Source organism: Eschrichtius robustus, chromosome 4, assembly GCF_028021215.1.
Source record: "Eschrichtius robustus isolate mEscRob2 chromosome 4, mEscRob2.pri, whole genome shotgun sequence".
Classification (NCBI taxonomy): Eukaryota; Metazoa; Chordata; class Mammalia; order Artiodactyla; family Eschrichtiidae; genus Eschrichtius; species Eschrichtius robustus.
Genome location: NC_090827.1, coordinates 114,336,456 through 114,407,612, shown reverse-complemented (window position 1 = coordinate 114,407,612; position 71,157 = coordinate 114,336,456). Strand labels below are relative to the sequence as shown.

Sequence of the window (71,157 nt, the reverse complement as noted above, 5' to 3'; positions counted from 1 at the left end):
AGGAACACAAATTAGTAGAATGTTGTCGGATAGTAGTTTGGCAAAATAGTTCCCATGTCCTAAAAAGTGTGCATAGTCTTTGTTCTAGTTATTCATTTTTAATAATCTATCCAAAGGCAACAATCCTCAATGCAATGACTGATGTGAAAACACGTTGATCAAGACATTTGCTCTGGAAAAAAATGGAAATCTGAAACCAGCCCCAAATGTGGAGGGCAGGGAAAGACCCAAGAACAAAGCAGACCACTCAGATTGGTAGGTGTCAGGCTTGATAAGCGAGAGAACTTACTTACCAGGCTTGTCTTGGGCAGCTGCAAGACCAGTAGATTTCTGCACCTGCCAGCCAGAATCTTACAAGTTTGCAAAGATGCCTTAACTGGAGTCAGTCACATACCCAGTTAGGATAGCCTCAACTCCACATTTCTATTTCAAGGCTGTACCCTTAGAGCACTTTTGGGAGTGGGGAAGGCAAGTGGAACACGCATTCCAAGGACAAGAGGAGGGGGCAGTGGTGGGGGACAGCCTCCAAGTGTCTGGGTCCAGCTCACGGGTCAGCTGGTGGTCATGTCTTCTTGATGACCTTATCCAACAAATATTAGTGGAATGATTACATATATTATGCTCTAATCGTCCACTTGTTGGATAATATGCAGATATTAAGATGACGTTTGCTTATAACTTTTAATAACAAGGATAAATTCTTATGGCTGAAAGTTAAAACAAACTAAAACAAGACAGGAATCCTTAGTAGACTCTTCCCACCAAAGCAACAGCAATTTTTCTGTGGAGTTGGACAGATCAGAGTCAAATCCCAGCTGCACCACCTATTTGCTGTGTACTTTTAGGAAGTTGGTGGATCCTTTCAAACCTCGGGTGTGCTCCTAGGTTTGTTTTAGGGATCCAACGACATCACATAAGCAAAATAGCCTTACACATTCTAGACACTTGGCGAATGTCACCTGCCTGTTTTTGTTAATAATGCTGAACGTGGGGATTATGACACATGGAGAGAAGAGGACAGAATCAAAAACCATACACTGATTATGAGTTTAAAATACATATGTGCCCACTCAGAAGTAGAAGGATGGAAACAGTTGGTTTTGATTTTTAAAAAAAGCAGAGAAGAGTTGCTGGTCTGTATTTCCCTGAGAGTGTGGCTTCTGTCTGAGGTAGAGACTGTGACAGTCTTGTTCACAGGATCCTAGTACCCGACCTTAAGAAGGGAGAAATCTCATGCCAACCTTATTCCCTAGTGAGAGCAGAAGTCTTGTAATGTTCCAAGCCAGAAGGGAAATGGAGTGTGGTGTGCTTTGGGGGACAAATCACCATCTGTGGACCATCTATACAGCCCACATCACTGACAGTCAACCTTCAATGGGCATTCACACCACCAGGGATGCAAAATGCAGATTCCCATGTGCCCACACTGAGAGATTCTGATTTGGTAAGTCTGGAATGAGGCTGGAAGTGTGTGTGTGTGTGAAACATATAGTAAAGTTTGTAAATCCTAAGCATAGGGCTCGATTCATATGTATATACCTATGAATGTACGGTATGTACATGACCGTAGTATACCATAGGTAAATTCCGTATAGGTATCTATCTACCGATCGATTGATTGGTTGATTGATCAATCTATCTACCTATACATAGGTATATGCTTGTATAATCACTATTCAGATCAAAATATAGGACAGTTTCAACACCCCAGATGCCCTTACCCACCTCCGCAGAAGGTAACCATTATTCTAACTTCTGTCAACTCAGATTCGCTTGTGCTTGAACTTCCTATAAAGGGAACCACATAGGACTCCCTCTTTTGTGTCTAGGTTATCCTGTTCAACATCATGTTTATGAGTCTGTATCGGTAGTTCATTGAATTTTATTGCTGAATATGGATAAGCCACAATTTATTCCTCTGTTCTCCTGTTGATGGGCGTCTGGGTTGATCTCAGTTTGGGGTTCTTTTGAACAGCACTGCTCAAATGTTCTTATCCATTCTTTTGTTAGACATACACGCTCCATTCTCTTGTCTGTACTTAGGAGTGGGATTGATGGGCTACAGGGTGGGTATGTGTTTAATTTCGGTAGACACTGCCACACAGTGTAATCCACATTTTTATAAGGAATTTCTGATGCAGCTGGTCTTGGACCACACTGAGAAACACTACTTCGTTGAAAGCCTTATTTTGTGAGCAAACATATTCCCTTTATCTCACCTTTCCTTGGGGTACAAGTGCGGACAAACGTGCTTACATCGAGATACCCAGCTAGGTGATTTGGAGAAGAGGAGAGAATGAGAAATTAATACCATCCCTTAGCACTGCTTGGGGGACAAATATTTGCAATTTACTCTTTTGCCCAAGAGAAAGAAGCTGAGAACAGGGATGTGTGATGGGGTTGGGAAGGTGAGAAGCCAGGTCACTTTGCCTCATCAACTGAGCCCCCTCCCACCCCAGCCATGAGCTAGAATCAGGTCCGTTCATTTGCTGGTGAAAAGGTATCTGCTTGGGACCTTGGGTTATCCCTGTGGGGAGCAACTGTCTCTTTTGCTCATTTTAAACAACCACAAAGGGGTTTCCTCCGTTCTGATGGCCAGCCCATGGCTCTTAACCAAAGAATGGCTTGCAGGAGATGAAAGAGATGGCATTCCTCCTGCTGCGCCCAGCGTGTCAGGTCTGACAACAAATGCCAACCGTCCTTTTCGGATGACACAGACCCAGCCAGCTCCTCTGAGGTCAGGAGGCCCAAAACCAGGGCTTCCTGCTGGCAGAGGCCGAAGAAGGGCTGTCCTGGAGTGTTGACTATGCATGGCTTCCTTGGTCCCTCCGCCAGGAGGCAGTTTTCCTTCCCTGTTTCAGTGCCTCCAGCAGGTCGACCCCGCCTCCGTGAGATGTGATCTCAAGCTGCTCTCTGCTGTTCTTAGCCAAACACTACAACCAGGGGCTCAGAGACCAGAGACAACAGGGCTCCCGAGATGGAAGAAGGCTGGGATGTGGTGGGAAAGGAACCAGGCTCTGTACATCCAGGATCTCATAAAGCCGGAGGGGTGGGCTAGAATCCCCACCCACCCCAGGCTGGATCTCACGCCCCTTGTTTAGACACCCATGGCACTCTGAGCATCCTCTACCACAACCCTCCTGCCCCGGATTCATTTGTCTAAACCCTCCCCCGCACACTCTGTAAGTGCAGAGAGACAAAACAAACCACGTCTGCCTGATCTCGAGGCTGAGTGTGTCGCCTGGTACCTAACAGATGATTGATGAATAGTCAGTCAAATAAATGAGTGAATTAAAGGTTGAGTGGACTTTGAATGAATGAATGAAAAAGCCGAATACCTGATTCATGTTCTTTTTAAGGGAATTAAGCCATTAGGATCGTGGAGTTGTAAGCACTTCTACGTAACAACAAAACCCTAGCTCTTTCAAAATGAAAAGGGACCCTCAACAAGGGAAAGGCACGTACTATATTGCTGCCAACGCTTTAACTTGCATCATTACCTGAAAAGATTTTCTAAGCTCCGCAGCCCTAAGCATCTTGTCTTTCAATAAACCTATGAAAACAACTCCTTATCTTCCCTCAGATTCTGCTTCCCGGTGGCTGCTAGTTGGATGCCAATGGCCCCTGATTTTAGACAGGATTATGATAGCTAGGGGTATCTCAGAAAACAGCAGACTCACGGAAACCTAGGACTTAAGGCAACAATAGGAAAAAACCCCAGAGATTTTAATAGTAAAGAATGTGAGGCTTATGCAAACGATGCGACCGACAAGGGATTGATTTTCAAAATATACAAACAGCTCATACTACTCGATATCAAAAAAAACAAACAACCCAATCAAAAGTTGGCCAGAAAATCTAAGTAGACATTTCTCCAGAGAAGACATACAGATGGTCAACAGGCACATGAAAAGATGCTCAACATCGCTAATTATTAGAGAAGTACAAATAAAAACCACAATGAGGTACCACGTCACACCAGTCAGAATGACCATTATCAAAAAGTCTACAAATAATAAATGCTAGAGAGGGTGTGGAGAAAAGGGAACCCTCCTACACTGTTGGTGGGAATGTAAATTGGTGCAGCCACTATGGGGAACAGTATGGAGGTTCATTAAAAAACTAAAAATAGAGCTACCATACGATCCAGTGATCCCACTCCTGGGCATATATCTGGAAAAAACTATAATTCAAAAAGATACATGCACCCCAATATTCATTGCAGCACTATTTACAATAGCCAAGACATGGAAACAACCTAAATGTCCATTGACTGATGAATGGATAAAGAAGATGTGGTGGTGGGATGAATTGGGAGATTGGGATTGACATAAATACACTAATATGTATAAAATAAATAACTAATAAGAACCTGCTGTATAAAAATAAATTAAATTAAATTTAAAAAAAAGACTATGTGGTATATATACACAATGGAGTACTTCTCAGCCATAAAAAAGAATGAAATGTCATTTGCAGCAACATGGATGGACCTAGAGATTGTCAAACTAAGTGAAGTGAGTCAGACAGAGAAAGACAAACATCATATGATATCACTTAGATGTGGACTTAAAAATATGATACAAATGAACTTATTTACAAAACAGAAATAGACTCACATAGAAAAGAAATTTATGGTTACCAAAGAGGAAAGGGGTAGGGGGAGGGATAAATTAGGAGTTTGGGATTTAAATATGCACACTACTATATATAAAATAGATAACCAACAAAGACCTACTGTATAGCATAGGGAATTATTGGGTGGGCTAAAAAGTGCCTTCTGTTTTTTAGTAAAAATAAAGGACACATTTTTCATTTTCACCAAGAACTTTATTGAACAACGTATTCACCCTTTTGTTCCACTGCCTTCTGCCATTTTTCAGGCAACTTCATAATTCCATCTTCCCAAAACTTCTTATCTTTTTGAGCTAAGAACTGTTCCAGATGCCTTTTACAGTCTTGCAGGGAATTAAAATTTTTTCCATTAAGAGAATTTTGTAAAGACCGAAATAAATGGAAATCCGAAGGTGCAATATCTGGGGAAGATGGTGGATGAATCAGAACTTCCCAGCCAAACTGTAACAGTTTTTGCCTGGTCATCAAAGAAACATATGGTCTTGTGTTATCCTGATGGAAGATTATGCGTTTTCTGTTGACTAATTCTGGACGCTTTTCGTCGAATGCTGCTTTCAGTTGGTCTAACTGGGAGTAGTACTTGTTGGAATTAATCCTTTGGTTTTCCGGAAGGAGCTTATAATGGAGGACTCCCTTCCAATCCCACCATATACAAAACATCACCTTCTCTGGATGAAGACAGGCCTTTGGTGTGGTTGCTGGTGGTTCATTTCGCTTGCCCCACGATCTCCTCCGTTCCACATTACTGTACAGTATCCACTTTTCATTGCCCATCACAATTTGTTTTAAAAACAGAACATTTTCATTACGTCTCAGTAGAGAATCGCATGCGGAAATACGGTCAAGAAAGTTTTTGTCGCTCAACTAATGTGGAACCGAAACATCAAAGCAATTCACATGACCAAGCTGGGGCAAGTGATTTTCGACGCTTGATTTGATATTTTGAGTATGTCGGCTATCTTCCATGTGGTATAACGTTGATTGTTCTCAATTAATGTCTCGATTTGATCGCTATCAACTTCAACTGGTCTACCCGACCGTGGAACGCCGTCCAGTGAGATATCTCCAGCACGAAACTTTGCAAACCACTTCTGACACGTTCGATCAGCCACAGCACCTTCTCCATACACTGCACAAATCTTTTTGTGCGTTTCAGTTGCGTTTTTACCTTTCTTGAAATAATAAAGCATAATATGCCGAAAATGTTGCTTTTTTCTTCCATCTTCAATATTAAAATGGTTACACAAAAATTCACCAATTTTGATGTCTTTTTTAAAATGCATGCTGATATGACAGCTGTCACATACAATCTAACAAAACTGTTTCAGATGAAGTTAAAGACAACTAAGCACTCCTAGAGCCATCTTATGGAAAAAACCGAACGAAACTTTTGGCCCACCCAATATATTCAATATTTTGTAATAAACTATAATGGAAAAGAATTATATATATATATTTATGTATAACTGAATCACTTTGTTGTACACCTGAAACTAACACAACAGTGTAAATCAACTATGTTTCAATAAAAATTAAAAAAAAGAAAAGACTGTGAAGTTTATAATAGCTTATCTCCATAGACAGAAGGAAGGAATGAATCCAAGGAAGAACATTGGATGATATTAAGCCCTGCCTTGGACATTTTCCAGGAATGTCACCTCCTGAGTCCTGTTGGGCTTTCTGAAAGCATCCTCCACAGCCTCAAGGGACCACTTGCTCCAGGAAGCCCACCCTGATTTTCCTCCTCGAATTCCCCCTGGACTTCATGTGGGTTACTCCTGGGGCACAGGTCACTATGTGTTGTATATTATCATTAATTGGATATTAATTTTGTGTCCTGCATTCACAACAATAACTACTATTTATAGTTTGCTAACTGCCTTCTGTACCTACATCAATGTCTCATATTTATTGCGTTTACTGTGGGCTAAGTACTGACTTAGGGCTTTCCCTGGAGTAGCTCATGAGTAGCCCTATGAGATGTGTACCATTAGTATCCCCATTTTACTGATGTGGAAACTGACTCAGTGTTGTAGACACTGCTAATAGCCCCAATATGCATCCCATTCTTTTTTCTTTCTGATAAGTCAGCTTAGGATAAACTGTGTTGTGGTAACAAAAAATGACATCTTAGTGGGTGGAAAAAGAGTTTACTTCTTGTTCACACCACAGTCTGCTGCAAGTCTGGTGGTCTTCCTCCAACTAAGACAAGCCTTTCTGGAATATGTGGCTGCCAAGGTCAGTGCCGGGAAATAGAGATGGAGGATGGACACTGAACGGTCTCTGCCTGAAGTGCCCACGCTCCCCCTCCTGGCCACAGGGCCCCAAAGGAACTGCAAGAAGACTGGAAACATAGGGACCAACCCATATTTGGTGAAGCACAAAATGGCTCTGCCAATTTTGTTCAGGGCGGCCAAGTGTCCCACTAAGACACACGTTCCCCAGTTTCCCTTACACGGAGCAGTGGCCCAATTCTGGTTCATGAGACCCAACTGGAAGCCAGCTGTCATTCTAGGAAGAAGTCTTGCTTCCCTGATACAAGGACCACCTCTTCCTCCTCCATCTTCCTTCTCTAGCGTCCTTCCTGGAATGCAGATATGACATTGGAGGGAGCGCTGCCTAAAAGAATATGAGGCAACAGCATGAGAATGAAAGACACAATTTAAAGATGGCGGAGCCAATGGGTGGGAGCTGGGACAGCGACGGTTTCATGGAGGCATACACAGGACTGCCCCCTGTTACTCCCTGATCGCTCTGTCCTATCTAAGTATGTGAGAGCAGTTGCTAAGGGGGACAGTCACAGAGCTGGGGAGGGGAGGAACCAGGCCCTCTGGTTCCTGTTGGGTTTAGCCAATGGGAGGCACCAAGAGTACCCCACTCCTATTCCTGACTGCCGCTCTCTTTGTGTACTGGTACTAGTGCCTCCCCGTGTGCCCTCAGGCCCAGCGTCCTGCTGAGTGAGTTCCTGGGTGCTTCACCACCCCTTCAGGATCTCCTTAACCCCACTCACACCTCTCCAAGTAGCCCTTCGTTCAAGTATCTTCAATTAACCCTTTGAGCTGCCGTCCGTTTCCGGCACACAAACAAGGACAGGCAGCTCACTGCTTCGAAGGCAGCCCATCCCACTGCAGACCCGCAATTAGTCTCCCTGTGTCTTCTACTCTTTGGTCTTGATTCTGCACTCTCACATAACTAAGAACTTCCAGGCAGATCCAATATCAAGTCTATATTCTCCTCTCTGCAGGAGTTCAATCATTTGCCCCAAATTACCCAGCTGATAATTCTCGGTTGCAGCATCTGTTATGTGGGGATAACACCCACACACCACATAGGACTATTGTGAGAATTAAGCAAAATAACAACATACGTAGCAAAAAAGTACAGGATGTCCAGTTACATTTAAATTTCAGATCGACAATGAATACTTTTTTAGTGTAAGTGTGTCCACACAATATTTGGGATATACTTGTATTAAAAAATGATTTGTTGCTTATCTGAGATTCAGATGTAACTGGGTCTTCTGTATTTTATCTGGTGAATAGCACATTGCCTGCCCTTTACATGATCCCCAATAAATAGTAGTAGTTGATATTCTTCTTCTTAATCCTTTTCTTCCCCCAGCCCCTAACACAGTACCAGACACAATGCTCAAAAAACATCAACTTTATTTGAATAAAGAAATGAATGAGAAAATGGGGGAACTGAGAGCCAGGGAGGTGACTTGTTTGAGGTGAAAGTTGCCCAGCTGATACGTGAGAGAAAAGCCTGGAATTTGGGCATCCTTACTTCTGGTCCAGCCTTCCTTCCTCCAAATCACGTAGTGGGACACAGTGAAGGAAACTGCCCAACAGGGAGGAGATCCAGGGATGGCACTGAGTGGCTTCCTCAGTTCCCTGGAAACAGCCTTTATTTTTCACCTAGCACAATAATTATATTCTCACTTTATAATAAAGGAATAATTAATATTAGTTTTACTAAACTGCTTCTTCAGTGCTGTGGATTAGAGCAGAAAAGGCATTGCTTTTCTTCCTGGGAATTTTTTTCCCCCCTTGAAAAAAGAAATCATTGAAAGTTAAAAATTAGAAGCTTTCTTTGTGGACTTAAATAATCATGGGGAAATCTGAAGTTTGTTTTTATTCTATAATAAAATGTGAAATTATTACTTTTAAAGATTATCTGATCCAGTGGTTGTCAAACTCTTTTCAGTAAAACTACTTGTATAAATAATATCTTATACAGGATGTCAATTCATTAAAGTATTAAGCAGGATATTTATTAGTTAAAAATAGCATGCTCTAAGCTCAAATATATAATCAGTGTAGTTTAAAAGTGCAGTTTAAAAAAAACAAAGTTAGGACTTCCCTGGCAGTCCAGTGATTAAGACCCTGCGCTTCCACTGCAGGGGGTGTGGGTTCGATTCCTGGTCGGGGAACTAAAATTCCACATGCTGCATGGTGTGGCCAAAAAAAAAAAAAAAAAGTAAAAAAAAAGTTAGACTCCAAATGAGTACTGAATCTTTATAACATGTTTATATCACCTGTGGTTGGAGCTTTATATCATCTTTATATCATGCGTCGTTGGAGTTTTATATCAGTCTCAGTAATCCAGTAATCAAATATTTCTTCATTTTGTTTGGTTGTGGAGTTTGAGAAAAATCTTGGTTCATGCAGAAGAATACGTGCAACTAATGAAAGATTTTTAAAATTCACCTTGCAATCCAAGGATACTGTTAACAGAGATGTCAGGAAACATTATACTCCCAGATCTGCCTGAAAACAAACCAAATTTAGCAAAGCAAGCGAATGTGCGATGGAACGTTAGAATTTGGCTGGGCATGGGGTGCTACATTTCCCAGCCCCTACCCCCTCCTCCAGTCAGCCCGGTCCCAGCAGGTAGGTGTAGTCAGATGACTGTGTCCCCCTAAAATGGGAGTAGAAATGATGGGTGTGCAGGCCCTAAAGACCACCTGTGTGCCTCTTCCTACTGGAAGGTGAGACCAAAATGCAGAAGCCACTCGACCTCAACCAAGACAGCAAGACAGGAGATTATGGGAGGACCCCGGGCAACAGACACACCCAAGGACCTAGGTTATTCATTTGGAATTCTGAAGTTCCGTGAGCCGGACAGCTTCCTTCCCAATAGTTAATGATGTTTCTGATGAGGCTGGTGATGATCTGAACAAATGTGATTTTTTGATATTGTACAAAATGTGTTAACATTGGAAAGCTCTGCATAAGTCATGAACCAGTATTTTTCAAATGGTTAAAGAATGTTGCAAAATTATGCATGAATCAAAGATGCATTCAGAGTGGATTTTAACATAACAAAGTACAAAAAGTTCATTGACAATGGTTTCAGATTCCACCTTGAAGATAACCTTTAAGAAATTTCCACCTGTCGAGTTTTGGTATGGTGTCAAAGATGAATATCTGCAATTTTCTGAAAATGGTATTCAAATACTTGTCCCTTTTCCAACTGTGAATCAGTGCAAGGCCACGTTTTCTTCATAGATTTCAACTAAAAGATGTATTTTGTAGATTGGAGAAGCCAGACCTTAAAGAGATTTTCCAAAATAAAAAAAAATGTCATTCTTCTACTATTTTTATTTTTAGGTTTTGGAAAATATAATTATTTTTCTTAAAGGTGTGCTAACATGGAATGGGTTTATAATTGTTAATTTTAGATACATACATTAATAACTATTTTTTTGCTTGGTGTTCAATTTCTAGTCCAGTATATATCGATAGATATAATCCACATAATCAAAAGCTCTTTGGGCTCTCTAATAATTTTCAAGACTGTCAAGAGACCATAGGTCACTGCACTGGTTTATATCACAAGGGGGTACCCAGGCCTCAGAGGTCCAGGTAGGTGACGTGAAGCTCTAACAGGCTTAGGGTCACACACACACTGGGCACAATCATATAAGGCAGGACCCAAGAGATGCTTTTTCCAGTACAGGAATCACTTGGAGAAGTATTTTCATACCCAACAGTTGGTTGGTTTGGTGATCAATACAGTGATGTTAATGCAGTGACCAGTGGTCAGCAGTAAACACAGAAACAATCTTTTGTAGCGGGGAACTCCATCCTAGCACATCCTCATACTCAGCACAGGGAGGCACACAGACGCACTGTTCAAAAACTGACCAAACTGTTCAGATGCATGTTATCTGCATGGTTGTTTAAGAAAGGCAGTGCTCCCAAAGAGGCCCATAGGAGTCAACATTCTTCTAGTTGAACTTCATCTTACCAACAAAGAGGAAGGCTTGGAGAGGACGGTGACTTGCCCCGAGGTCACACCATAAAGTGGCAGAGCTGGGACAGAATCCTAGATCGCTGACTTAGTTCAGCTTTCTCCCCACATTGCCTCTCTAGGGCAAGTACAAGTCTGTGCTCAGCCCTGAGCTGGCAAACTGAGCAGGATAGATGTGTGCCGCGCCCTCCAGGTTTGGGTCCTTGCCAGGCATTGCTGATCGATTTCAGATCAAGCACGGTTCCAGGCAGCCTGGCAAGGTCCTGGGATCCTCATAACTCTCCCAGACTACCAGAGCTGGCCTGCACCAGTGAGGAAATGACACTGGTGCACAAAGCTATCACCCCTGCCTTGTGTGGAGCCCCGAGGGCAGGTCCCGGCTGGGTCACCCCTGTGCGTGCAGCTTTCCTGCCCCCCACTCCCCAAACAGGGAATGTGACCTGGGGCTTGGGCTGTGAGCACAGATCACCAGCAAACTGTTAGCTCACAAAGGCTACGTTCTCTCTCCAAAGATAGAGAAGTGGCTTATTTCCACATTGTTTTCTTGTTAAGGTTTTTGAGTACAAATGCCTCCCTCCTTGAAATGAGTGGCGTGTTGGGTGTACTCAAGCTCTGCTGTAAAAAACTCTATAGTTCTCTGAGTGAAGGGACTGAGGGAGGGAGGTGGCCCTAGGGCTGGCTGGTGAGTACCCTCACCCCTTCCCATGGGCCTCTGACACCCAACATTGTTTTAAATTCTGATCCTGGTGTCTTTTTCATAACTGTGGTCAGTCTATATGCATTATTCTGACAGTTTCTGGTCATGTATTTGGAAAATTTTCCCATGTGTAAACATATAATTCCCATTTAAAAAATTACACCAAGCATCAAACATACTTACGTTTGCTTTTGTCTGGCATGTGTTGAAGATATTGGTGTCATTTGCCATATTTTAACATTTTATGGTGTTTTTTTTCCCCCCCTTCAATGTAGATTTAAAGCCAGGGACTTCCCTGGTGGCGCAGTGGTTAAGAATCCACCTGCCAATGCAGGGGACACGGGTTCGATCCCTGGTCCGGGAAGATCCCACGTGCCGCGGAGAAGCTAAGCCCGTGCGCCACAACTACTGAGTCTGTGCTCTAGAGTCCACATGCCACAACTACTGAAGCCCGCGCGCCTAGAGCCCGTGCTCCGCAACAAGAGAAGCCACTGCAATGAGAAGCCTGTGCACAGCAATGAAGAGTAGCCCCGCTTACTGCAACTAGAGAAGGCCTGCACGCAACAACGAAGACCCAGTGCAGCCAAAAATAAGTAAATTTAAAAAAAAAGGTCAAATGTACCAATATTTTCTCCTTGACCATTTTTGTCATTTTTAGAAACACTCAGGTTTGTGTGACTATACAAGGTTGCATGTTTTCTTCCAGCACTCTTAAACTCCATGATTTAAATTTCAAAACTTGGATCTACTTTTAGATCTTGCATCTGGTGTAAGGACAAAACAAGCAATCCTACTTTTTCAGCTTGTTACCCAGTTTTCTCCAGTTTACTGAATAGTTATTTCCCCACTGATGTGAAAGGTACCTGGCCTCAGTCCAAACACACACAGGACACAAAGCACAGTCCTGTACTTTGTGTCCTGTGGTGGCCCCAACTTCTCTTTTCCATTTTTAGCTTCTTTTTATATATGAACTGTAGAGGCAATAAGACAACAGAAGGGGGAAAATTTTTATCGGAACTGCAAATTTACAGACATCTTTATGATGCTATCTTTCTAGCCAAGAATAAGATAGTCTTACCATTATTAATTTGAATGCTTGGGAATTTAGTTTTTTTCAACACCGGAATGCATACTATTCCTTATTTTTGAAGGCAGTACCAGAAAAGTCACTAACTGCCACAAGACTTGAGAATCAGGCAGGATGGATCAATCTCACCTGGTCCAGTGCTTTCAGTTCACAAACAAATTTAGGCGCAGAGAAGTGAGATGGCCCAGGTCACACAGTGATTGGGGAGTCAGGATGGGAGGGGGTCCCTAGGTCCCATGCCTTCCCGAACCATCCCCTGAGGCTGCAGGCTGGTGAGATACCCAAGCCATGGGGTTCCAAGCAGCTGCCCAGTCCCCTGCCCCCACGTGGCCCCGTCACACAAAGTCAGCGACCCACAATAAAGAGAAAAGGTATTTAATTATTTCTCCATCTAAACCCTTAAAGCGCTCAAAGTGTTTTCACAAGTGCAAGGGGAGGGGCTGCTCTCAGCCAGCATTTTACCAGTGATTCCGACATTTGCAAAGAAACTCCAAATCACCGTGCTTTATACTTATTTTAATTTCTGCACTGGAAAAGAAAAGGAAGGTGAAAATGAGGACAGGTTAGTTTACAGTGACTCCATCTTTGCCTTTAAATTAATCTTTGCTCTTGGTAACAGAGGGGGATAGAAAGACAGGAAAACATCAAAGCCCGAGAGTGAACCGGTGACCAGGAATGCCTCCCCGTCCTGCTAACTAGGGATCTAAAAGCCTGGAGGCAGCGCCGTAAACACTGAGAGACATCAGTTAAGATACATAAAAAAAATAAAATAAAAAATCCCCACGATTCCATTCTCAAAATCAAGCACAGAAACTGACAGTGCAACACGGGTTCCGTGTGCGCCCACTGGCCCGGAACGAGCGCCACCTGCTCTACAGAATCCGCCCTGCCAGCCAGGAAGGACCCGCAGGTGGGGAGTGGGAGGGGATGCAACCTCCCGGAGCCACAGGCGGGTCTGTGTGCTTTGGAGGCTCTGCCTCTGGAATGTTCTGCGCGGGCAGGCGGTGGGTTTGAGTCACGCGCCACACGTGGTTGAAGTGCTCACTTTATTTTCCATGTGCAAACTGTCACCGTCTAAAGCTTTCAGAAGGACTTGTACAGACAGGATCACCCTGCGAGCAGGCGGGCAGGCGGGGAGGAGGCAGGGTCCTCCCCGGGGGGCGGGGCCGAGGGCGGGCACCAGGTGAGGCCCCTCCCCCAGGGGCAGGGCGGGGCGCAGGGCGAGGGCGGGACACAGAGAGAAGTGACTGTGGAGCTGCGTTCAACCCAAGTCCCTGATTCGGTCGGTCCAAGGAGGGCTCCTCAGTAGGCGATTGTCCACTCTTTGACAGAGGCGTCATGGGAGGTCGTGACCAGCGTGTGCTCGTCCAGCCAGGCCAGGCTGCTCACGTGGTGGAGCCGGTGCGCATCTGGGGAGAAAGAACACGCTTTTTGAGCCAAACCCAGGAGCTCTGCTCCCACAGGTACCTCAGACCAGAAGATGGGAAGCCCGGGCCGAGATCACCCACAGGCCCACTGAGAAACCCAACAGGATCCTGGTCAACCAGACCCCTTTCCTCTTCTCAGTGGGGAGCGTCTGGGTAATGGGAGGGGAAGCAGGTGTTCTCAGCCCCCCACCACTGACACTCCCTGATCAGCAGAGATCCTGGCTGCAGCTCCCAGGCGCCAGCACAGTCCTGACGACCACAAACGGCCCTTGGAGGCAAAACTGCCCCTCCCCCCAGGGGAGTGAACAAGTCTTTCTATGCATAAAGCAACAATATACAGACAATACACAAACAGTGCACACTGTATCTGTGGTGTTAAAATGGGGAGATGAGGAATAAAACGCTGAGAAACACAAGGCTGGGGTACCTGTGCACACAACAGCCCGACCTCAGGCCAATGCACGTCCAGTGACCTGTGACCCCACGGCCCAGACAAGGACTGGACTTTCCACCCTCCACCCTGCGAGCTCTTGCTGCCTCTTGAACTTGCTCGAGTCTTACTACAAAACTGCTGCTTTCTGTGGAGACCAGGATGGCCCATCTGAGTCTGCTCTGTCCCTGCCTCCGTCCTCGACCAACCGCCTACCCACCCACTTGGGGTCAGCTTGCTGGTCCCCTCCCTCTCCCTGCTGGGCATGGTAAAAAGCTCTGTGGGGTTGACACAGAACAATTTTTGAGTAGGAAAGGATCCCACTTACATTCAAGACAAAAGGCTGCCTGCCAGGTAAAGAATGGATGGAAAGGGACCAGAGCCCATGTGAGGTGGTGACACGGGAACAGGAGATCTGAGATCCACCCTGGATGGTAGGGTTCCCCCCAGGGCCACGAGCCACATGTGACTACAGTGCCCCTGAAGTGAGCTACTGCCACATGTGGAAATATGTTGGGTTAAATAAAATTTACTATTAATAATTTCACCTGTTTCTGTTTTAAATGTGGCTGCTAGGAAAATGTCAAGTCCACGTGTGGTTCTTGTTATACTTCTATTGGACACTACTGTCCTAGAGTGAGAACCCAGTTATGAGTTTATATTGAAGGGGGGTGGGGTGGGTGGGAGAAATCAGGTATTACAGTCTGAATGTCTGTCTCCCCAGAATTCCTAAATTAGAAATCTAACGTCCAAGGCGGTGGTGTAGGAGGTGGGGCCTTCGGGAGGAGCCTAGGTCACAAGTGGCATGAGCGCTCTTATACAAGAGGCCCCTCCCACCACGTGAGGACACTTGGTGAGAAGTCTGTGACCCGGAAGAGGACCCTTTCCCGGCCGAGATGACACCCAATCCTCGACTTCAGCCTCCGCAACTGTGAACAGTAGACTTCTGTGCTTTAGAAGCTGCCTAGTCTGGGGTATTTTGTGACAGAGGCCCGAACAGACTAAGACAAAGGAGATGCCAGGAAAACCCTTTTACTCAGTGTGTGTCCCAGGTACTGAGACCACCTGCTTTCACGCTGGGCACATGGGCGTCCTCTGCCCAGACCAGCAGAGCTGATGTTTGCTGGAGCGCCAGGCCTCCATGAGGCCACCTCCCTGAAGCACACAAGGGACCCTCGAGCCCTGGGGACACCTCTCCAGAGCTGCCTGGGGAGCCGAGGAGGGTGCGTGAATCACCTTGGATCTTGACCCTGGTCTCAGGGTCGCTTAGGGTCCACACATACACCATCATGTCCATGCCGCCCGAGGCGAAGTGCTCGTTGTCTGGAGACCAGGCCAGGCAGACGATCTTTGCGTGGTGTCCATAGAAAACGTTGTTCTCCTGGATGCAGATTAAAAATAGGTGGTAGGTCAGGGTTCAGGCCAGAGTGAGTGGGCATCATGTCACCTAACCTTCACGAGGGCCAGTGCTCATGAAACGCTTTCTCTATGCCTGGCTTCTGAAACTCTCACCAACTCACTGACTCCTTGTAACTACCCCAGGGTGCCCACTGCTTGAAGGCACAGAAAGGGGCAGCCCAAGATCAAACAGTAGCCACCGTGCCCCCCAGGACCCGGGACTCCAGGGCTGCCCTCATAGCATCTATCACATGGGCCAGATGTGCCCATTCGCCTGCACAGAGCTCTCAGCCTAGGGAGGGGACAGAGAGAAGTGCAAGAATAGGAGGTACGAGAGGGTCTTGCCTGGTGTGGACAGAGCTCTGTGCATGTGCGGACGGAGGAGGGGGCTGCCCAGACACGCGCCCTCACCCTGGAGCCTGGGTGGGGTGGGTGTGGCCTGCAGGCAGGCAGACTTGTCTACAGGAGCATGTGTCTACCGCATGTCCCAGCCTCGAGCCACTGTCTTACCCAGGGGGGGCGACATGACCAAAAATAACGCTTTCTACTAAAGCTTTAGGAACGCTTTTACTTCAGAGCATTCCATCTTGTTCTTAATCCCTATATTAACCATGATTTTCTTCTTCAAGGTTGCCTCTTCCATCTTTTGTTGATTCTACTCTGCAGATTACTTAGCATGCTGTAAACGAGGCTTGCTATATGCAAATGAAATCGCTTAAAGTGTGATAAATGCAGAATCTGATAAATGTGATACTGAGGTGGAAGGGAACCTCCTGGGACGTGAAATGTTCTTTATGTTGATGGAGGTGTGGGCGTATGTGCAGGTGCAGGCATACGCACAGCGCTGGTGTATACTTAACGTTCCCACTCATCCCTCATTATATGTAAATTTTACAGCCGAAGATAAAACTACTGAGCTCTAGTTAATAATACATAGGCTGATATATTATACAGATACCTGTAATTTACTTTAAATGTACTAAAAAATTAGATTACTAGATGGATAATGTGACATAGTAAAATGGTAACGGTAGAATCTAGGTGGTAAATTCTTTTGACTCTGCTGTAGATGTCAAAACTGTCCTAAGTGTTGGAGGTTGAGGGGAGGGGGCCAGGCTGACTCCATGGGAGGGACTGGAGGAGCCTCCATCTGCCCCGTGCCCTGTGGTCCAGTCACACCCAGCGGGTGACCGAATCCCTCCAGAGTGCAGTCTTGTTTGTGAAATGGGACTAACACTGCCCAGCAGGGTTGGCTGGTGACCCATGGGCACTCTCACACCTCACACGACAGTGTCCTTGGCTGTCCTGCTCAGAGTGGGATGAGCTTCCAGGGCCTCGGCAACCGGGTCCCCTCTCTCACCCATCCACCGCTAGGGAACCCCCCCCCCGCCCCCGAGTGCAAGGCCACATCCGGACGACCAGCGCTCACACTTTATAGGACTTTAAGCAGCAGTGAGATTCAAGGAAAAAAAAAAAAATCTAGCCTAAGCCTTTTGACGGAGGAGAAAAATAAGGTTCCAGAAGTCACTGAACCAGGCCACCCAGGTGAACCAACCAGCCCGATTTCACAGCAGCCTTGCTGCCGCCCAGGCCCCTAACTTTTTGGTACCTGTTCTGTCTCGGGCCCACAAACTGTGGGACAGCAGGGAAAGTCTCCTTTTCCCACGTCATTCACGCTCTAGGAGCAACGAAGCCGCGTGTCCTGTGCACCCGCCCGGTCGGTGACGACAGGGGAGAGAGGCCACGGCCCCCTCCAGCCGTCTGCGCTGCCCAGCGTGGAGACAGGGAGGGGGCCTGCCCACTCACCGAGTAGCCGTCAGCGATGCTGAAGACCGTGACCACTTTGCTGGCGTCGCACACGGCGAGGAAGGCGCCGTCGTGGGAATACGCCAGGTCCGTCACAGGGCCCTTGGCCTCCAGGAGCTTGCCCTCGTCCTTCAGCGTGGTGCCCAGGATGGAGTATAGGCGGACGTTCCCATCCTGTGGGAGGACAGAGGGGCAGTGGGTCACTCCCCTGACACGTGGGTGCGTGCACGCGCGCGCGCACACACACACACACACACTCCCCCAACGCCCTTCTTTTTGGAGGGAGGCGCCAGGGCATCAGTAAGAAGCAGCGCCTTTCCTCCTAACTGCTGCCCCGGCTCGGCCACCTGCCCACGTGCTGGCTCCTGTGCCAGGAGAGCTGCTCCTTTGTCCCCCTGGCACCAGAGGGCAACTCCTACAACCCTGCAGCAGCTCTCGTGGTTGCACAAGCACAGTGGGCAGAGTTATATTAAAATAAGTTTAATTATTACATTAAAATTACATTAAAACGCAGAACCCCCCGATTGTGATTCTGCGTGTTGGGGGCTCACGAGTCTGCCTTTTCCACAAAAACTCAAGTTCCAGCGCAGGCGTCCACAGGCCAAGCTCTGAGAAGCACCTGTACACGAGTTAGCTCTCCAACAAGGGCCCCTCATCTGCCCTGACTGTCCTCGGCCGGAGCCATCTGCCCCGTGCCCTGTACCCCACATCCGGCAGGTGCCCTCAGGCACCAGGCTCCTCTCCCTGCTCTGTCGAGCCTGGCTCCTAGCAAACTCCCCATCCTCGTAGGGTCCAGGCACCTCTCCTCAGGGGCCAGGAATGAGGGGAAAGAGCAGGGGACAGAGGAGCCGCCAGGAGGCGGGCAACAGGGAGTCACACTCAAGGGGAACTGAAACCCTCAGGCTGGCACTCCACTTCACGGGTGTGAAGAATCTCCTGTCGCCTCCCCGAGCCCAGCGAGCCCGGCTCGGGACGCAACTCCCTTTCCATGTGCTGCAGCCACGAGCTCCCCAGGCCGAGGCATCCCTGCCCTGTGCCCGCACCCCAGCAGAGCCTGCCTCACTGCCCGGGACCCTTGGTCTCCCGGGAGGCTGCTGTGTCACCAGGGGCTGGCAGCCTGGGGGGAGGGTGGCCTCGCAGGGCAGCCCAGGGAGGCTCTCACTTGGGCGGCAGGAGGCACCCCAGCTGGTTCCTGCCGCCATCCCTCCTGCCCTGAGGCAGCCCGGCACCCACACAGCTCACGGCGCCCCCAGCGCGGCCACACACCCCCGGGTGGAGGGCGTGGGGACAGGGCCTTACCGCACCCCCGATGGCCACCGTCTCACCGCCCGGGTGCACAGCCACTACCTCGGGCTCATAGCCGGGGCTGTCGATGCTGAAGCACTTCCTCTGATCCTTCAGCAGGACGATCTGGGAAACACACAGGCAGCCGTTAGAGAGAGGCCCCGGGACACACGGCCCAGGCCCGGGCTGGGCTCCATCTTCAACCTTTTGGGGGCCAGGCTGAGGCTCCAGCCACACTAAGTGGGACTGGCCCCGGCCCTGTGGTGTTTCTCCCTCGTCTGTCAATATGAATGGTGCTGTTATCGCCACCCGCACAGGCTTCGTCGAAAGCCATCTGACGCTTGAACTTTAGTTCCTCCAACTCTACATCGGGTGTAATAAATGATCTTTGCTGAGCCGAGTTCTCACGGGTTCAAGAGGACGCAGCCCTCGGAAGTGGCGAAGCTATAAGCTGGCACTGGAAATGAACAGGACAGGCTAGACTTCCAAGTTCTGGCTTCTCGGGTCCAAAAAACACACTTTGCGACCCTGACCCGTGGTGTGTGAAAAAACTGATGGTGTCAGTGCGTGAGTCCCCGCAGCCCGGGGACACAGGGCTGGCGCCCCACCGGCTGGGAGGGAACTGGAACCCCAGGTGCTGACTACAGCAGGTAGGCAACAGCGCTGCGAGGCTCTCCGCTAGCCCTCAGCCCCGGCAGGGAAGGGAGGACAGGACAGACGGCTCACGGCGAAGTGGCCTGGAGGCACCCAGCGCACTGCCCCCTCGCCCCCTCCCAGCCAGCACCTGCCTTGGCTCCCTCCTACTTGACAGGGCAGCACACGGTCCGCGGACGGGGCTGAGCTCCCGGGTGTGCAGGCCCCACTGAGGCGCCCTGGTGGCCCGGCTCAGCCCCCTGCTGCTGGGGGTTGGCGGGGTGGCGGGGATGGGATGGGTCACACACACCGGCTCATGAACTGATCTGAGCCTTGGCCTCCCAGGGGTAAGAACCCAGCAGTGCCTAGACGTCATGGAGACGGAATTCAGGGCTCAGAACAAACACCGTGCCTAGCAAAGGCAAACAAAAACGGCAGCTACAGCCCACCGTGTGGGAGCCACGCGCCTTGCTAAGCGCAGTGTGTCCCTGGGATGGCAGGGTCACCTCCCGGCGTATAGGAGCAAATGAGATGCAAGCCCCGCAGCTCTCAGGGCCATGGGGTCCCAAAGCCCCGCCCTGGCAGCCAGTGTGCCTTCCGCCCTCTGGCGCACAGCCCAAGGCCACCTGGCACGGTGACCCTCCACCGTCCTCACCCCCTCTCACCCCTTGCTACCCCCTCCTGGTTCTAATTCACTGGACCGTCCCCAACAGGGTAGCCTCTCTCTGTGACAGCTCTGGCTTCACCCCATCGCATCCCTGCTCAAGCCACCAGCTGTCCCAAGGGCAAGCAGGCCCCTCCCCGCCCTCGGGGTGCGTTGCGGGCTGTGCTGTCGGGTAGGAGAGGCAAAGAGACACCAGGCGGATGGGCGGCAGCACCCTCCCTAAAACTTGCTACAGAAAACGCACCTTGAGCAACATTCACCTGCATCATCTGCCCGACTCCGGGAGCGCACTTGCCCACCTACCCCTGACAGGGAAAGGCTGAGGGCACTGGCCCAAATCTGCCTCAGAGGCAACACTTGAACGTGGCTGTCCCCTGACCTAAAATCGCGGGCCCCTCCAGGACATTCTGCGGACCCTATGGCCAGCCACGGGGAGTTTGGGTCAGGACGCCCTAGAGAACCAGGGCAGAGAGAGCACATCACAGGACAGTCGTCACACCGGATCCCGTGGGCCCTGGACTCCTTGGAACCTGGGGGTTGGACCCTGCACTCGCCAGCCCCTCCCGAGCAGAGCCCCAGGCGGCTCTTCCCTGAACTTCCCCACGTGAGCCCAGCGTGAGCCTCAGAGGACACAGCCTGTCCCGACCGCAGCTCCAGACAGGAATCTGAGGCCAGTGGGGGAGGCCGAGCCAGGCCCGCAGAGCCCAAGGTCTCACCTCTCACCTACAGGCCATGTGCTCAGACACGAGGCTGGGGGAGCCCCCTCCACGGAGCGGCAGCCTTCCCGCCCGTCCTTCTAGAAGGTCCTCGTCCAGTCTTTCCCCCACTTGCTAAGGCGCTCACAGCCCTCGATTCCTCTTGCGCCCCTGCTGACTACCAGGCTGTCTGCAATAACTGCTTGATAGGAGGTTCGTGTTATCTGGGACACACAGGAATCCACTCTCCCCAAAGCACTGAAGCTCCCAGAACGGAGGAGGGGTGGCGGATCTGAATGACAGCTTTCGGCGGTGGGTCTGTCACTTGTGCCAGTGGGCGGGGGCTCCGTCACACCTGCCTCCTCTGATCTGCACGCTGGGATGCCCAGCCCGCTGACAGATGGCGTCTGCTGCAGAGCGGCATCCTGGATAAAGTGGGTCAGGCTTGGGTCTCAGTCAAGGGTGCTTCGTTCCAGAAATTCCAGGAGACGGCGTGTAGAGACCTTACCGCCTTGAATGAGAACCCAGGCTGCGGGGCTGAACGCCAGACCCCACTGTGCTGAGGAGCCGCCCTCCACGCCACCCCCCATCACGTGGCCTCAGGGAGTCATGGTCACTATCAGCCTCTTCGCTCATGGAGATGGTACAAGGAGCCCGACACATACTTCCTCATAATCCTCCCTGTGAGCTGCGAGGGATGAGAAAACTAAAGCTCAGAGAGGGTGAGGAAAATGCCTGAAGCCACACCACCCCAAGGCTGCAGGGCTGGGATTCGAATGTGAATGGACAGAGCTGCCTGGGCCGTGCCTCTCTCGTGGGCCTCACGGGCGAGGGATGTGCAGGGCGTGTGACCCTCGAGTGCAGGCTCTCACCAGGCTGCCCAGGTTCAAATCCCAGCTCAGCCTTTTGCCAGACGCAGACTTTGGGCAACTTACTCTCTGTGCCTCGGTTTCCTCACCTGTAAGGTGGGGATGACGCCATGCCTGATAGGACTCCCGAGGATCCAGTGAGCACGTGGGAAGCCCTCAGCACATGCCAACGGGGCTCAGTAGAAACGGGGTTGAACGCGTGTGAGAGGGGACGTGGGGACCAGACGCTGCGCAGCGTCAGCCTAAATCAAGCCCGGGTGGGAGCCGTACCTGACCGATGCACACGACCACGGTGTAGCCCCCGGGGCCGACAGCCACGCACTTCGGCTGGATGTCCAGTTTCACGACTCCCTGTCCGCTGTGGAGAGGAGGAAGTTGTTATTTCAGTCTCCAGGGGCACAGGGTGGGTGTAAATACACACTCACTGCAGAACCACAGCACTCGGGTGACTCAAGGAAATTCCACCTTGATCTCTACTGCACGAGCCTTTGCTAAAACACAGGAGGGGGTAAGGGAAGACTCTCAGCCTCTGGGAGAGAGATGAGGAGTCATGATGGGGGCTGGGATGAGGGGAAGGGGGTGGCGAGAGGAAGTGAAGGGATCACTTCCTGTTCCTACGCATCTGTGCCAAGTGCCGCCCCCATAGCTGCCCTGTCCTGGCTTCTGCCCACATCCACCAGTTAGAGACCCCGGCATTCCCCGGTACAGACAAAACTGAGCTCTGACCCCACCCGCCCACAGTCATAACCAGTCTCCTCTGCAGGGCAATTAAAATTTAAAAAAACCTGGTACTTTTAATGGGTGAAAATTGTGTCACCTTTACTTTTGGTTAAAACTATGAAAACACAAACTAGAAAAAGCTGCACACGCAAAAGACTTCTTGAAAACGGTAAATTGAGAAAAATTCCACGTAACTGGCAAGGGTGGCGTCCCCAAGGCTCAGTGAATGGGCCCCTGTGACCACGTGACCAGGCCGTGGCTCTGCCCCGGGTCCTCTCATCCGCCGAGGCTCAGGGCAGCTCTCACCTGTAGTCCCGCAGCGTGAGGTTGGTGTACCGCACCGTGTCATCCATGCTGCAGCTCACCAGCTGCCCGCACTCGTCCACGGTCATCCTGGACACCTGGTTCGTGTGGCCCTTCCCGGCGAAGGAGTCGTTCTCCCCCGTCTCTGAATCCCAGTAATGTGGAGCAGGGGTTAAGGAAGAGCCTGATGTCCAGGAGGCGGCGCGTGCCCCCCGGGGCGCCTGCAGCCAGGCCCTCGTCCCGGGCCTGAGGGGGACTCCTTGTGCACGTCCAACTCCGAATTTCAGGGAGCAGACGTTCTGGGCAGAGGGCCCGTAGGCCATTTACAACCCCACACGCCCAGTGAGACACAGTCCGCCCGTCTTCAGAACAGGCACCCGGCAGATCACGGGACTGCGCGGCCCTGTAACAGTGGAACGGCACAGCTCCTGCCTCCGAGAGCGGGCTCAGAAGGGCTACCTTTCCCTGGGACCCTGCGTAACTGGGCCAAAACACAGCCCCCCTCCCCGGGCTCTTTCTAGCCTGCTGTCCGGCCCACGGCCCTCAGCAGGAGGCTGGCTGTGCCCCGTGGCTCAGCCGATGGCCACCTAGGTGCCACGAGGTAAATGGGCCTGGGGCTGACCAACCTGGGCGGGGCCAGCGTGTGGACTGTCAGCTCGAGGGGCTCAGGTGTGAGGTGTTTGAAGTTACGAGATTCTCTTTTTACATCAACAAATGAGAGTCTCATTTGCACCGAAGACTGTTCCCTCAGGAAGCTGCGTGTATATTCCACGCCTGACATGGTCTTGTGAAGGGAGCGCCAGCCATCGATACCGCAGGAGGTTAACGTCACGGTGCGTGGACATCGGGGGTGGGCATGAGTGGGGAGGAGGGAGCGGTTCCAGGAGGGGGGACGCTGGGCAAGACCCTCCGCTGTACCATCTCGTCACGTATGACGGGGTGGAGGGTGACTTCTCTGCCCTCCTCCCTCGGGGCTGAGGGAGACCTTCCCAGGGAGGGAACCCTACAGACCAGGCGGGTCTGCGGAGGTGGGAGAAGCAGGGGGTCTGGAACAGCCCCTCCAGGGGGCAGGGCAGCCGCGGACCAGGAGCCAGGCTGCACGAGGGCAGGCCTCTCTCGCGGCCACGACACACGCACTGGGGCGGGCCCCTCAGACGACCCCTCCCACGCTCGCCATCCTGGGAGGAGGAGGTTGGGAGGGCTGCCGGGAACGTCTCAGAGGGACTGCAAAGCCCCTCGCCGGGGAGCGGGGGTTCGGTTCCCGCCCAGCTCAGCCGTCGCCGAGCGGTGCAACGTTGGGGAAGGCACTTGAGGCATCCGAGCTACACTCTCCCCATTTTTAAAATAAGGGGACTCTCCCCAAAGGCTCTGGGTCCCTTTGGATTCTAACACATGTTTTCTGCTGCTGCTCGTGAGAGGACGAGTCCGGCACCAGGTCACAAACGGGGAGAAGCAGCTCAAGTTCAGGGAGGTTCAGCAACCATTTAAGGCCGCACAACGTGACCCATCAGGTCAAGGCCGTGGCCTGGAGCTGGAGGCCCCGAGTACGGACACGGCACCTCCCAGCAGCCAAGACCGGTCAGAGGAGCCCTGCGGCTGCCAGCTGGCTGGCCTCGCCTCTGGCACCGTGGGAACAGGAAACTCCCGACTCTCCTGCCAGGGGCCCCAGAGCCAGCGCTGTGAGTCAAAGGATATTAATGTGTCCGTCGTGGCTCCCAGAGTAGATGTAAGACTTGCCGCCGTTTTTATGCACCGCCAGGCACTGGATAGATTTGCTGTGGCCCTGTGGAGGAGACAGGTGGGGGGTGCTCAGGACTTGCCATCCAGCCTGGGCTTGTCAAATGCTCTCCACCGGCTAAGCCCCTGCGAGGGGAGGCAGAGCCCTCAACGCCGCAGCCCCGGTGGGCCCGAAACAGCCCCAAGCTGAGCGACCACCTGACAAACCCTTCAAGCCCTCCCCACCGAGGCACTTAACCCGACCTGGGTGGAGGACGGGAGTCTAGTGGAAGCCCAAACAGCGCGCCAGGTCTGTGCAGACGGACCCAGCTACCCTCCCTTCCCACACAAGGAGGAAACGGCCACAGAGGGTGAGCCCCTACCCGGGGGGAAAGCACAGTACCGGGAGTAGTCTTGGAGGGACCAACCCTTGCACAAGCAGGCAGGGGGACCCCCAGGCCACTCGGAGGCCCAGGGGGTCCCGGGTGCTGCTAATGGTTCGTCCTCTACCCAGAAGCACAGCTTGCGGCTCCGGCTCCAGCCCCTGGCTCGTGAGGATTCTTCTTTCCCAGCTCTCCCCTTCCCCCCCAGGCTGTCCCAGGGCTGGGACCCCACAATTTCCCCGACCGGCAACATGGTGGGCTCAGATCACTCATCTACAACCAGTTGTCTGCTTCAAGAAAGGCACTTAAGCTCCCCTGTAACTGCTCCTCGGATGGAAACAACCCGGAAGTTTGGTCTAATCATAGTTCTTTCCCCTCACCAGAGGCAGGCGGGTCCCTCTGAGCTCTGCTGACTGCTGCCACGGTGTGGTGTGTATCTTCAGAGAAAGGTACACACAGTTCTCAGAGACGGGAGAACCAGTGAACAGACCCCGAGTCCTTTCCACAGGGCAGCAACCCACTGGCCCTGCTACTTAAAAGCATGGTCCTCAGACCAGTGCTGGCCTCACCGTGAGCGTCGCCCCACGCAGCCTGGAGACTGAGAACCTGCGCTCAACAAGATGCCTGGTGACTTGTGCACGCCCCCAGTCTAGGGCAGCAGCCTCGCAGGGAACTTGTGAGAAATGGAGCTCTCCCGCATCCCACAGATGAACCCTCGGAGTGCCAGGGTGCCGCCCACCTACCGTGTTCTAACAAGCTGATTGGCTCAGGTGATTGATGCACCTTCAAGCTTGAGCTGCAGGGTCACCTGGGTGCGTCTTAAAAGTACCGGCACCTAAGAGCCATCCCTACGGTCTTGGTCTCTGACCGCACCCACTGGGCCTGTACAGAGGCATCAAGCCCTTTTTGGTGATCTGAACGTGCGCCGGGGCTCAGAACCGCTATTCCAACTAGTTTCTTCTAACTCCAGCTTGTTCTTGGGCTCACTCACAGCCCGACATTAGCACCAAACACTGCTTGGGACTCACATACGTGCGGCAGGAGGGCTGGGATGGTTTCTCTGACAACTGTAAACGCCCAAGAGGTTCCTGAGCTGACCTGGGGCGGGGGACAGGAGCCTGGCTGGTAGTGCCTGTGCTGTCGGCGACAGTGACATCAGCAGGAGCAGTCAGGCCCAGGTCTCCATCACTCCCAGGGCGCCAGCAGACATGGGGCGATGCCTGGGACAGCCACCCGAGCCCAGCATCAGGGCGGCTCACGGGAAGCTGCTCTTCTGGGCAGAGGAAGTAGGTAGACAGGAACGCCTGACTCTCTCCAGCAATTTCTCCCCATCGCATGGAGGCCCAGAGAAGTGACTGTGTCGGGGACCCCTCCCAGCTCCCCTGGGCTCTGTGCCAGGATGTACACACCTTCACTTTACACTCATCACACTGGGCTGGAAGCCTGTGGAGCAAGTGGCCCCAATGGCCCCATCCTCAGGGCCAAGTCAGATAAACCTCTGTGGAAGCAGAGGGTGCAGGGCCAGCACTGAGGGCCGAAGCAGCTGTTGTTCTGGATCAGCCCTTCCCGTCAGCAACGCCCCACCTGAATGGGATGCAGCAGGCACCGAGCCCACCTGGGCCTCGCAAGCTATTCACACAGGGTTAAGGGGGCAGACGGCCAGGCTTGGCCCCTTCCTTTGGGCAAGGTCATCTGTACACTGAGTCCACAAGGGCCGTGACCTCAGAGACTGTGGGATGGGATGTACAAAGCACTGCAGGGCCGGGCAGCTGGCCCTCACTGGGCCTGAGGGGAACAGTCCCAGGCTGGCCAACACCAACCCCACAGGGCCCAGCCGTCTCCCAGAGCCTGTCTGCACAGCCCTGAAGCAGCTGAGCGAGCAGGGTGTAAGGAAGCCCTGGGGTTTGGCCCCAGGAGGCTCAGCTGCCAGGACGGGGTGCAGCGTGGAGCTGGGCTATGGAAACCCCTCCCTTGAGGGCACAGCTCATCCAGGGTGACAGAGCAGGCGAGGCCGACCCCGAGTTCCCACCGCAGCCCACCCTCCAGCAGAAGCAGGTCTGCAATGGGCAGTGCCCAAGCAGGGCCCCAGGACACAGGAGCTTCTCGTCTGGCTGCGATTTCCTGAGGCCAAAAATTCCGGGGCTGAAGGAGGGGCAAGGAACAGTCCCCACTGGAGGGGACACTCAGGGCAGACCCTGGTGATCAGCCAACCTTGAGGGAGCCGTCCTGGGTGACGAGGACGGGAGGCAGGAACGGGGTCCTCCCAGCCCTCAATCACTCCCTGCTGCCCAAACCTGGGGCCTCTGCACCTCGGGCTCCACCGACTTGTCCAAGTCCATTTCCTCCCACTCCCCACCACTCCCTCATGCCTGCCCTGCTCCAACCACAGACGACAAGTGCCTGCCCACACTCATTCCCACGTTCAAACCCCGCACACTGTCAAGGCCCAGCTCCAAGGCCTGCTGGCCACCCACGTCTGCGGTGATGCCCCACGACGTGCCCCGTCTTGGGTTTCAGCATCTTCCTGGTCCTGCCTCACGAGCGGACACAGCCAGTGGCCTCCTAACCGGGGGAGGCTGATCCCCTCGAGACAAACAACCCTGACAGCAGGGGCGCGGGCTGCTGCCCTGAACCCCAGGCCCCGAGCATCCAGCTTTACAGTAGCTCAAGGGGAACGTGGCATCTGGCCTCCCACCTCTGCTAAACTCACATCCCCAAAACAACCAGCATCCTGCCATTCTACTGGGCCTCACCTCACCGCAGTTTCCCTACCTCTGGCCGGACGCCCACCTCCCCTCCAGCCAGCCCCTGCACACACAGCAGCTCCACAGCCCGGCCGTACCTTGATGACCCGCAGAGGTTTGCTGGGGTTGTTTTTGTCCAGGTAATTGATGTAGCCGGATAGGGAGATGCTGAGGAGGTGGTCCTTCTGCCACAAGCAGCCCAGCTGCTGGTCCAGAACGTTGGAGCCCATGGTAAATGTGTTGACAACAGAGTTCACATTGATGTCCCAAATTTTAGAGGTTTTGTCTCCGGAAGCAGAAAGCAACTGGGTGCTATCGGGACTCCAGCTGATCTACTCAAACAAACGGTGGTCATGGGTCAAGCATTCGAGGGGGAAGAGACTCAGACAGCAGCTTGTCCACAGCCCCCATTTCTGAGCAGGGAGGACGGCCCAGAAGGTGGTGGGACACACCAGGGCAAGGACAGGACGAGCATCCTGGCCACTGGCCTCTCCAGGCCACGTCACCGTGTCCCATGTGACCCTGAAGGTCTCTGCCACTGCCCCCACTTCTAACCCCTCATCTCAAGCTTCCAACTTTAACACGTGTGTACAGATGACAATAAACGCAGACACGGCCCGACCACAACCACAGACCAAGTTGTGAATGCGGACCCATACTTACAGCATAAATGCCACCGTCGTGAGCCTTGCTTCCTCCCAGTGCACACACCTTCTCTCCCGTCTTCCCGTCATAGATGTAGATCTTGCAGGAAACACAAATAGATGAGGATCACGCGTGCATGTGTGAAGGCCCAGCAGTTAGCACGCTAAATGAGCTCCTGCTACTCCTCCCTGCTCCACCATCAAGAGGGTGGCATCCACCGCGATGAAGAGTGGCCCCCGCTTGCCGCAACTAGAGAAAGCCCTCGCACGAAACGAAGACCCAACACAGCCAAAAATAAATAAATAAAAAATCCTTCCCTCTACTGAAAAAAAAAAAAAAAAAGAGGGTGGCATCAAGACTGTGGCTCTTACAAAAAAGAATCTAAAAAATAGATGAGTTTTGAGCTCCTTTAAAAGGAGAGAGATGGAGAGACGGGTCTACCATGCTTTGAGGACACAGCCCCTTAACTGAGCTGCATCCCAGGAGGGGGAAGGAGGGAGCTGTATGTACATCGAGACCAGCTTTACTAAGTCTGCCTGTTTTGAACCATCGCAGAGGACCGAGAGACGAACCCCTCCCTCCAGGACCCCCAGCCCTCACCTGACCGTCGGCCCCGGCTGTGGCAAATCTGTTCCCATCAGGAGAGAACCGCACACAGTTGACGAAGCGGCTGTGGTCCTGCAGGAAGTGGGACAGTTATCTGGTGACAGGCAGTTCAGGAAAGCTCTCTATGCACCATGCGGTCCACAACCACCACGCGTGGGGATGCCAGTCCACGGAAGACTTTAGAGCTCAGCGTGAGTCCCAGCCCGCCCACCGTGGCCAGGTGCATCTCTGCCTGGACGGCCTCCCTCCGCTGTGATGTGCTCCCTGAGCTCCGCAGACAGAAACGCCCCCCACCCACCCTCCAGCCCTGGAAGGGGGCTCAAGGCCGGAACCCTTATGCTTATGAGGCCGGGACCGTGAGGCCTCATCCCCGAGCCCCCAGGGCCTGGCCCGGGCCCAGCACACGGCAGGTGCTCAGTGGGCATTTGCTGAACGAACTGAGGTTTTAAAGAAATTAGACAGTGGTGATGACCTTTGTGGGAACAAGAGTCTGAGTGACTGAGGAGACGGGATCTCCAGGGGCGATTCCGTTACCTGAATAAGTAAATGAACTCATTCTTTCCTCAGTCAAGAAGGGTCTGCATCAGAAAATGATCCTCTGAAGAACCCACCAGCCACCCATGCAAAGCCCGGCTGCTCTCCCACCCCACCTGCAAGCACGCATGAAGCGTTAGCTATCAACTCTCCTAAAGGTACGTGGGGTTAACTGCCCCTGCAGCCATGGGCGCCCAACCTGCAGGGAAAGCAATTCAACTCAAAGTGCATCACCTGCACCCACCAAGGTAAACCACCAACAATTTTAAAACAGGAGCTGCCGGGGTGGTAGGAACTGCATGTGTTTGACTGTGTAACGTTATGGGTTGACTTGTGTCCTGAATAGGTAGGTTGACATCCCAGTACCCGTCAATGTGACCTTATTGGAAACAGGGTCTTTATAGGTGTACTCAAGGTGAGATGAGGGCCTTAGTGTGAGCCCTGATCCAACACCACTGGTGTCCCTATGGGAAGAGGGAGATTTGGACTCGGTGCAGACACAGGGAGACCACGTGAAGAGGGAGGCAGAGCCTGGGTTATCCCCCCACGGCCAAGGCCTGTTTTGCCTTCTTGGTTTCTTGGGTACACCTATCCTGCTCCTATGGCTGAGCTTTCCTGCTCTAAGGTTTGTGTTCTGAGCTGGAGGATAGCCATTTCCCAGGAGGCGCGCAACGCATCAAAAGGAATGATCTTTCCAAACTGGGATCTCTCAGGCCCTCTGACTGTTCTTCCCCCATGACTGTCACTCACCCATCATCCTACCACCCCGAGGGGCCCTGGGGAGCCTCGGGCACTTTTCCTTCCACAGGAGACAGCCCCGGCCTGGAGAGGCTGGGTTCTGAGAGCCCAGGTCTACAGTTTCTCGTCCAGAGCTCTCTACTCGAGCGAGCTGGCTCTGGGCCCTGCACAGAAGACAGGCAGGCCGGGCGAGGAGCCACCCAGGTCAGATCCGTAACTCCTCAGGCCCACTGCCACAGTTCTGCCATCCCCACAGCTGTGAGGGAGCCAGCTGCACAGCGAGGGCCCGGGGCCCTCTGTCCCTGGGGTGGTTCGGAGCTAGTGGTGGGAGGGCTTCTCAATCCCCCCAGAACCACCCTGTGGGAAGGGGAGGACGGGCAGGTAGACACAGCTCCTCCTGGAGGATGTCAAAGGAAAAGCTCTTAAGTGACAAAACCTCCCACGCAACTGCGCCAACGTCTGGTCCTCTCGTCCTGACCTCCACTGGCTGACCCGGCCCTGCTGCTCCAGGGGAGGAGGCTGGGGCCGGCTCCCTGGGACGGACTGAGCCCCGGCCAGACCCCCCGAGAACCGGGATGCCGAGAGCTCCCCTGGGTACAGCAGACCACGGGGCCGAAGCGGGGCTGCGGTGGGGGGCGTGAGGAACACGCTGTGAACCACAGGGACCCTCGGCTACCCTGCAGTTCCGACTCGCCAAACTCCAGGTACAGTGGTTCCCTGAGAGAACAGGACTGGTCCCCCTACACACCCAGCTCAGGGGTCAGGGTGCCCCAGCGGGGCAGCACAGACATCAGGCCAGAGCCACCCGGCTTACGCCACTACCCCCCCTTCCCTGCCCGCCTGCCCCCCTCTGCGCCCCTGATGCTGCAGGGGACATCACACGTGTGGACATGTGTCTGTCGTCCGTCTCCCCACCGGGTGCAGGGTGCCCTTCCCCAGGCCCAGAACAACACGGGCCCCCGGGGTTCAGACTGGACAGGGCAGACGCCCACCCTGGGGACCGGGCGCTGCAGCTTTAGAAAGTTCTCCCTGTCAGGTTTTCTTGCAACTTGAGCCAAGAGCCCGAATGAGCAGGAGACTGATGTCTGCTCCTGAAATAGCCCATTTAAAGGGAGGAACAGTGAGCAGCCCATTAACCAAAAAAATGAGGGCTAAAAATAGCCCAGTCCACAGGGAGGGGAGGCCGGAGGACAGGAAGGAACCGGTTTGGGGAAATATCATGGGGTGGTTCAGACGACTGGGCCGGGCTCCTGGCCCCCGTCCCTGCTAACCGTCCCACTATGTGGGCGCAGTGCCACTCCACGCGGCCACCTCCTGGGGTGGGGCTGTCCCGCCCGGCCTCAGTCACAGCCAAGCGGAGCTCTGGCGGGAACCTCCCCACCGTAATCACCCCCCAACCCTGTTATCACCTGTCCCCCCCATCATTACCTCCCCCACCCTGTCATTACCCCTCCCCCTCACCACTGAGAAACCTGAGATGGGAGCAATTAGCAATCATTAGGTAATGCACCCAAGTCCACGTCACTGACAGGGACGCAGCGCCACTGGGCGCCACGGCCTGACCAGCCCGTCAGCTCAGGTGTCCCTGGGAGCCCTCCTGGCTCCACCAGCCTCAGCTGTGCCCTGCAGCAGGACTCCTACCCTCACACTGAAATGCCCTGTGCGCACCTGCCGCGCTCCCTCGACACAGGCTTGTGGAGGGACAAGCAGTTCAGACGCCCGTGCCCACCACCTGCTGCCTTACCGAGAGCAGCATGTGCCTCCACGGTCCGCACTCCAAAAGTGGGTGTCCACCCTGACCTGGAACGCTGCCTCGCCCTCCTTCAGGCCACCGCGCCCTCCCAAACCGGGCTCCCTGTTCTCTCTGCGAGGTCCTCCCGTAAAGTGCCGGGAAGGGCAGCACCGCATCCCTCGCCCTGCCTTTCCCGTCACCCAGCACAGATCTGCCTGCCCAGTTACCACTTTCCCCTGGAGAAGGAGGACCTGATGAAGGGATGAAAGGCTCCTTCTAATCCTCTTTGGGCCACTGACCATCCACCGGAGCTTTGCCGGGTCACTCCCTGCCATCGGCTCAGGAGTTCACCGGGAAGGAGACCGACGCTGCTGACCTCCCGGCACAACCACCACAGACGCACACACAGCTTTTTGAAAAGCCGGCACAGGGGCCGGGTGAGGGGGGTGTGTGTGTGTGTGTGTGTGCAAGTGCAAGGTGGGCACCTGATACACACCTCAACTCAAACTTCTGTTTTCTGCCCTGTTGTAAGGACACAGGAAACAGGAAAAAAACAACCAGAAAACCTTGCACTTTAGAGCTCAAATTTTACTTGTTTAGGAAGGTGATACTTGTAATAACAGCAGAGACAGAGATTCCTAGAAGGAAGTGTAACTCCCCATTAGGTGACGTGTGAGACACACAGGTGACAGGTTGCGCAGCCCACCTGGACAGAGGAGGGAAGGCCAGGCGTCCCCTTCGCTGCCAGGTGCGGCTGGGTGACCTGCTCTCAGAGGCTTGGGCAGATGCAGCAGGTAGTTTCCAGTCCAGATCACACGGTCACAGACTGACAAGCAGGCCCAGGGCAAATAAGGGTCCTGACACTTGTTGCTCTGAGCCATCATTTCACCAGACACACACTATCCCACGTACTGTGGACACAGCCCTCAGAGGCGCCCGCTCCAGGAGTGTCTGCGGTCACCTGGGCAGCCAACCTGCTCACCTGACAGAGGAAGACGCAGAGGCTGGAGAGGCAGAAACTCGCCCAAGGCCATAGCGGGCCAGGTGCACAGACACACAGGTGAGCTAGAGACGCTTAGTGGGGCCTGTTACCACACATCCACACGTGTCTATCACAGGAATGCACTCAGCAGGAAGAAGCCTCCACGGGACAGGCAAGGTCCACCTGCCCACTTCTTTTCAGGCCACCCTTAGGGCCTCAAAGGGGAACCTAAATCCCCATGCACAGGACACCAGAGGTGGACACCGTGCTGTCCATGGCCTCTGTCCCACAGCCGGTCCCCTGTGACCCTGGAGTCACTGCCCCAGGTGGGCTGGGGCCAATTCCAGGGGAAAGCATCTTCCACCTGGTGTTCCTACAGCCTCTCAGCCCATTTCAGGTTAAGGTTAACAAGGACAGAGGACCAGGTGGGAACCAGGGCAGTCCGGCTAAAGTTGGGCCATGAATCAGCTTCGTCTACACTCTCACTCTGTCAACATGAGAAGCTGGTTTAAGCTAACGAACTCATGAACAAGAAGGAAAAGCAACTGGACCCCTGCACTCAGGCCAGCAGGGTGGACGGGTGGCCTGACTCGCTCCACATGGCCGCCCCATGTGTCTGCAATACTGCTTTCCTTCCATGAGGGGCTGAGCCTCCTTGGAGTTGTTCTGGCCTGTACTGAAATTTGGAACACCACTTATTCCTTTTTGAGGCAGCAATTTGAATTCGACCCCTCTGTGCTCCTCACATAACCACCCCTTACCCCATGGTCCTGAACGAGGTCAAGAGGAAGGTGGCAGGAGCTGGAATGGGACGGAAGGGCAGCCCTCATGCTACAGCTTTACTCTGCGGCCGTGAGGGCCTAGGGCGGGTACGTGGAAAAGGCACAGGCTGATCTCAAGTTGTCAGCGCCTTACAGGGCTTTTCAGGTGGGTGTGGGGGACCCGAGTGTCCTCTGTCCTTCCTGCTTGAGCCAACTGAGCCTGTTAGTCTTTTCCAGCAGAAAGAAACCCAACAATTCCTCACGGACACTGAGACGTCCACCAGCATCTCTCCTGTGATCCCCACAGCTCTGAGGGGCCAGTGGAGGAGGGCCATCTTCACCCCGTTTCCCGGGGGGCCAGAGGCACGGCCAGCTGGAGGGCCGCAGAGCCACCACCTGCAGCACTGGGCTGCCACCCCATGTCCCCCATTCTTGGTCCACAGCCCCTTCTGATCTCTCGCTAAGTCCTTACACAGGAAGACCTGGGGACGAGCTGTGTGCCCACCCTGGAGACAGGTGCCTGCCAGGGCCACAGGGTGAGGGCAGCGCTCTCAAGTTAGAAAGGAAAACGGAAAGAGGAAGAACCTTTGGCCAAGTCCCCAGGTGAGCACACGGGGAGGCCTGGCAGGGTGGTGAGGGGCACAGATTCAGGCCAACTCTGGACTCGAATCCTGGCTCCATTCACCCGCCACCGAACCGCTCTGTGCAGGGTTTAACCCACATCTGCAAAGAAGAAACGAATCCTTCTGGGGGGGTGGGGACAGGGAAAGGAGCCCCGCCCATCCACAGCCCAGATTATGGCCACGTGAAGCCAAACAGAGCACGTGTGGCGGGCGTGGGGAGCAGGGCTACTTCACGGGTACGAGCTGGGACGGCCTCTCGCTGCCAAGGAAACCTCCCCTCCCTCCTCCCCGGGGCGCCGTGCAGGAAGCCCAGTTACTTGACTCAGCCTGACTCAGCGGTGTCCCAGGGTACTTTATCCCACTTAAGACACACCGACCTTGAACCATGGCCTCCAACACAGTGCCACCACCTCCCCATGAGCAGCAGCCCCCGGAGCCAGCCTCTGGGAGATGTGGGGTGTCGGGAGGGACTCCAGGCTGCCCACCCTGCAGGGCCCAGAAGCCAGCCAGGCCCCACTCGGTGGCTCCAGGATGAATCCAACCCCATTTCACTACAAACAGGTAACCTGGAGAGCCCCTCTGCACCCAAGCCGAGACCCACCTGTGTCTGGACATGCTGCCCACGGCCCGAGTCTTGTCCCCAGGGACCCCCTGGGGACCCGCAGAGGACCGTCACCGCCTTCCCGGCCACGCCCTGCCTGCTCTTTGTGCTTCACTGCATTGTCATCAAAGTTAACAGCACTCCTCAGCCAGCCAGTAACGTTCGAGACACGTCCCCAGACCTCGGCCAACCCCAGCTCAGCCGCCTCCAGAGGAAAGAGCTGGCCGTAAAGCACCATATGCATCCTCCGCGCTGCAGCTCAGCGCGGTCACTTCCACCTCCACCACCGGTGCTGGCTGCCTTTCCAGTGTTTTCACGAGACAAACTGGGAGGGCAGGTTCAGAACCATGGCTGCCCCGAGACCGGCCTGAGGGTCATCCCCTGGAGGCGCCCTTCCTCGGTGCTCCAGCCTCAGACCCCAGGGCAGGAAACAAGCATCGTGGGCTGCTCTGGGCCTGCGGGCCCTATGCACAGATCAAATCCATGGTTAAAATGCTCTCACGTCCATGTCTCCACGCCCATCGTGCAGATGGGAAAGGTGAGGCTTTGAGGGTTCAGGCACTTGCCTCAGTCAGGGAGCACGTGCAGAGCTGGGACTGAGGCCCCGCAGCCATTTATACCCAAAACCTGTGTCACTCCACTGGGGCGTTTAGAGCACATATCCACAGGCAAAGCACCTAACTCTGCTCACCCTGTGTCACTTTACAGGTGTGACCCTGCCCTCATCATCTCTCCCGGGGAGGTGCAGGAGGGAACAAAACCAGACATCCCTGGAAGCCCACCTCCGCCACTCTGGTGGCTCAGTGGATCTCAAGCTGGTACAACTAGAGGGCAGGCTGCCGCTGGGCCTGGGCTCCCCTTTCTAACAAGGCACCTCCGGCAGGATGCTCGCCTGGTCTCACAGCATCAGAGTTGTGCCTACTCCCACCCAGAAATACACACATCATCCCAGGGCGACCCCCGCCCCATCCTGGCATTAATGCCATGTGCCCGTGACCTTCTGCCATCAGCATCTAACAGGTCTAGGCTCCACTGGCTTCACATACAAACCATAAAGTTCACCGAAAAACCACCCTCCGGAAAAGCCCACTCACGCCAATTGTGAACTTGAACTTGAATGGTGGCCCCTCAAAGAATGCGGCGCAGTTGTCGTCGCTGCCGGTCACCAGGCGGTATGGCCGGCTCTGCTTGATGTCCACGCTGTTGATGACCTTGTTGTGTCCCGTGATCTCGCCCACAGAAGAGCCGCTGTCCCACAGGAAGACGGCTCCGAACCTTTACCCAGGAGAGAAAAGTCAGTCCTGGGAAGGTCACCACGGGCAGTTGTGTTCCCAGCAGTCAGAGGGCAGTGGTGCTGGCAGGGCGGCCCTGCTCACAACTGTGCTTCATACACTCTCCCCAAAACAGCCAACACTGACGGCACCCAGGATTTGTCTGAAGGATAGGAGAACAAGCAGAAGCAGTCCCAAGGGCCTCCGGGAAGGGACTGCATGTCCGTGTCTTATGGCCCAGACCCAAGGAGCCTCCCACATGAAGGTGCCTTAAAAGCACCTGCCAGGAAACACCTCGAGGCTTCATCAGTTTCACAGCAGTTTTAATAAGGGGTGGGGGGCGGGGGAGTGGATGGGGGGGGTTGGGGTTGGGCTGGGGACCAGGAAACACATCGGTTACCATCCCCTGCTAGAAAGGAGATGCTGCCTTGCTGTCAGCCAGCAGTCAACAGTCAACAAAAATGTATTGTTCGGGTTACCATTTGTGACTGAATGAAAAAGGAATTAAGACCAACAGGAATGACTTAAAGAAAAGCTATGGAAGAATGAACACCTATCAGAACACACATTAAGAGGAGCCTCTAGGTAAGGGAAACAAAGATACGTGTCTGCCAAGTACAAGTGATTGAGGGCGGCAGAGGTGCCGGGGAGGGAACCCTGACTGCACTCGGAATAAGACACCTGGGTTGCGGTACTGACCCTGCTGGTCACTGGCCCCCTGAGTGCAGCAGCCCCCTGGGGCCGCTCACCCAGCGTCCTGTCGCCCCCTCCTCCCTCCTCAGTAAGGTGGCCATGGGGTGTGCCCAACTAGGGAACACATCCGGCCTCACTCTCGGCAGGTGTGGTCGTGGCGTTGCTGCTGGGAGGGACACTCTTAGGAGCTGCATGGCTTTCACCTGCTCCCTTTCCTGCTTCCTGCTGCCTGGAATGTGGGCAGGACAGCTGGGGTTCTGGGAGGTGAAGGGCCAAGGACATCAGATCAGAGAAGGTGCCTGGGCCCGGAGACAAACCCTGGGGGTTCCCCGTGGTTACGTGTGGCTTTTCGTTGTGTGTTGCTGAAGCCCACCCTGAAGGAAGCCCAGCACCCACAGGACTCAACGCACACCAGTCCAAGCTGCACCGATGTCACCGCACCCCTCCCACCGGGGGCGTGCGGGAAAGAAAGCAAAGCAAGGGACACAGGCAGGAGGGGCCGAGGCCAGACTCACTTCTCCCTTCCTTCCCCGACCACTGCGATCCTCTTACTGTCTTCCGTCCAAGCAATGTCCTTGATCTTCCCAGCGAAAGGCTGATACTCATACTTCAGGAGGTGCTCCTTCTGCGTGGTGTCCCAGATCCTCAGCTTCCCAGATACATCTGCGGACACAACGGGGCGGCGAGAGCCACGTTCACCACTGCGCCGGGGCCACGTGGGCACAAGGCATGGCCACCCAGCACTGCCCAAGGTTTTTTTTTTTTTTTTTTTTTTTTACCGCCCAGGGTTTTGGAGCTGGCCGGGCGTAGCTGGGAGAAGGCGTGTGTGTTCCTCAGATAAACAACACCCAGCCACCGTCAATCAGAGCCTGCTGCCTCCATGAGGACCAACAGGGAGTCTCCGCATTTCTCCAGGCACCACAGGGATCTCAAGCCCTGCATGGGTGTCGGGAAGCCCAGGGATGCACAGTGGCAACCCCCACTCCTCCCTGCCGCCCAGGAAGCAGCTTAGTGTATGACTGTATTGCTTTCCTTGGAGGGTTATCTAACTGGCATACGGGCCCGGGCAACTTCCTTAACACTCAGGAGCTAAAGATCTTCATTTGTAAAACACGACAGTACTAGTGACACTGCATCTCCCGTGCAGGGGCTGCAGTCACCAGTACAAACGACGGCACCGCTGTGTGTGCAGCTGGGCAGCCTGGGGCATGCTGGGTCCCGCACGGGGGCCCCACCTGGGTCTGCAGGCCCCATTCCCCTCCCAGCTCCTTCCCCGCCTCAGGCAATTGGCAGCCCCTACTCGGTAGAGCAAGGCACCATCCCACCACTCGTGGCTGAGCCATGAGTGAGACCCTCTTGTGAGACACGCAGGTGGGTGCTGGAAGGAGTCTCGCTACAGGCAGAACTTGATGCCAGGCCTGTTCTCACTGCAGCATTTGCAGCGGATCGGTGATAAAGTAACACCCCCTTCTCTCACCACCACCATCCCGTCACCAAGTTCCCAGCACCAACCCCAACACATCCCCTTCCCAACTGAGCACTGACTTCCCAAATAAGAAGGAAAAGTGGAGCATTTTAAACTAACTCTTGAGGCTAAGACCTCAGCCCCGCATAGGTCTGGGCCAATTCCCCCCAGCATGTAAGCTCGAGTTGTATCCAGGACCCCTGGCCACTTCAACACTGAACGCAAGGTCTACAGACTGTTCCAGTGGGAACAGCTTTCAACTTCTGTTCGGGTCCAGTCGAGGGTGGGCGTCGGCCGCAGACATGGCCCCTGCCCCACTCGGCTCTGTAGGCCTAAAACACCACCTACAACCACACCCACAACAGGGGGGATAACATGCCGCCAGAGGGCTGCTGTGATGATAAAATGAGTCAACACATATAAAGTCTTAGACTAGCCCCTAGGACACCGCAGACACTTGTAATGAGTTAGAGTTAGTTCTAACTGTCAGTGAATTAACTAAGGCTCTGCAGAAGCCACTGGAGACCCCTCCCCGTGGGCAAACACGAGGGGCTCACATCCGCCGTGGCACAGATGAGATGCTAGGCTCCCTGTGAACAGCACTAATGAGGGGGTCCCGGGGGCCCTGGTCTCTGGACAAGGTCCAGCCAGACTGCCTGGCACGCTGCCCAAGGCGAGCTCCAAGGCTGACCCGAGCCAGTTAAGCCTCTTGGCTGAACAAATGGGCCAACGGGGAAAGAAAAGGAAGGGGCAGAGGCCAGAGCCAGAAAAGGAGCACGTGCATGTGTACAGGAAGGAAACACACACTCACGCGTGTGCTCACATTCACGCACGCGCCGGGCTGTGTGGCCCCCACGCTCAGGTCAGCCCAGGGCGCTCCACGGAGTCATGGAGGACACAGCGTCTGCAGGCACAAGGCCGAGCCCGTTCCCCTCCCCGCCCCTGGACAGCAGGGAGCCACTCTCCCCACCCCTTGAACGCAACGGGCAACCCCGCTTGTACCTCCCTCAGCTCAGCCCCGCTCCAGGCCAGGCATCCTAATCATTCTCCCACTGTCTCCCTGCCCAGACCATCAGCCTCTTCTGATGGGCCCAACTCATGCATTTGATTCTTTTCGGAAGCAGCTGGGGCCGGAAACAGACAGTGGGGTGTGGAGACCAGGCGCTCAGGCCCCATCCGATGAGGGCGGCCCTGACCAGGTGCACCTGGGTACCAGGCCCTGTGCCAGGTGCTGGGGGCGCAGCACAGACCAGGCATCTGCTGGCAGACCACACACACACACACACACACACACACACACACACACACACACACACACACACACACACACACACACACACACACACACACACACACACACACACACACACACACACACACACACACACACACACACACACATCCACGCACTTACAGGACAATGGAGAAAAGCACCGCAGTGCAAGGGGACAGACGGTGACAGTGGGGAAGGGGGGCTCCCTCCCTCCAACAAGGCCTCCTTGCACCACTGGGAACAGGTCTCCTCCCGGACAATAAGCTGCATCCGGTAATGACCGTTCGTGGTGAACCTGCCCCCCACCCCGCCTTGGTGTGGAACGCACACCAGCATTGCTGGGGCAGCAGCCGCGGGGGCGGCCTCTGCTCACACCCGCTCTGGCTCTGCAGCCTGGTCTCTCCTCCCACGTGCCTCACCTGAGCAACCCTCACATCCTGCTCAGGGCACGGAGAACCCTATCCAGGAGAGCCTCTACTCCGCAGCCTGGGAAGATCCCCTAGAAAGGGAAATCGGGCCCAGGAATGGCTCCGCCCTGAGAACCACCACACAGGACCCAGGGGCCCCCAGGGCACAGACTGCCGTCTCATTCAGAGCTGGGGGTCCAGGCCCTGGCATGGGCTCCTCCCATGGGCCTTCCAGAAGGTTCGATCATTTTGCAGAACGTGGACCAGCCAGACTTACAGGGATATAAAGACTCGCAGATCTGAGGCTGGAAACCGGTCTGGGAGTGACTGCAGGGTTCCTGAGGTACCGGGACCCCTGCCCTCAGGGACCCCAGCCCCACCCCGGGCACACCGGGTGCCAGGTAACCCACTTAGCCAGAGGGCACAGCACCTTCTCAGCTCCAAACCCTGCACACCACACTATTTTTATTTTTAGCCCAGAGCCCTAATCTCTGCTGTAAATGTTTTGTGGCCTTTGTTCCATTCAAAGGGCCAGCTCGCTAGAAACATAAAATACACCGCCCACTCCTGCCTGCAGCCCAACCTCCCTCACTTCCCCCACCAAGTCAGGGCACTTGTATGAGAGGAGAACGTCAGATGGAGCCTTTACTTCTGTGGACTGTCCTTTGCAACGGTCTCTGCGCCAGCATTTGAAGACCGTGATTCCTGTCTGGTTAAACTACCTGCCTGGGGACCAGAGGGCAGGCCTGGGCTCGTGAGTGATTCAGCAGCCAGGCCACGTCTCAAAGAGCAGCCAGGGAAGCTGTGCCAACCACACTTCTCTCCTGAGAAGACACAGTTTTAAAAGGCACCAGGCCCCAATCATGGCGCTTTAAATGAAGGGGAGTTTTGCTGGCAGGCAGGGCTGGGGGGCGGAGAAATCACAGGGCTAGAGTAAATCGTACGATATAAATTAGAGCAAGTTTTATAGATGGAGTCAGAGTAGGTGTAAACATAAAAATCATTAAGTGACCACTTTGTGCCAGCTCCTGGCCGAACCCTTCACACACAACCCCGGGCGGCCAGCATTAGCCGTCAGCCAGCACGCCTGTCACCCTGGTGTGTCTGGGCATTCAGTGACAGACACCACAGTCCCCTGTGGTGCCCACCAGTGCTAGGGCTGCTCCAGGCATTGTACATGCATTGCTGCACTGGGTCCTCCCCAAACCGATCTGGTGGGAACTAACAGTCCCAGTTTACAGAAGAGAAAATTAAGGCCCAGGAAGGTAAGTTATTTAAGGAAGGCTGCACAGCTAGGAAGGGGCGACCCCTTCAGGGACAGGTCTGCACTGCCTGCCATGCAGGGAGTGAGGCACTGTAGACAAACGGCCCTCCCCCACTGGCCGTTAGTTCTTTCAGCAATTTGCTCATTTCTGTCACTCTCCAGGGAGGCTGACGAGGCCCACATCAGCTCATCCACCTGGCTCTTCATGGGGCCTGAGACCAGGCTGGACACAGGCAAGGCAGCCAACATCTGCTGAGTGCATGAATGAACGAATGGGAGACTCGCGGTCTAACACACTCTAACTTGTGTGCCTCCCTTTCTCATCTGTAATAGTAAAAGACCAACCTCAAAAGAATCGGGTGAATAGAGCATCCTACAATGCGATGAGCTCATGTCCTTCCTCTTGCCCAGCCTCCCACTGAGCCACACAAAAGCCCGGCTGGATGGAGCCAAGGCCCTGACCACCAATGGAACAAGTGCTTGCCTGAGGCTGGCGGTGTGCTCGGTACAGGAAACGGAACAGCAAAAGGTGACACGAGACAAAGCTACAAGTCAGAAACACACACACACAAACACACACACACACAAACAAAATGGGCTCCAATACATCACGGTACAGCTGCCCACAGAGGCCTCCAGCCAACCTCACATGAGCATCTCCCCTGACCTCTGAGTTGGAACCAGCTGGAACACGGCCAGCTAGAGTTCTGGAAAGGGGCTTTTTGCTGGCTCACACTTTCCTTGTCAGCCCCAACTGAAACTCATCACGTTCGCCCCACCTGCCATCCCCACGCTCCTTGAGGGTCTTCCCTCTTCCTCCCTGCCTCCTCCACCCCCCACCCTCCCAAGCCAGGCGCCCAGCTTGGCCCCAGGACTGGGGCGGGGGGGGGGGGGGGGCACACCACATGGACCAAGGAGCCATGCACGAGGACAGACAGGTACCTCCAGAGGCGATGTAGAATCCGCTGGGCGCGTACTTGGCCACCACCACCTGGTGGGCGTGCTCTGTGTAGATGTCAGCAATGGCCGGGTTCTGCAGGGAGGAGACCAGAATGAACACAGGGAACCAAGAAGCAGGCAAACTGCTTTCCGCTCTCTGGATTAATGGATTTGGGTGGGAAAATGACATACATACCCCGCCCTCACACACACACACAAATACCGAAGTCAAAACCTCCATAAAAAAATCCCAGAGGTATACTTACCTGCCTGGGTGATAGAATTCTAGGTAGTTTTTAACTCTTGTATAAAATTCAAGGTGATTTTCTTTCCTTTGTCTGCTTTTCCTTACTTGCCAGAGTACAAGCAAATATGTATTTGTGAAATATATACAGGAAATACAAGTTTCGTTAGAAACTTAGAAAAAATTAGAAAAAAATCTATGACTCTCATCTTCTCCCACTTTGGGGAGCTGCCGGCTGCTGCTGCATTCTCTGAGTCCAGTTCCCCCAAAGCGGGTCTCCCCTGTTTAGAACCAACTCTATCACAGGCTTCCAGGCAGCGTCTGACCTGAACCAGAGCCTTTGGCGTGGAGGTGTGGCAACAGAGGGGGGCAGGCAGCCAGGACCCTCTCCTCGTCCAAATCCCTCGTTTGGGAAACTGCCTTTTGTGGCACAAATCCAAGGCTGGCTGGACTCTGCAGCAAGAACAGGGCCAGCATCTGGGACCAGGAGCATCTTTGCTACTCAGCAGTTAGGTTTCAACATAGAATAAGTAGATCAGGCACTCCCTCCACCCCTGCACACACAACCAAGGGTTCTCAGCAAACCTGGAGCACGTGCTGAGATGCTCTCCATCTGTCTGCACAGCCGAGCCTTCTCCCAGGAGGGAAGAAAGACGGAGCCATCTAATCCCTGATACCCGTTGACAGCTTTCCGCGAGCCAAATGCCCGTGGAAAAGAGGCAGCTTCCCACAGGCTGTGGGCACATCGGGTCCCAGGGAGGCTGCTGCAGGTACACCTAACCTGACCCCCAGCTGACCCCACCTCTTACGACCACCCCGTTGTCTCCCCCCTCCTGCCCTCCTTATGCCCCTCAACAAGGTCAGAGGCCTGGACTCTTCTCAGCCTCCCGGCCACGGGATCCCCTCCATCCCACCAGAGTAAGCCCGGAGAAGCGCCCCCTAAGTTCTAGCCCCGGCAACCACACTCCTGCCTTTCCTGTAAGCCCCCTGTCTCCGTAAATGCCGTGCCCTCGCCAGCAACACCTCTCTCTGCCTGCTAACACCCACTTATCAGGCCTAAGTGAGGAGAAATCTGCGCGAAGCCTCCTGTGCTTCTCTCTCCTGTGCTTCCAAAGCAGTTCACACGTCCCCAAGGCAGTTATGACACATACCAGTCCCTGGCCTTCTTGCCCCTCTCCTCCAGCTTTTCTTTGACCTGCTTCATGTGCATTTATCTCTTTAGCCATCACAGCAGTTGGCAAATAACAGATGCTCAATAAGTGTTTTTTGGGGGGAAAAAAGTTTACATAGTCCTTTTCCCCCTAGGACTTAACACTTAGCATCATAAGATATAGTATGTATGTGGTTCATAAATTAATCCATTGCAGAATAAACATTTGTTTAATGAAATTAGAACTATATCAGGCATCCAAAGATATTCTGAATGGCAAACAGGCACATGAAAAAGCGCTCAATGTCGTCAGCCTTTTGGGAAATGCAAATCAGAACTACAATGAGAAACCATGACATACTCACTAAAGTCAATAAATTAAGACTGATGTCACCAATGTTGGCAAGGATGGGTGGGGTACAGTCTGGAATGCTTATATACTGCTGGTGGGAATGGAAAATAATACAGCCAGAAAATAGTTCAGCGTGTTATTTATAAACATACACTTATACAAAAACGCAGCAATCGCACTCCTAGGTATTTGTCCAAGAGAAAAGTGCATGTCCACAAAAAGACACACATGGTTGAAGGTTCGTGACAGCCCCCAAGTGGAAACAACCCAAACATCCACCCACAGGTGCCTGGAGAAGCAAACCGCACCGTTCATCCAGCGGAATACGACTCGGCCAACGGAGAGCAACAAACTGCTAAATCCCCTCAACCACAGGAAGGAGCCTCGAAAGCCTACGTAAGTGACAAAGCCGGATGCAAAAGAGAACACACTGCATGGTTCCTTTCTGATCAAAGTCTAGGAAAGGTAAGTCCACAGTGACAGGAAGCAGGTCAGGGCTGCCAGGGCCTGGGGGGAGGGTAGAGAGGCCGACAGAGTGCGAGGGGCAAGAGGGCACTTTTGGGAGTAACTGGAATGTTCTGTATCATGATCATGGCGGTGGTGATGGGACAGTATCAATTTGTCAAAACTCAAGTTGTGCACTTAAAACGGATGGATTTTATTGTACCTAAATTACACCTCAATAAAATGATGACCCCCCAGGATCCATTAAAATGCCTGTCTAACCCAACCTGTCCCTGCCCAGATTAGTTCTTTGTACCCGAACATTCTAACGGAGACAACGTCCCTCACAGAGAAGCCGGCAAAAGCGGTCTGTGGCCAGGCCGCCACAAAGGCTCTTGTTCAGTCATCCATTTCGAGGCTGACCAAGGACTCTCACACCCACACGTGGGCACTACGGATGGGAAAGCCATCCCTCCGAGGGCAATGCCCACGCTGGATGTACAGCCTGGCACTGCCCTTAGAGGCTGAGTGGGTGGCTGGTGGAAGATGTGTGAGCAGCCGCTCTGGGAGGAAGTTCTGCCCCTAAAAATCCTCCCCCTAATTGGTCAGGGTGAGTGAAACCCCAGGGTCCTCCCTAGCAGGCTTGGCCTCCTAGCAGGCTCTGGGCTGGATGAGACAGCACCTCGTCCGTATTCCCAATACAACTGGGCCAAGTTCTCCAGGCTGAACGTAAAGAACATAACACATCCGATCAGCAGCAACCCCTCCCTGCTGCTCCGCACACAGGGAGGCCGGCTACTTGAGCCAAAGATGATGCCTCCCTGTGCCCAACGTGTCCACTGCAGGCCAGGCTCATCGCAGACCAGCAGGGTCAGGACCCAGACCCTCAGAGCGGGCAGCAGTGCTTCCCCTCCCCCCTCCGCGGTCTCCAGGGAGAACAGGATTTGGGGTGTGCAGTTTATCTGGGGAAGCACTCGGGAACGGGGAATGAGACAGGAAGGGGAGGAAGCCAACTCCAGGAGCCGCAGGGAGACCTTCAGAGCGGGGCTGGGTTTTCTGCCCTGCCAGAGGGTGCGAGGCTGGGGTGCCCCTCCCCTGGGACTTCCCTCCTGCCCTGCCCCCATCAGGGGACAAGGGACTTCAGGCAGAAACCAGGAGGAAGCCCTGGCATTTGAGGCCCGTGGGTGCCTAGCAGATGTGGGCGGAGGCAGGCAGAGCCCGTGAAAACCTCCTGTCATCTCACCGAGACCCCAGGCTCACCCCAGCCCTGCCCCTCACCCTCTACCCTGGGACTGTCCCTGCCCTGCCCCCCACCTGTGACCCCACCCCGCATGCCTGCCCCAGCCCTGTCCCATCTTCTGCAGCAGCTCTCAACCCCACCTGTCTTTCCACCCCAGCCAGACGCCATCCAGTTCTTCCTGCCCCTCCTGGGACCGGGACAATATCCTGACAATGTCGTTCCAACTGACCCCTCTGCCTTCCATTGATCCGCCAGGCTCTATGTCGCAACTCTGATCGCATCACTGCAGAGGGCTGGTTCAGGGCCCAGCGGTGCAGGTGCCTTGGAGGAGGAGGCCGTTCCCACCTCCCACCTGTGCGCGGAGCCCCCGCCCAGCAGCAAGCTAAGCAATCTCCCTAGACACCTTTCCACAACACAGGGGGGGGAAATCACTAAAAGAGCCCCTCAAGGCTCTCTCACATTCCTTTGTCCTGAGGCTCAGGTGCTGAGGTCAGAGGTCACCACCGCACTTTACAGGTAAGGTTAAGGGGTGGCTCCGGCCACAGGGCATGGCGGCTTGCCACGGCACACCTGGCCCCCTGTGAACCCAATGGACATGTCAGGGATCGGGAAGGCCGCCCGACCACTGAAGCTGCGGGACACAGCACTGCAGAGGCCTCCGCGCTCTTCTAGAGCAGCTGACGGTCGCTGGCGGCCTCCAGAGAAGGACCCAGGCCTCCTCCAAACCAGGCAAAGTGAGCACGACCTTCAGGAGGATTAAGTTTCCAGAGCACTGGCTTTCTAAACACACCCAGTTCCTAAAAGCAGGCGCTGGTAGTGGGACCCGTGCAGCAAACACAGCTTGCAGGGCCCTCTGCTCACTGGCGACGAGGGCTCAACTCGAGTGACTACAGAGCAACCCGGCTGCCAGGCAGCTCCACAGACCTCTGCGCTTCCAGACCTGCAGGTCCGAACCCAGAGGCTCAGCCTGATCACAGCGCCTCAGAGGGTGGTGAGAACACACCAAGTACTGTACATTCACTCCTCCACACCTGCACCTCCTCTGGGCTGGGCCAGGGTCCAACAGTGAACCCGTGACTTCATACACACGGTGATCGGCCTGCCCTGCTCAACCTTCAAGGCTCCCTCTCACCCAGAGGAACGCAGCCATACGTTTAGACCTACGGTCCAAAGTCCATTTCCCATTCTGCCCTCGTCCCTCCTCTATCAGATCGCTAGCTGTGACACTCTTCCCTTTATCTGCCTCAGTCTGGAATATCTTCCCTACTTCCCGGTCCCAGATAACCTTCTCCTAATTATCTTTTAACCTCAGGCAAAGGTTACCTCCTCCAAGAAGCCTTCTCTGATGCTCCAAGCTGGAAATATTTCTCCCAGCCCAGAAAGCCCACACTACCTTCCCTAACCTCCCTCCCCACTGCCCTTATTACTTTCTACCTTGGACTACATGTCATTCTTATACCCACAAAGCTTCCCACAGAGGGCAGGGCCCAGGTCTGATTCACCACTTCTTCCAACCTTCATGCACTTGTATTCCCTGTCTAGACTCCCCCCATCTCTGCTGTCTCAATGCCCTTCCTGGAGAACTCTTACTCACCCGCCAAAACCCAACTCAAAAGTGCCCTTTCTCCAGAAGCCTTCGCTGCGGCTCTGTGGCACAGCTGGTCCTTCCCTCTTGTTCCCAAAGCACTCAGGACACACTTCTTTAGAAGTGTGAATGTTACACTTAGAACGTTACCTACTGGGGTTCTTCAATCACCCCTGCTGACACTTCGGGCTGCAGGACAGCCCTGTGCATTGTGGGATGTTTGGCAACACCCCGGCCTCTACCCACTAGATACCAGTAGCACAAAAATGTCTTCAGACATTGCCAAGCATCCCTCAGCAGGGTGGGAGCGGGGGCGGAACCGCTTCACTGAGAACCACTGATCTAACCTTGGGCACTGTGGCTGCGGGCAGGGCTCGGCAAGATGGAATGTGTGTGGGCAACACCAAGACCGAGGATCGGGGATCGGATGAAGCAGCTGATGATGCCTTCATCTTTGAGCAGCTTCCTAATCGCTCTCCCTCCCTCACATCTTAGATACAGAACCAGTTCTCTACTGACTTGACCGCACTGCTTATCTGCTGAAACTTTTCATGGTCCTGGTGGCCTCCGGTCAGGGCCGGGCTGTCTCAGAGCCGCCCGGCCCCCAGCACCAGAGCCCCGCACCCTCTCCTGCCTGCCTGTCGCTCCCCCCCACCCCAGTGCTCCAGCCACAAAACTCCACAACCTGTGCGTGGCCCTCTCGCCACCCCCTCTCCACTGACTGGTCCCTTCCTGGGCCCCCAGGCACGTCTCCTCCTCTCAGCATCAGTCCCGTCTGAGTGTCGGTTTCCCTGGGAGACTGCAAGCTCCGTGAGGACAGGCTTTTGCTGGGCTGTCTCCAGAACTAGACATGGGCTTCACTACAAAGCAGGTGCTTATAAGTGCTTGTAACAGGATTAACTCGGGCTCAAGTAAAGGAGGTGGAGGGGGAAGGGTGGATGGGAGAGAAATGGAAGTGCCCACCCGGAGCCAGCTGACACTTGGGGGGCCGCACCACGACTGGCAATGGGCAGGGGAGGGGGTAACACTGATGTCACATCCAAAGCACCTGAGGGTCACTGGCCTGGGAGCCAGTGAGGCACGTCCCCACCACTCGGGCTCCACTCAGCTCCGGGGCCTTCTCGGAGCCCCAGCTTCCTCAGCGCTCTCCTCGCCCTGGACCCCACACGTGTGCTGCCTGCTGGCTTTCTGTCCAGGCGGTAAGCAAACACGCCACTTCCTCCTGTCACCCGGGGGCCCGTTTCACTCCCACCCAAGGCAGCGAGCTCCGCGCAGGCAGGGCTTTGGTGTCTGCGCTCCCCGCGGGGCCGGCGGCCATCCCGGGCATGCGGCAGGGACTCGGAGGCACATGCAATGGGACAGAAGGGACGAGGTCAGTCCTTCTCCAGCCATCTGTCCCTTCACGTACAGACCCCTCCCCCATCTGAAGGGGACGCACAAGTGGCCCTTCTGCGCACGATTGGCAGCAGATCATTCTGCGTGAAACTCAGCACTCAAGTTCAACATCCCCCAACCTGGTTTATACTCTGATCAAGGAGATGAGTCCACTGATCCTGTGCCTGGAAGCAAAGCAACGTCAAACTGCTACAAACACTGCACTCCCTGGAGTTTAATTTTATATAAATCATTTTTTCCAAATATATATATATATACACACACACACATATGTGTATGTATACGCATATATATGTGTGTGTGTGTGTGTGTATATATATATATATATATATATATATATATAAAACATATATATTAGTTCTGGAATTTAGGGACTGGATATTTTAAAATGCAAGCCCCAAACTTGCCCTTGTAGCAAATCTGCTGGCTGCTTCTGACAGTGGAGGGGCCTCTGCCGAGAGGCTCACTTGCCAAAGCTGTTTACAGGCTCCTTCATATCCACTGGGAGGAACCTTCCCAGACTACATAGCGGGCAGTGGGCACGGGTGATGCGGGCCTAGAGTTAAGAGTGTATCAGGTTCCCTCCTTCTGGAATACTCCTTTCTGAATGGCCACATCACTGCATGCTTTTAACTGTGGAGAATTTCCTCTCCAAGGTGTGGCAATCGGATGTGTTGAAAGAAAATAGATAAGAAACACTCTTTTCTACCAGCTTAAGAAGTGCCGTTATGCTGGGTTCACAAAACAACTTTTAAGGAAACAAAGTGAATGACAGCTGTGGCTCCGAGTGGAAGGTCAGCAAGGGTCTGATACCTACTTGGTGTTAATAAAGGTGGATGCCACACAATTTAGGTCCAGCAGCCTGAACCAGGCTAAGCCTTTCTTACTTCCATGCAGTAAAACCTTTAGTGGCTGCCTATTATCTCCACGACACAGCCTGGCTTTCAAGGCCTTTCAATCAACAAATGACTTACAGAGCACCTACTACATGCCAGGTACTGTGCTAGGCCAGGACATAGCAGGTTAGAGTGGCTGCTCGCTGGCTCCCCATGCACCATTAGCACCAAAGGGCAGAGAAGGCCAGGATGGGAGTGCTATTTAGGAGGGGCCCCTGCCACATGGCAACATCTAAACAGAAACATAACGCAAGACAGGGAGTGAGCCATGCAGCTATTTGAGGAAAGAATATCCAGACAAAGGGCACAGCGATGCCCGTGTCCTGAGACCCATATGGAGTGTACTCCAGGGACAGCACAGAAGCCGGGGTGCCTGGAGCCAGTGGGAGAAGGTGAGCAGTGAGGTAAGATCAAAGGTGCAAGGCTGGACAGCAAGGCCCTATCAGCCTCGGTGGGTCGGGGAGAGCAAAGGAGCAACTTGATCTCATATTTTAACGTAACTGGCCCAGCTGTGGTGCTGAGAGCAGACTAGAGGAGCGTCAGGGTGGAAGACCAGGTTGGCCTTTTGTTTTTGCAATCCAGGCGAGAGAGCATGGTAGCTTGGATGAGTAGTTCTGTCAGATTCTGAAGTCTTTGAAGGTAGAGTCAATAGGATTCACTGAAGAACTTAATATGGCATTGACGGGGGAACCAAGGAGAAGTCCAAGGTTGGGGCCTGACCAGCTGGGGAGTGGTGTCGCTGTTCTGGGGACAGACACATGGGAAACCCAAATATGGTTTGGGCACATTAAGTATGAGCTGCCAATCAGACATCTGTTGGACATTCCATGATCTGGTCCCCTCCTCCCTTTCATGTCTCTTCTCTACTCTGAGCCTGTATTCCAACCAGATCACCTTCCTTCCTATTTCCTGAATGTTCATTAGATTCCTGTCTTTTTCCCAGGGGTACTCTGCCCTAATTAAAAATGTACCCACCTTTACTCAAGTACCAACGGTCCACCCCCATTGAACAAAAGCCTAAATGCCTGATGTATGTCCAGAACAGAAAGGAACACATCAGCATCCCAATGCTGTCCTGGCCCTGTAGAAACTTACAAATAGATGGGAAAGGAAAGCAGATGCGCCCTCAAAAGAGAATGGTAAACTCTGGAGTACTGATAAGAATAAAAAGCTCAGCAGAACAAGCAGAATGGGTTCCACAAGTCAGGGAATGCCTCCTGCAAAGAGGGTGCTTGTCTTTGGCTGTAAACAGCTTCTCCATTGGAAGCAGCTCCCGTTACTGGCTACCTTCACCTCGCTGAGCCTGACCCCAGTTCTGAGCAATGGGTCTACTGCAGGGGGGCGGGGGGCGGGGTTTAAAGGAGATACTGAAGGTTAAGAACCTTTCATGGTACCAGACACACAGTAGGTCTTCATGTGAGGTCTCCCATCTGGAAGTGAGTGTAGCCTGCCATGATGTGTGTGTGCCTTGTTAGGGACAAACCCAAGCATTCATTCCACTGTACTGTATCCCTGAGAATGCTTTCGCCCATTTTATTTGACAAACTACAACTGAGTATCTATCTACTAAGGGCCATCTCAACTTTTATTTTCTCAATATCTCAGGACCTCTCTGGAGACCTCCAGATCTTTATGATCTAAGTCCTTGGTGATGTTTTCCCCAGTTCTGAGCAAGGCGGGATCCACTTTCTAGGAATCTGTATCTAGAAAAGGAGCTGTTAGCACCTTCAAGGCACATTCACACCCACCCACCCCCCTCCAGTGAGGTGTCCAGCCATCCTGGGCAGGGGAGAAACTGCCAAATGGAGCTCTGTCTTCCAGCAGACTGCTTGGCTTGACGAGAGAGACGGGGGCGGAGCCAGAAGCACCTCATTCCACACAGGGCCCTCTCCTCTCACAGACAAGAAAACCAAGGCCCACAGAGCCCCTTCATTCCCTCAGCCAGCCCTGAGGTTCCTGAGAACACTGGCATCTCAAAAGCGACAGTGCCAACCCCCCAAGGGTAATCATGCACAACACATGTGAATTTAAGTTGACATCCCTTGGGGGCATCACCAATCAAAATCACCCACCTACAAACTGTGCACAAGGCCCCACCCCAAGCTCAGGAGAAACCCCCCATCCACCCCCAAATGGTCATGTTGGTACCTCTGGCTTCCATACCCCACCCCACCACTCAGCTGAGGCAGGCAGAAGAAAGATTTCAGCGTGCCGTCCTAGCAGCCGGGAGACTGACCGGCAGACTGGGTCATTTCAATAATTACAGAGAAGTAATGGAAAATTCCCAGGATTTCCCAAGGAGTGGGCTCTAGAAGCATTCTCAGCCTGGGTACAGGATGTCTATGCAGATGCTTCATGGGAAAACACTGGTTCCTGATTTTGCACTGGGGCTCAGATTCGTAGGTGGAAGATCAGGCTGAAATGCAGAGGCCTGGCTGTGAGTCCGGGCTCTGCCACACTGGGGGACCCTGGATGTGAAATGATTAAACATGAGTGCCATTTACCCAGTGCTGGGTGTCTGCCAGGCATGCTGGGCTGGAGGGATGCAGGGTCTCACTCAGGGGACCCAGGCAGCCGGGGGACGTGGAGGGGAGCCTCATCTCATCGTCTCCATTTTACAGACGAGAAAACTGGGACTCAGAGAGGCCAAGTCACCAATCACCCCAAGGTCAAGGTCCGATCTCTCAAACCCAGAGCCCTTCTTCTCTTGAACTGAACTAATCTGAGCCTCAGCTTCCCCACGAAGAAAGAGAATTGGGCCTGTATAAATTTGAAGCTGTCTTCCTGGGCTTCCGAGTTGTCTTCCCAAGCCTGAGGGGGCGTGGCGTCCTCTCCCCAGGCCGCTGGGCGGCTGGTGAGGTGGTGGAAGGGGAAGAATTAACCCAAGAGCTGAGCTCAGGGAAGGAACTAGCGCCTGGTGGGGGGAAGGGGGTAGGTACTCACGTCGATGTTCCTTAGGATGACGCACTTTCCATTGGTGTAAAGAAAATTGTTGCCCCTGGGGTCGCCGCCGATGATTTTGGAGACACCCCGCTCCACCTGGGGGAGGCTGGCGAACACCTTCTCTGCAGAGACACAAACGCAGCAGGGCACATGAGGGGCAGACCCTGCCTCGGCCCCCCGCCGGGCTGAGGACAGAGAGCAGGGGAGGGGAGGGGAGGGGAGGGGGAAAAGGAGAGGGGCCCTGGGCCGGTCTCAGCCGGTCACCTGTTGCCTCCACCCGGAGGGGCGGTCGCCACTTTGAAGGAGCGCAGGGGACTGCGCGACTTCCTGGTTCGCGCTCCCCACCAGGCCATTCAGGGATGCGGGGGCTCCGCGGGGCTCCGACCGCATCGCCAACTTTGGGGGACCCCCCGGCCGGGGATCGCCGCCCGGCGCCCCCCGAGGGCGGCGGGGCGCTCACCGGCTTGCGCCCGCACCCCTCCCCCGTGCCCCGGGGACCCCTCCAGGCCGCCCGCTCCTCGCGCTCCGCCGATGGCCGAGGGGGCCAGGCAGGGCCGGAGCCCATCCCGGGGGCACCGGGCCGCGGCACTTACTGATCTCGTATGGCATCCTTGCCCACTTGTTACCGCGCAGCGCTTGCCGAGAGCCTCCGGGGCCGCGCGCGCCGAGAATCAGACGGGGCCGAGGCCGAGCCGGGGACAGGGGCCGAAAGGCGGCGCCGGGCGTGCGGTGCGCGGAGGGGGCGGTCCGAGGCCGGGTCTCCGAGGCCGGCTCGCGCCCTGCCCTGCGCGCTGCCGCTGAGGACGCGCCGAACCCGGAAGCGCGGCCCCGCGCGCGGCTCGCCCCCAGCTTTGACCATATATAGTCAAGCGCTCAGCTCGGAGGCTGCGGCCCCGGCGAGCCTGCGCGGACCTGGCCGCGCCCCTCCCCCCGCGCGGGCCCCGCCCAGGGCACCCCGCCTCCGGAAGTGACGTCACTCGCGGCCCTGTGAAAAGGCGGGGCCAGCCGCGCTGGGGGTCAGAATGCTGTTGGGAACTGGTGGGCGAGGCTTGCGAAGGTTAGGGTCGCTTGGGGAAGGGGTGGGCGGAAGGTTGGGGTACTCGAGGTTGCTTCCTGCTGAGGTTTTGCGGGCGCTGAAAGCAGCGGAGCGCTCCGGGGTAGTCTTTTTCCTGCCTGTGTTTGCGTAGCGGGCGTTCCCGAGCCGCCAGCCTTCCGGCCGGGTGGACGCCTGCTGTTTGCAGAAGCTGTGAGGCGCCAGCTTGGGTTTTGCAAACTTAGGAGAGTGCTTTTTCTTGCTTTTTAAAGCGAGACTAACTGGGAGTCGCCCTTCCTCGAAAAAAGAAGCTGGCAGGAGGAACTTTAGGGATGTACCTTGCAGGGCCGAGCTCTCTCAAAACTTCCTTTTAGTAAAGCTAGGAGCCATAGAGCAAAGGGGATGTAGGTTCGAAGAAAACTAGGGCTTATTTTCTAATGAAGACAGCAGAAGGGAAAGGGAGCTTCCTTGTAAGATCGAGGCGGCGGCTCGTTGCGAGGGGAGAAGCAAGGGTTCTGAGGTGTTGTTGATACTTTGAACCTCACCTTTCAGCGGGGGCTGGGGGCTACTGTCTTTCCATCGGAATTGGGGGGGGGGAGGAGGGAGAATGTGAGAATATGTTAAAGGACCTGAAGCCCAAACTAGAAAACCTCGGGGTGATCCTTGACTTTCTCTAATCCACTGGAAAATCCTGTTCGCTCTGTTTTTAAACTGCATCCAGGTTCATTTTTTGCGTCCTCCACTTAATAGGCCTGCAGAGCCCTGAAATCGTACCTGGGTTAACGCAGGTGTTTCCTATCTGGCCTCTTGGCTTTTGCTCCCCGACCTTCACCTTAGTCTGCTCTCCCGACTGCAGCCTGTTGGTTTCAAAATTGAAGATCAAATCTGTTCCTCAGCTTAAAACTTGTAGGCGCTTGGAATCTCAAAGTTAAAGCCAAAGGGATTAACATGGCCTACTGGGCCCTGTGTGTTGGGTTCCATGAGACTCCATCTTACTCTCCTTTGCCTTCAGCTCTGCTCCCCCTTGCTTGCTTTCTGCAGCACGCCAGCTTCCTTGGTATCCCAGGAATGCCCCAGGCTTGCTCTTGCACCTGTGGGGTCCCCCTCACCTCTGTTCACTACCTGGAATTACTCTGAAAAGTACTTAAATGCTCTGCTCGCGTCACTTTTTTCAGTGAAAGTCCCCTACCCTGACCACCTTATTTTGAACTGCAACCTTCCAGCCCTTGCAAGTGCATTCCTGATAACTCCGTTCCCTATTCTTGTTGGGAGTGTGTCCCTGGCACAGGGTAGATGGGAAGGTAGTTTTGTGAATTGAAGGACCCTAGAAATGTTGTGTCTTTGTACATAAGGGTGAGATTTCTAAAGCAGAAATGAAAAACAAGTGTACAGGTGGGAGCTGTAATTAATTATTCTGAGAAACCAGGTTTAATTATTACCCTTATTGGGACTGGGTTAAGAGCAGGTGTGATAACTTAAGTTCATCCCTAGGGCATCTATGTAATGCAAGGACTGACTTGAAAGTAAAACAGGCCTTAGCCTCAAGCCCTTCTGCGTGTGGGTAAAGCCTCATTGGACTAGGTGAAAATGAGACTATAAAGCAAACTTACTTAGAATTAAGTTCCAAACCCCTGGCAGGATGCTAGGCTCTATGGCTCTTTTAGCTTACAAGTAAATTAGGTTGGTCTGGGGGCTTGAGAAAAGTTTGGGTGTGGTGGGGATGCTGGCCTTTATAAAACATAAGTCGCAGACAGTGTGACTTGGCAGGGAGTTGCGGCAGTTGGAAGGAAGAGGGATGCGGGGTGCTCTTCTCTGGGGTGATCCTGGTCTGGTGGTTTCAGCTGTAAGGGCTCAGTGATACTTGAGCTGTGGCTAGCTGTGTTTCCAGCTCTCCTCGGTTTCTCCTACTCCTCACCCACGCCTTTAAAACAACCACCTAACAATGTGCGCTTGGCCTCCAGTGGGGACCCTGAAGCGACTGTACTCCGGTGACTCACTGCTGTGTCAGTCCAGACACTTTTGAGACCCTCACTTCTGAAACTGCCTTCTGGCACCTCGGGCATGTCCCAGAGAAGCCGCCTAGGACCAAACCAAAGCGAATGAGACCAGACTCCTTTGGGAGGTCCCTTCCTGCAGTGACCAGTGACCCCATCTCTCTAGCTGCGCTGGTCAGAAACCTCACCCACCCATTCTCACCCTCACATTCAATCCTTCACCAAATCTGATCTAGCCTGGCTCTCAAGCTGCTCTTTCACCGAGTCTTTCAGTTCTGCCACTGGCACAGCGCCTGCCTTGGGGCTACTGCACCTGTTTCCGGGCCTTCCCTGACACCCCAGTTTAAGGCCAGAGTCCATTCAACTGAATTCGTAAACTGTATGTAAGCAGCATTTAACATTTGTTGCTGTGCCTGCTGGATTAATCCAGTTTGCTTACCCCCGCCCCAGCTGTAAACACCATGAGAACAGGGACCATGTTTTTCCAATACTTAGTGAAGGGCCTACCAGACAAGCTAAAGGAAGCTGCTGATTCTCATCCTGCAGAGAATGAGCTACACGAGCATCACCTGACCTTGCACTGAATTCCAAAGCACGTCAACTAGTGTCTCTTAAAAACATGCACTTTGGGGCAACTCCTTAAGTCTTTCTCCAGGAAAACTCCTAGGCTGGCTTCGGGGAAACAGGTTGCAGTTACCTGAACTGGGTAACTCGGAGGAAACCCTTAGTCTGGCTCTAGATGTGTGTATGAAGAGGCTTTTACCTTTGCCCCCTTTGGTTCTGCCAACTGCTTTGTAGTGAAAACGAGGGCTCAGGATGTGCGGCCCTCCGGGAATCTGCCTCAGCCCGTGCTGCCTCCTCCATAAATTGGGAGTCTATACAGGGAGTCTGTACAGAGCTTTGGGGAGAAACAAAGGAGCACCTGGGCAGGTGTGCTGAACTTCTGCTTCCTCAGTTTCAACGCTCGTGTTCTCACGTCAGGCTCTGAGGAAAGGGATCTCCTTCGCGTTCGAGTGCGCTGGGCCCCTGCAAGAGGGCTCCGTGCCAAGTGCTGGAATGAGGAACAGGGAGCCAGGGTGAGCATTGCTCCCTCCAGGAGCTCAGGGCTGGACTGGCCCGCCTCTTGGAGGGGGACATCGGGATGTGCTGTGCACTAGGGTAACCTCCCCATTACTAGCCCTGCTCCTCTAGGAATCTTACTTTTTCCTGGGTCCTTCTCTGTAACGTGTAAACAAGCTCAGGTAAGCCACACTCAAGAAGCATCTCTAGAAAGTGTCCCTGGAAGCGATCACCTCTGTCTCTCCTACCTTAAGCCAGTCTTACTGCCATCACCTTCAATCTGCTTCACGAGCAGACCCTCGCTTCCAAATTCCCCGATAATTGAGCCCAGGTTGGATCAAGGGTCCCTCTGTTGCTGAACCAGTTTCATTTGCCTGATGAGTACAGCAAGCCAAATGCTGAGACGCTGAGGTCTGTAGCTGAGAAAAGGCTTATTCAGGAGGCCCCAAAGTGAGAGAAGACGGAACGAACCTCAAATATGGCTGCCTGAAGGTGAGGGCTTGGCATACTTATGGGTGAAGAGTATAGGGTGGATGGAGACGCAGGGGAAGGTGATTGGAGGCAGGAAAAGAGGTAATCGCTGCTCTGCACATTGTATCTGAGTTGCATGGTTCACGGGGCTCGTGTTCAGAAAATGGCAACGTTAACACGACCTGAGGGTGGTTTTGGCCCTGTGACGGCAAAAGGTCATCCATCAGACACTCACGCAGGCCCAGTTGAATGGTCAATGGTCTTGACTGGTTTGAGCTGGGCCAGAACTAGCTCCAAGTTCCTGAAAAACACTTAGGCAACTCTTCACTATTACTGACCCATGTGTCAGGTGTTATCTATATGCGGCAGTTAAAGGAATCTCTTGATAAGTCTAGGCTCAGGTGAAGCTTGGAGGGGATGCAATTTGCAAGAACAATTACAGCAAGCTTGATGAGTAAAGGCAAGTTACAACTTATTCAAGCAAGTTACAGTTTAATGGCTCTAGTCTTCAGTTTCACAACCACAGTCCAATTAGCTATGAACTGGGGTGGTGAAGTTGCACGGGGCAAACTTAGCTACATGGTACCCACCTTGTGTCCTGGAAACCTGGGGCGGGGCATGGGGCTGCCCTCCTAGAAGGGAGAACTATTGAGGGCCATGACAGCAAAAGCTCTGCTTTTGTCCTCCACACCTTTGTCAGAGGATTAATAACGCAAAACCCTGACCCGCCTATAGAAGCTTATGAGTGTTAACCTCTGTAAGTTCTTCCAAGGCAAGAACAAGAAGTGAATTCTTACCTCCAACCCTGTGTGTGAGCTTGTTACTGGGTCCCTCCTTGGGCTGCTCAGTTGAAAACAAGAAACAGTATTTCACAGGCTGGCAGGGCTCTGGGCTTTGCAAACAGGTGAGTATCTAACACCTCTAGCTAGTTCTGTAAGAGTTTGCAATTCCTTGTGAGCTATGGAACCTTGCATACAAAAGACTTTCCCCTTTGAGGTTATGTCCAGTGGATGTACTTCTAAGAACTTAGTAGCACTGCATAGCTTCAGCCTAGATTTAATAAACATAGCTCAGGGGATATACCCTCTTTACTCAAGTTACTGACCTATCCTCATTTCTTTAAGCCATCACCTCATAGACAACAACCTCCATTATCTGATCCTTCTAAGATCTGGGAGAGGAGCCCACACACCTGATTTCAGAGACTCGGGCCTAAGTACTTCACCCACTCCTCCCCGCAGGGCAGCAGTCACTCCATTCCCCTGCTCCCCTTTGCTTTTTGCACAAAGAACTCCCATGAGTCATACAACTAACACAGCCCCACTTGCCTTTCCGCTGCTGCCTGAGACTCAGCATGGTGGGTGAAGTGCCCTGAGGACAGGTGATGGAGTCCTGTCCTCACCCCAGCCTCCCTGGTTCCCTTTCTGGAACAACAGACTTCTGCCCTTACACTCACTTTCTGTGAGTCAGGTACTGGTTTTTTTGCATGCTCTTGGGTCAGGTTATGACTTGGCCCAAGTTCAAAAGCAAGGGGCACAACCAGGATTCAAACTTGGGTCTGCCTTCTCCAGAGCCCAAGCTGTTGTCCTAAGCACATGAGAAAGGGCTGAACTGGACAGACCAACACTTGTCAGCCTTAGTTGTGTTCTTGAATAGGCAACTTACTCGATCGTGTTCCAGGAAATGGTAGACTCCAATAGCTCTTTCAGGCAAGTTCAAGGATGACGTCAATTACCCTTCATTTGAAAAGGTTTGCCCTTTTTGGGCAAATATTCAGAATCAAAGTGCTTTTGCCTCTCAGTCCTGATGCCAGAAGATGACCCAACAGTCTCTGGCTGGCTGTGTGGTCGGTTGTGACGCTGGGCTCTGGGCACTGTTCTGTCCGGGTGGCACCCAGGAAGCAGGCACTTGGCTGCAGGATCTCTTGGCGTCCTGTGTTACTGTGGAGTGTCTGTTCTGAGAGTCACGCTGGTGCCCTTGGTGATGACATGGAGCCTTGGGTCAAGGGGGCTTCGCTTTCTGCAGAAAGCTTCCCAGGTGTGTCCTTGCACTCTAGTCTGGTCAGCACTTGGGTCATTCTCCCTGGCCACTGCAGGTGTGGAAAAATTCTGAGTCTCCATAACTGAGTGCAGGGTGTCTTCAAGTCCCAGTTCTACAGAAGTGGCTCCAACCCCTGCCCCAAATAACTGAGGATCTTGGACTGCCAAAGCATTCTAGAAATTCTTCCTGGCTTCTGCCAACACCTACTCCAGGCCAGTGCCTCTGACTCCTTGGGGCATCACTGCTGGCCATCTCCAAACCCACTTCACATATATTGGTCGTTTCTCTAGTCTGCCTCTCTAAGATGTGAGGAGGCCGAACTCCTCAGCCTGGCTGGCGTGGCCATGAAGTACTTCCGCTTCCAAGGGCAGAGGGAGGGTGGTGTCTGCGGCCCAAGACAGCTCTGCCTCGATGCCCCCAGCTTGAGTCTGGGCTTGGAGAAGGCCCACGCTCCTTGTCCCTGGTTGGGTGGGCTCCAGTCTCTACTGATGGCATTGTTGGGACTGGATAGTAAAGGCCTCTGTATGCAGACAACATGAACTTTAAAGTTTAAGTTGGTAGATCCAAAGGGAGATTGCAGAGGCTGAGGCTGGTGTCAGAGTCTCAGCTCATTTATCTCCAAAGTTAGTGCATTAGGCAGCACCACTAATGTACATCTGGGAGTGGTTGGCATCTGGTTTTAATTTCAAAAGGCTTGCAGTCTCCTCTGGCATGTCCGTACCATTGAAGCCCTATGAATCTTTGGGCTGTAGTTGTCGTTGGCGGTTGGCACATCTGTGTCCCCTTGAAATTCCCAAGACTGGAGGATACTGCAGTGTTGGCCACAGTTGGAGGCTTTAGACACGTGGGGGAGGATGACCGTGGGTCCTTGGGAGGCTTGCTCCTGCAGGGTCGAGACTATGTAGGTCAGGCAGCATGACTTCTGCAAGTCAGCCATGCACCCGCTGTCTGCCTGGTGTGCTGTGGGTGTTGAAGTGATTCTCAATTACTGCACCCCTAGAAACCAACGGGAAGAGGTCGTTTAATTCCAGGAGTGGTAGAATCAAGAGAAATGTTCCCAGGAACACCACTGTGAACATCTAAAACTTGGAAATTGTAAGTGCTTAATCCCAGGCAGAGTAAGTGTGGAGTCAGCCATTGGATGGATGTCAGTTTACTTTGTCATGACAGTTCAGGATTGGTTCACAGGAAGTTTATTTCAACCCTCCCTTGGGTTCCCCACCCTCCCAACCACTCCACTATCTAGTGTCAAAATATTGAGTATCACCCTTGATCGTGGGTAGAATTAAGAAAACATACTTAAAGGATGTTTCTAAAAAATTTTGGCCTGTGTCAACTCATGGGATCATGTTTGTTAGTCGAAATATCCATTGCATTAATGATGGGCATTGAAAAGTTAGACACAAATAGAAAACCTAGTGTGCACTAGGCCCTGGAATACTTTCTATCCCTTTGTAAAACTTGAGCTCCTCATGGGGAAGAAGCATAACCTTGCTCAGATACAGTTGTTAGAAGTACATACCTTGGAAGAATAGCATCTTGGGTGTCATCTCTGTAGCTGGAGGTGCTACAGAGACATGGGGCATGAGGTTCCTCACTTTCCTAAGGTGTTGGAATATCTTCTGAGAGAAGTGACCTTAATTGAAACTTACAGTGTGTGGGGTGTGTGATGGGGACAGGGAGTAGATAAAGACGTGTCGGCAATGGGATTTCAGGGTGAGGAAAGGAGCCCAGTGATGGCTGATTTCTGGCTTGGGCAATTGGGTGGTAGGTGATCTAGTCACTTAAAAGCTAGGCCACCAAGCAGATGATCTGACAACATGCTTTGCAGTTGTAAGCTTGGGCTTCCAGGGGCCCTGCCATGTGAGGAGTAGAACAGCTTGGGGGTAGTCTGGTATCTTTTGGTAGTGCTTAAAACTAACTTCTAAAACACACTGCATGTTAAACATATAGTGACATTCTTAGAGTTGCGGTTGGACCGTAATTTTCCTGGAGTAGATGACATCATGCAGCTAAATCTCCCATGACTGTTGAAAGATTTAGTTCCTCAGGTCCATGGAAGAGTCCCAGCTATGGAAGTGGGGGAGATGTACGTGTGGGTCCATGGTCATAACACTAATAGATGAAGACTTTTCAGGGTAAGAGCACTGTTGGGCACACTATGCTGGGCAGTGGTCTTTGGCTGTGTCATGATAACTACCGGCAGCTAGAAGAACCAGTTCTCCTTGAGTGCCCTGAGGTGGGCCCTGGGACCTGGTTCTGAGAAGAAATGAGTACCTTCTGTCTTGCATTGTCCCCACTTGATACAAACATCTAAATTTAGAAGGCACAGCTGTCTAACATCTCAACCTGGACAGAAAGAACTGTCTTTAACCTTAGAGAATGTAGAGTCCTAAAATTATTTCCCATAACGCTACATCTGATTAGGTAGCAAATCAACCAGTTCCTTCTATGGCTGACTCGTTAATGATGATGAGCTAAGTTATGCTCAGTGTAAAGGGAATTGGCTGAGTTAATAGTGCTGGGATAGCATGTAAGACTTTCAGTGTCGATAAGTGAGCTCCAGACTAAGGGAGAGTGGGTATCTTGGCTGTAAAAATACTTTCATTCCCATGGCAAATTAGATCACTAACATGACAGCAAGTAAGACATTTAAATAAGATAGCAATTCTTGATAATCAGCAGCTGTGCACACAACTCAGTTTAGGTAGGTTTGGTTTTGTTTATGTTCAATTCCAGGTTAGCTCAAAGGAATCAAGGTACCCAAGCTTGAATCTGGCCCTGTGGACAGGAAGCTAGACTGTTTCAGATGATCCTTTATTGGATGGAACGTACACACGAGTCTCGGCCTCACGGATGTACTGTGACACAGGATATTTCTAGCTTCTTGCCTGCCCTGCCTTGCCAACTGTCTATTCAACTTCTATAAGTGGTAGAATAGTATTTTGAGACTTCGAGCAGATAGTAGATAACGGTGCATTGTAAACTGTAGAATTACTCTCCAGGCGTGTGGCAAAATCAACACTGACTATGCATCTATTAAGTTTTTACTGTGTTCCAGACACCGTGCTGCGTGCCCAAGATAAATCAGCTAAATGGCTGATTCTGCTAGGCTGTGTAAGGACTGCTACGGTCTGGTGTTGGAGACAAACTGCACTGGCAAGGGTTTTATCCTGCAAATGAGATTGGATTACTCGTGGGGAGATAACAGGAAGGTAGTCTGTAACCAATGGAAGAGCCTGAATTCAGATGAGGGAGGGCAGCTTCCTACCTCATATGACCTGTGAAGACCTCTTAGGGGAAATGGCTTTGGAACACAGCATCACTTTAGGAGTGACAGTATGCAAATTGAGGCAAACCTTTTGAAGCTTTTTGGCAGGGAAACCTCACCAGACTCCTGCCTGAGTGCCTGTCGCGGTCTTCCAGGCCATGGCTTCTGGCTCTAGCTTTCTTGGTGCTGGATCCGTGACTGCACTGAGTCCTGCAGTACACTTCTCCTCCTGTAAACTCACCCAATCCTGGCTTCCTGTATGTGGGGTGGAGCTTTGGTGCCCAAATCCAACCTTCATTTCCTTGCCCTTGAGGTTTCTAGAAGGCAGTGCCCTGAAGGAACTAATGACACAGAGATGAGCCCCTTTTGTAATGGTAAAGCTCTGTGGGGAGAACTTGACTCAGACTCTGGGCTGGTCTGGCATTAACTTCTCACCAAGTGCCTTGTTTTAATGATCCAGTTGAAGCTGGAGGCCAGACTGTAAGAATGAGCTTCCTGGTGTGGCTGTTGGCATAGCCGGGGGCTGCGTATGCCGGAGGACGGCTCTGTGCCTGTGTTGGCTGGAGTTTAGCAGCTCTTATGGCTGTGACTGGCTTTAACCTGCATGGGTGTGTGGACTCAGAACAGCTGGAGTATCAAATGTGGCCTCGACTAGTGTCCTGAGGTGCTAGGCTCCATCTTGGTTTAAAACAGAAAAGGAGTTTAATCTGACTCACTTGAGGCACACTTGTCTGCAACCTCAGTCTAAGCAGAGCTCAGGATTTGAGCAGATTTTTCTGGTCGGGGTCTAAAGAGGCTTGAAAGCAGGTAGTGATAGGAGGACACAGCACCAGAGCTTGTGACCCAGAAAGGAGCCCAGCTGGCTGTCGTGTACTGAATGAGTCTCCGTGATGCCTTTGGTTGGCCCCCTCTTGCTGGGGCCGTGCTCAGTAGGAAAACTCAGACTTATTAAGATGGTGTGGGATGGAAGGAGTGTGGCATAGTGAGCTCTACATAGCCCCCCAGAGGGTGATCCTAGTGAAAGAGACCCCTGAGCTTAGAATTCATCCGGAAAAACCTGCTCAGGGATGCATCGCTGGCTAACTTTCAGAGCCTAGTCTCTGCGAGCCAGAACAGATGAGCAGATCGGGAGCATAGAGGCTCCACCCTTAAGTCTTGGCCTCCCCAGCCCAGGATTTGACTGTCCCCTGTCCTGAGTAGCTGGGGAGCTGACTCAGTTGTCTCAGGACCCCGCTGAAGCAAACTATCAATCTCAGAGTAGCAGGTGTTTGTACCCTACATGTGCTAATCTTCTTCAGACCCTGCCTGTCATGCAGGGGTTGCTAGGCTGGTGATAAGAACCAATAGGCTATGGGGGCCTGGCTGTGAAATTCAAAGAAAACAGAGCCTTGCTGGATCTTTTGTTAGCATACAGATGCCTGAGCTGGGGGATGGAGTCTTGGTCTGGGTATATGATTCCCGCTCCAGTTTCAATCCTATTTGGACAAAGACCCTACGAATTCATGCAGTAACTTGGATTCAGTGGTTCCTTATCCCATAGGAGATGGAGTAACTGTCATTGGAGAAATTCCCTGAAAGTCATCCATGTGAACAGCCTTAAGTGAGCACTCGTCCCAAAACGCACCCCAGAAAGCACCAGGACTATAGCGAATGTGGGGCTAGTGGTCCCACGGGAGTGACTCTCCAAACGCAGTAAATGTGGGAGCACCTTGGATGCTTATCCTTTAGGACACATGTGATTATCCACCTTGGAGAATAACCCTGTCGGTTCCCATCTTGCTACATCCTTTGGGGGAAAATCGGCTCACACTGGAGAAAAACCTCATTCACTCACTAAACATAATGAGTCCTCTCCTTTCATATGTGTCCAAAGCCTCACTGGAGGGCAAAGGGAATCAATCAATGTGCAGGTACCTTCAGCCTTTCAGGTAGTGTGAATCTCGCTGCACAAACCTCACTGGGGTTTAACGTTTCGCTCTTGTTTGCTGTAGATAAGTTGGTCTGATTCAGCATGGAGATTTTTTTTGCAAGACAATGAGGAAAATCCTATTAAATTTTAATGGTCAGAAATGTCGATCCTCCACAACCCCAGGCATGGCCCATCTAGGTGGGCCACGAATCCTAACATTCAGGTCACAGCATCTATTCTTCAGTGGGTTATACTGAAGACATTGAGTCTAAGATAGAAAATAAAGATGGGTCCTATGTGAATTGGTCTGAAGTCTTCGTGGCCAGGAACCTGACTTCCGTGGGGACAGCACCTTGTGCTGGTGGCGCCTCGATGGGACTGCCTCATCCTGGTCTTTGCTGAAGTTGCACTTCTGTGCCTTGGTCAGTTCTCTGCCGGCCATCTGTCATGTTAATGCTCTAGTGCTGCTGCTGAAAAACCCTCCCTTCTGGGTGGAGATGGCCTGGGAGGGCTGCGGAGACGGACACAAGGCTGGCCTGGAAACTGGCAGATGCTGCTCAAACTTTCCTGTTGAATCATGAGATGTCTTGTTAGCTGGTCTGTTGGTGTCCTCTTTCCAAATATGACTTGATGTTGGCTCCTGAATTGCACGTGCAATAAATTACGGGTAGGCGAGATAGTGAGGAAGGAGGCTGGCTGTGGGGATCTGGATGCTACCAGGTTGTGATGGGCTCAGATGAATTTAAATCCAAAAGAACTACAAGAACAAATGCCTCCTTTAAAAAATCCTCCGTTGTGAGGGTAAAGCTGCAGAGGTTGGCGCTACCTCTTGTGGTCCCGCATCGTGGGGCCTCCCCCAGATGAGGTGGGCCCCCCAGTCCCTGCCACTGGCAGTGCCTGAATCTGGACAGTGGTGCGATGGTGGGTGGGGGGGATCAGAGACCCAATCCTGGGAGAGTTGGGTCAACTGGCTAAGATGGGCAGCTGCTCCTCCCAGTAAGTCCCTTTGCAAGTGGCTTCCTCCAGATCCTGGACCCTGGAATCTGAGGGTCCAGATAGGCCCTGGGCCAAGTCCTCCCTATGGGAATGACAACTCTGAGCTAAAACCAAGCTATGGCTTCACAGGCCCCACCCAGAAAACTCATCTGGAACTGCCAGGCAACATAATGTGATCTTAAAACCTTGACCACCTTGCAGAAGCAGAGAATGTCCTGACTTTTGAGCCAGGTGGGCACAGGGGCCCTGGAGGTGGTGCTAACAGCTGGGAAAGGACACCACAGGGAGGGAGCTGTGAACCCATGCTGGGGTTTGCATGGCGGGTGGGTGTAGTTGAAGATGCGATAAATGGATGCTGAGTTTCCTTGGCTGTAATGGAATTGCCGTGTTTCCCCTTAAACAGAGGGAAGGGGATGTAGGTGAACATTGTAGGATGCTGCTGACTTCATGGTAACTGGCTGAAATGGGGGAGAAGACCTAGGAATGGCCTCTCCAGCCCTTTATTTTCTCATGTGCATATGTTTGGGAACCTTATCCCAGGACAAATTGTCCAAGGTTCAGACTCCTGGAAAGAGGACGAGCTGTGTCCTCTGCTGGGCGCTCAGCAACCCCAGTGGCACACAGCTCAGCCTCTGAACACGCCAAGCAGGGCGGCCACACCTGCCGCCTGCAAAGTTCTGATGGCTGCACCCTGGGGCCCAGGACAGGCTACAGTCGGAATGGGCTTCCTGGACCACCTGGAAAAAAAGATCGGGGACAAGAAATTCAAGAGTTTTTTGGTAAAGTCTGATGCCCTGGCGCATGGCAGTCCAGACTTACGGGGGACTTTGGCTATCTGCTTAGGGTGGTGGTGCTGGGGATGATTATGGCAGGTGGTTTGGGGGGCAATCGCTCCAGTGGACGTGGAGTTCTTCCCACACGTGTCTTCACGAGTGAGAGGCACCTTGGAGCTTGAGGTCAGAGCAAGACAAAGGACTTCCTAAACTGAAGAATCTCTTTTTTTAAAAAAAATTATTTATTTATTTATTTATTTTTGGCTGTGTTGGGTCTTCGTTGCTGTGCGAGGGCTTTCTCTAGTTGCGGTGAGCGAGGGCCACTCTTCATCGCGGTGCGCGGGCCTCTCACTGTTGTGGCCTCTTTTGTTGCGGAGCACAGGCTCCAGACGCGCAGGCTCAGTAGTTGTGGCTCACGGGCCTAGTTGCTCTGTGGCATGTGAGATCTTCCCAGACCAGGGCTCGAACCCGTGTCTCCTGCATTAGCAGGCAGATTCTCAACCACTGCGCCACCAGGGAAGCCCAAGAATCTCTTTTTAAACCTAGGAATTTTGCCCTGTGCAGATGTTGGGGGCCTCAAAATGGACATTCCTCGTGGTCCAGGCTGGGTTGGCCTCTTCCCGCGAGATGTGTGAGAAGTTCGCTGTGCTGGGAGAGCTTCTGAGGCAGATGTGTGTGGGAGGTCTGGCTTCTGCTACCCACCACAAAAGGCTACAAACACCAGGAGGCAGAGAATGCCTCCCTTGGGAGAGGGAACTTGGTGACAGGAGTCAAGGCCATAATCTGGAAGTCTGATAATGTCACTGAAGGCCTCTGCCTCTTAGTTGCCATTTGCATGGTACTTAATGATATATCTTAGTTTTAGTCTTTCAGAATTATTTCGTCTTTCTTTTGCCAGATTTGTGTACTGAGCAAACCTGGAGGAGCGCTGAGGGTGGTGTCCTGGAGCCGTGATGGGGAGAGAAGCTGGCAGACAGTGTGGACTGCAGCCAGGATCCAGGGGAGTGCTTCTGTAGGGGTCCCAGTGGAAGTGGGACCCTCCCTCCCTGGAGTCGGTGCCCCACTGTGCTCGGATGCCATGATGGTGAACTTGCAGGACTTGCTGCTGCTTGTCACCTGATGTCAAAGTTGTACCTTCTCAGCTATAGTCTCTGCCAGACTGGAAGCTCCCTGAAGGCAGAGGCGATGTGCTGATAACAGCAGTGTTTCTGGTGCTCAGCATGAAGCTTCCTTGGAGCCTCCCAGGGGTGTTGAGTGCTTGGATGTTGCCTCTTATGTGATCCGGCTCAGTTGTTCCGTAGGTTCTGTTGCTTCAGGATCACACTGGGCCTCATCTGCTGTCTCTCTTGTGCGCTCACTAAGGACAGGGAAGCAGGCTTTCCTTAGCTCCTTCCTCTCGCACCAAAAGCTTGGTGCAGCCTAACCCGAGGTGTTCAGGCAGGACTGAGCCCGTGCTGCCGCATGAGGAGCTGGGGGGGTGGTTTCACTAAGTCCCTGGTCGGACAGGACTCACTGGCCCCACGGGCGCTGTCCTGTGACCCCTGGGTGCCAGAAACGCCTGCCTCCTGTCTGTGAGGGGCGTGTTTCTCAAGGGTCCTGTTCCCTCAGCTTTCGCATGTCCAGGTGTTTTTGCGGCAAATGTTGCCCCTTTAAGTGGAGGTGGAGGGAAGGACTTCTGGGTTACTGAGAATAAGGGGAAGAGTCTTCAAATGTGGACTCGGGCCTGATGCACGGGTGTTACCGAACTGGGATCCTTAGCCCGAAGCCCCACAAGCCAAACGCTGAGATGCAGAGACTTTTGGCAGAGGAAGAGTTTGTCCATGAGGAAGCCCAGCAAGGAGACAGGATGAATCTCTAATCCACCTCCCCAATGGGGAGAGGCTCAGGGTACTTATGGGACAAAGAAGCAGGGTGGCCTGGGGAGCGTGGGGAATGGTGATTGGAAATAAGGAAAGGGTGAGGTAATCATTGTCCTGCGCAGGTGCAGCTAAGCTACAGGCTTCTTCATGGGATGCATGTTTGGAAAATGGCAGTAGGATCTGAGGGAATTTTTGGCCCTTTGATGTCAAAAGGCCATCTTCGGACACTCGCACATGCCCATTTGGAGGGTCGATGTTCCTAACCAGTCTTAACTGCTGGGGCTGGAACTAGACAACAGCTGACTCCAAGTTCTTGGAAAACAACTTGGGCACTAACATCTTGAATCCTATGTCAGATACTATCTATAGGGGTGGTGAAGGGGTCTTCTAACTTTAGACTGCGTGATGCTGGGAGGATATGCATGTTTTGGTAAACAAAGCGAGTTGACCAGTGAGGGCAGCTTACAGATGATGAAGCTCGTTACAGTTCAATGGCTCTAGCTGATGGCTACGCTCGGTTTTACACGGAGATGCCTTCTGAATTGTCACCAGATGGCACTTTCTAGGTGTCTGGGTCCTGGTTGCCTCCTCATGGGCTCCTGGGTTTATGTCCTTATGGTGAGATGTGTGGCTTCAAGGCATACGAAAGAGCCACACAGCTGGGGAAACTCCTCAGGGCGCTCTGGTATAAGTGGAATAAGGCCACATCGTGTCCTTGTGTCTGCTTCACTTAGAATCTTTGAGGTTTATCCATATTTGTTACATGTGTCAACGTTACTCCCTTCTAATGGCTGAAAGAGAGCTGGCATACATGTATCACCCTTCGTTTCTATTCATCTGTTAAGGACACTTGGAGTTTCCTTCACCCTTCGTTTCTATTCACCTGTTAAGGACACTTGGAGTTTCCTTTTGATTCTTTGATTCTTCACTCTGGTCTCTTCCTCGCAGTAAAAGGGCACTGGCCCCATCATGGGGCTCTACCTTCGTGACCCCATCTAAGCCTAATACTCTCAGAGCCCCCCACCTCCAAATACTATCACACTGAGGGTTAGGAGTTCAACATATGAACTTCAGGGGGGCATCACACTGAGGGTTAGGAGTTCAATATATGAACTTTAGGGGGCATAGAAACATTGTCTATAACAGCTGAGCTTTTAGCTATCTCATCCTGAAGTAGGTGAGCTGTTTTCTCCCCCAAAACATCTTTGGTGATAAAATACCTACAACATTAAATTTGCCACTTGAACTATCTTAAGCGTACAGTATACAATCATTACAATCAGTATGCAGTCGGTGGCAATCATTAGTGATGGTTGTACAATATTGTTAGGGTAATTTGAAAACTTGGTCAGCACTCTACAAAAACTCTGCAACTATTAAGCAATGACTCCCATTCCCCCCGTCTCCAGCCCTTGGCAACCTCTGATCTATTAATTAACTTGCTTATTCTCTATTTCATGTCATTTGATCGCAAAGCATTTGTCCTTTTGTCTGGCTTATTCATTCTAAATAACTTCAAATTTCATCCACGTTGTACAATATGTCAGAAATTCAATCCTTTCTTGGGTCTGAATAACAATCCATTGCCTGGATATACCAAGTTTTATTTCTCTTCACTGGTTGATGGATAATGGAGTTTCCACGTCTTGGCTCTTGTGAATGTTGCAGTCAACACTGGTGTACAGGTAACTGCTGAAATCCATGTTTTCAGTTCTTTTAAGTGTTTAACAGGAATGACTAGGTCAAATGGTAATTCTGTGCTTAGCACTTTGAAGAACTGTCAAACAATGAACTGGTTCTGGAGGTGCTTCTGTGTAGGAGACATAAAGTCCTAAGGTCCTTTTGGAATAAGACCCCCCACAGATGACAAAATCAACTCCTTGCAGTTTCATACTTGAAACTGAACACCTAGGAAGGTCATATCTGCTACATTAACCTCTGGAAGAGGAAGCCCAGCCATCCATTCAGGGGGTCAAGATTCTTTCTTCAAGGACACTTATGGATCATTGGTTGTTAAGAGTCAACAGAACTGAAAGCTCAGTCCTTTTCTCAATGAATTCTTATATGAAGATCTTCCCTGTTAAGTAGTTGCAGATTTTGAAGCCATTGACTCCTTATCCAATGGCAGAAAATAGAAACCATGTTGCAACTCTTCAATAGCATCTTGTTTCTGCCTCACGAGATTTCCTGCTGTACTCTGCAACACTTAGGAACATGCCTGACTTCCCTTCGGCAGCCAGTCTTGAGCCTTGAGTGGTTCACCACGATGCTTATCCTTTGATTTTGGGGGGATCTTTCTAGGCCTTGTCCTCGATACCTGGGGGTAGAGGGTCTGTCTAGTGATGAGTAAAAATAGAAATATTAGTTTTAATCCCATCTTTCAGAACCAAGACTGGAGAGCTTTTATCACGCTTTTAGAAGTCCTTTGGACTGACTGGCCGTTAAAAGTTTACATCCTTACAGGAATCCTGGAAGGGGGCCAGTTCTATGCATTATAGGCATACCTGGAGATACTGCAGGTTCAGTTCCAGACCACCACAAAAAAGTGAATATCAGAGTCACACGTTTTTTGGTTTCCCAATGCAGATAAAAGTTGTTTAGACTACACTGTAGTCTATTAAGTGTGCAATAGCGTGTACATTAAATTCCTTATTGCTAAAAATTGCTAACCACCACCTGGACCTTCAGTGAGTAATAACCTTCTTGCTGGTGGGGAGTCTCACCTCGATGTTGATGGCCATTGACTTATCAGGGCGGTGATTGCTGAAACTTAGGGGGTAGCTGTGGTGATGTCTTAATAAGACGACAATGAAGCCTGCCACATTGACTCTCTTTCACGATTTCTCTGTGGCATGAAATGCTGTTTGGCATTTTACCCGTAGAACTTTCAAAACTTGAGTCAATCCTCTGAAACTCTGCTGCTGCTGCTTTTATTGACTGAGTTGCTGTTACATTCTAAATCTTTTGTCATTTCAATAGTCTTCATGGCATCTTCACCAGGTGGATCCTTTTTCTTCTCTAAGAAGCAACTCCTCATCCGTTAAAGTGTTATAGACCGCAGCAATTTGGTCACATCTTCAGGCTCCACCTCACTCTAGTTCTCTTGCTAGTTCTGTCACCTCCATAGTTACTTCTTCTGCTGAAGTCTTGAACCCCTCAGACATCCATGAGTGTTGGAATTGACTTCTTCCAAATTCCTTTGAATGTTTATTTGACCTCTTCC

General features: G+C 52.8%; 1 protein-coding gene across 1 annotated transcript; it reads right to left on the bottom strand.

Annotated features, from left to right (window-relative positions):
- Window positions 1-13,706: 13,706 nt before the first annotated feature.
- WDR1 (WD repeat domain 1) lies at window positions 13,707-53,314 on the bottom strand. Its single transcript, XM_068543226.1, has 15 exons — window positions 53,123-53,314; window positions 52,530-52,651; window positions 42,284-42,374; window positions 37,448-37,595; window positions 36,063-36,243; window positions 28,992-29,069; window positions 28,410-28,490; window positions 27,845-28,078; window positions 24,599-24,686; window positions 22,907-23,063; window positions 22,151-22,238; window positions 19,035-19,145; window positions 17,736-17,909; window positions 15,768-15,912; window positions 13,707-14,083 (listed from the first exon to the last, which is right to left on the bottom strand). Exons 1-15 carry the CDS (start codon window positions 53,136-53,138, stop codon window positions 13,977-13,979), a joined length of 1,821 nt encoding a protein of 606 aa, XP_068399327.1. The 5' UTR covers window positions 53,139-53,314; the 3' UTR covers window positions 13,707-13,976.
- Between the last annotated feature and the right edge of the window lie 17,843 nt (window positions 53,315-71,157).

Coding starts and splice junctions, on each gene's coding strand:
- WDR1 (XM_068543226.1), bottom strand. Junction 19,146..22,150: donor TGGTCGTGTGCATCGGTCAG/GTACGGCTCCCA, acceptor TGTGTTTCCCAG/ATCGTCCTGCTGAAGGATCA. Junction 17,910..19,034: donor CGGTGGCCATCGGGGGTGCG/GTAAGGCCCTGT, acceptor GTCCTCCCACAG/GATGGGAACGTCCGCCTATA.